This window comes from Mustela putorius, unplaced genomic scaffold (genome assembly GCF_011764305.1).
Source record: "Mustela putorius furo isolate JIRA1106 unplaced genomic scaffold, ASM1176430v1.1 tig00000813_pilon_pilon_pilon, whole genome shotgun sequence".
Lineage (NCBI taxonomy): Eukaryota > Metazoa > Chordata > Mammalia > Carnivora > Mustelidae > Mustela > Mustela putorius.
Genome location: NW_025421485.1, coordinates 2,600,816 through 2,672,904, shown reverse-complemented (window position 1 = coordinate 2,672,904; position 72,089 = coordinate 2,600,816).

The window sequence follows — 72,089 nt, the reverse complement described above, 5'->3', positions numbered from 1 at the left end:
CATTAGCAATATATTTTGTCCACCCTCCCAGCACATGACATAAGGGTTCAGGAAGAGGTCTTACAATATGAACATAATTTGCAATGCCTGGCATCACAACTGTGCTGTGGACAGTGAAAGAGAAACAGCTGGAGATATATGGAGTCAGAAGCTAGTCTGCAGAAAACTGCTCAATTACAAGACATGTAAAATTATAAAATTACAGAATTCAATTTTATTTGAAATCTAGCCAAAAGAAAATATGTTTTGTTTTGTTTCTGAGGGTTTAGGAATATCAATAATAAAAATAAAACAGTTTATACAGAAGTATAAACATATAGGTGTAAGAGAGGAAAATAATTTTCCCTCTACCCTTCTGGGTTCTTGGCTGAGACCCCTATAATAAACAACACAGTAACAGAAGAAAACTAAACAGACATTTAATAACATAGGTACCGCCTGTTTACATGGAAAACTGAGTGATTTTATAAAGGTTCCAAGCTTTCTCATTAAATACCATCTTCACATACTAGCAGAAGGACAGGGTAATGGGGTGGGGGAAGGTCTTTTAATGGGAGACTGTCAAGAAAAGCACAGACCTGGGCGCCTGGGTGCTCAGTGGGTTGAGCCGCTGCCTTTGGCTCTGGTCATGATCTCAGGGTCCTGGGATCGAGTCCCACATCGGGCTCTCTGCTCAGCAGGGAGCCTGCTTCCCTTCCTCTCTCTCTGCCTGCCTCTCTGCCTACTTGTGATCTCTCTCTGTCAAATAAATAAATAAAATCTTTTAAAAAATAAATAAAAGCACAGTCACAAGTAACAAAGGTGTGACTGTTTTGAAGATCTAAGTCATTGCCATCTCCACTGGTAAGAGTTTCTAGAGGTTTAGTCATCCTTTTCCTCCTGCTACAGAGGAGACACCCATACAAATGAAAACTTCCCTCATAAATGTAAATTTCTTTTACAAAAGAGTAACTTTTTTTAAAGATTTATTTATTTGACAGACAGAGATCACAAGTAGGCAGAGAGGCGGGCAGAAAGAGAGAAGGGGGAAGCAGGCTCCACGCAGAGCAGAGAGCCAAATATGGGGCTCAATCCCAGGACTCTGAGATCATGACCTGAGCCGAAGGCAGAGGCTTAACCCACTGAGCCACCCAGGCGCCCCACAATAGGGTAACTTCTACTGGGTTTCCAAAGCTTCTCCTGTGTCTGCATTTCAGAGGAATAATCAGCCTCAAGATAATCCTTATGCCAAAGAGGCATATTTTAGGGTGGCAAATTCTACTCCCCTTCACATGCAAATATTCCTTACATGGCAATCTCTTGAAATAGATCAGAATTCCTGATTTAAATTTCTTGCTGATCTGACATAAAATATTGCCAGCAAAATACCATTCCTATTCAGCCAGCGGAATGAGAACAGCAGGATCCACTAGTGAATACATATAAACAATTCAATTAATATTTAAAATTCACGACCACTCAAAATTGAACTATTAATAATAAAAATATTTATGATCAACCATGTTATAGGAAAGATGGAATTATCTATTTCTCTTAAAATGATAAAAGTTTTCCTTGTAATAATACTAAGCAAAAATTTTGCTATTAAAAAACTAGGGAAACTATAGATGTATGTCAAGTAGTTACTTGTAATTATTTTATGGAATTTAAAATATTTTTACTTTCTTAACTATTACCTTTTTTCATTCTAAATAAATGTTTACTTTCTTACCCATGATGAACTGAATTGCGCTATGCCACCTCCACCCATCCTGTTCCCCAAAATTGTATGTTTAAGTCCTTATCCCCAGTACCTTAGAATTTAGCCTTATTTGAAATTTTGGTCATTGCAGATATAATCAGTTAAGATAAGGTCATCCTCGGGTAGGATAGGATCTTAACCCAGTATGGCTACTGTTCTTGTAAAAAGGAGAAATTTGGACACACACACACAGAAAATATAAGTTATCCTTCCACAGGCCAAGAAACTTCCTGAAGTAAGGGGAGAGGCCTGGAACCCATTCTTCCCTGGAGTCTTTAGAGAACAGCCCTGCCAACTCTTTGATCGCTGATTCCTAACTTCCCGAACTATGAGACAATACATTTCTGTTGTTTTGCCAGTCAGTACGTGGAACTTTTTTTCAGGGAAACCCCAGGAAACTAATACAATACTTATAGAGGCTTTGGTTTCCACACATTTTGTAGCCACACCTCCTGGGTAGCAAGGATAAGATTTCTGTAACAGCCACAAATCAGCAATTCTGCTCTCAGCACTTTTCTCCTGTGAACATCCCATCCAATGTTTTCTCATACAACAAACATCATGTTATACAGTACCGAGTGATTATGGCTTCCTCAAGAGTTCCAGCATCGGTGTTTTCTTCATATCTGTGGTTTGATGAAGTTATCTAAAGCTCCAGATATCAAGCACACTTTGAGTGTCTGTCACATATAACCAGAGTGGGTGCCCCCACTGTGAAACCCATCAGTGCTGGAGCTATTGGTGGCTTACACATTTAATGCTCTATAGATCATAAAGAAATTTAAAAGTCTTTAACTTTCATTAATTTTATATCAATAGCTTTTTTAAGGACATATCTCTTTGTCCCCAGATCCTAACTTGGGAAGTTAACAATCTGAATTTTTTAAAAAATACTTAAGTCCCTATTTTACAGTGGTTGCCAAAGGATAAAGGATATCGTTCCTGACTCCGTGGAGTTTATTTTCTTGTGAGTGAAACAAGCAGCGATCCAACTATTTCACACAAAAATGTGTAAGGACCATTTTGTTAAATGGTGCAAAAGGTGCTGCACTCTCATTCTTCCTTCAAAATCACAAGCACTATTGAAGTTCAGGAAATTTCTCTGATTAGGTGATAACTAAGCTCATATCAGAAAGGTCAATGAGAATTGGGTTAACAAGAAAGGAATGATAGAACATATGATCAAAAGTCTTGAGAACAGCTCTCAGGACATAGGAGAAACTGTTAGATAGTTATTCTTAATGCTAGCATAAGGCTTTCAACCAAATTTTTATATACTGATGCTTACTGAAGTTTGCTTTTGTTTAGGATTATCCTTTTGTCTCTCACTGAAACAGACTTCTAGGAGTACAGTTTTCCATAAAAAGAGGTGATGAGAGCAATGATACTTACTTTTTATTATAATTCTTGAGATTTTTAATATTTATTGAGAACTTATGTTGGGTCAAAGGCCATTCTAGCTCCTTTGTTTTCACTTCTTTCATTTGTAGTAAAGCATTATAAAACATTAATCAAGTAATAATAATGACAGCAGTCAATGTTAAAAAAAAAAAAAAAAAAAAAAAAAAAAAAAAAAAAAAAAACAAGAGAATCAGGAACCTATGAAAACTTTCAATGTTTTCATACTTGGTTAAAGTGGTTTTGGCCAAGGAGTAGAGTTCATGCAAACTCTTTCTGAAACAGGAACAGCCAAACTCAAATCCAAGGAATAAGAGGGACTAGCAAAGTCAGCAGCACGTGCCAATGCCAGTGGTGGGAAGTGAAAGCCCAGTGCAGGGTTGAGCACTGAGGGCTAGGACGAACATGGTGCTGAGGATGGGTGCTGATTACAGTATGGCTTTACTGATATACATATACATCCAAACTTGCCAAAAGGCATACATTAAATGTGTACAGTTTTTTGGGGGTGTATCTAGTTCATCAGAAATAAGCTGTTAAAAAAAAGAAAGAAAAAGTAACAACCCATAAAGAGAGCTAGGAAAGAGGTCATTGCATTACCCTGCTTATGTTGAGGTGTTTTTTTGTTTTGTTTTGTTTTGTTTTTGTCTTTAAATATTTTTTTTAAAAAAATCAAATAATGCACCAAAATACAAAAATACAGCTCAAAGAATTATTGCAAAATAAACAACAATACGTCCATGAGTAAAAGCCCCTCAAATGTCTTCTTCTACCTCAAGATAGCCAATTTCTAACCTACAAAATCATAACTTAGTCTTTAATATTTTTGTCTATATTTTGGCACTCAATATTATGTTTGGGGATCCATCCACTTTGCTGAAAGTTCTTATAGTTTGTCCATCTTCTTTTTCATTATATTATATGAAAGACAATATTATTTAATTCAGTCTACTCTCAGTGCTCATATGAGGATTTTTCCAGACATAAAGACAGTATTTAAAACACTTCAAAACATTTTTTTTTAAAAAGATCTCTTCGTAAACTGTGTCTACATTTCTGTTGAACCACAGTTGATACATCATGAGATATTCAAATGTTCAAATTTAGTAGATGATGCTAAATTGTTTTCCTAAATGACTGTGCTACTTTATGTTCACACTACATCCTCTATGTTCCTCATAAACCATTCTGGTGAAATGGACGGCAAGTCCTGGGACATCTGGCTGGAGCAGTTGGTGGAGCATGCAGTTCTTAATGTCGTGGTCAGAGTTCAAGCCCCACATTGTGGGTAGAATTTACTTTAAAAAAAAAAAAAAAAAAAGATGTAAAGAATCTAAAGGGAACCCAAGATAGCCAGAAGATCTCTCAAAAAGATTTGTCACTGTGACCTTTTGTCTGATGGAGTAATTTCTGATAAGATTCGTAAAAATCACCACAAAGTTTGTAATATAATTGTACTTGTGAAATCCCCAACAGTATGAGATGAAAAGGACAAGAGACAGCAAAGTATGAAAAGACATGTTTAGACCTTAGACTTTCTACAGGAAGGAAGCTATCTGAGAAAGCTAATAAATCCCAATCCCTGTCTTATAGGAAAGAAAAGAATGCGGCAGAGTCAAAAACCAAGAGCCTAAAGGACAAATCCAAGAATCACAGAGAATACTGCCCAGGATGTCTATATTATTTTATTTAGAGAATTTTTCAAAAGGCAATGTAAGGCCCAAATTAGCGTGCCTATAGACTTCCTGACTTGAAACAGAACACTCCTTTTTGTGTATGTAATTTACCAGAGACCATGCACACATGTTAGGTAAGTGCATAAGTTATTATTTTTTGCCATTCTCTTTTGCAGGAATTGCTCCTTATTTATCTATTGGGTTTTTAAATTTTTTAAATTTTTAAAATTTCTTTTCAGTGTACCAGAATTCATTGTTTATGCACCACACCCAGTGCTCCATGCAATACGTGCCCTCCATAATACCCACCTCCAGGCTCACCCAACTTCCTACCACCTGCCCCTTCAAAACCCTCAGATTGTTTTTCAGAGTCCATAGTCTCTCAGGGTTCATCTCTCCCTCCAGTTTCCCTCAACTCCCTTCTCCTCTCCATCTCCCCATGTCCTCTGTGTTATTTCTTATGCTCCACAACAGCTTTTTTTTTAATTTTTAATGATTTTATTTATTTATGTGTCAGAGAGTGAGCACAAGCAGGGAGAGCAGTGGGCAAAGCAGGCAGAGGGAGAAGCAGGCTCCCCACTGAGCAGGGAGCCCAATCTGGGACTCAATCCCTGGGATCATGACCCGAGCCAAAGACAGATGCTTAACAGACTGAGCCAACCAGGCATCCCTATAGGATTTTTTTTTTTTAATCAAAACATTTTTCAAGATGGTTTCTTAGAATTTCATGTTTGATTCTTACTTAACTTACTATTAAAATGCAAGACATTTGTTATTGAATCCCATTCAGAAAGCAAATAGTCTCATGCCAAATATTTATCAAATATGTATTTAATTGATCTTTTAATGGTTTGTATACTCAAATATGAAAATAGCAAGAGCCATAACTGATAAGTGCACATCTATACCAGGGAGTCTCAGACTACAGGCTCCCTTGAACCATGCTGGAAATCAGCTAGAGGCTAAACCCAGCACACAGAACATTTCCCGGCAGGTATCTTAAGGCATAGAACAGCTGCTCAATAATATATGAATATATACTGAAAAAGTTCATCAATGAATGGGCCACTGACATTGGGGTCAATCCAAATCTGCCATCTTTTAAATTATGTTCTTGTCAAATTACCCAACAAGCTACTCAACTATGCAGTCAGTCACAACCTCACTTTTCCCTCAACTTCTGCAAACCAGTAGAGATTTTTTTAACAACTATCGTATGGATGAAGAAACTGTGCCCCAGAGACATTAAGTCGCTTGTATGAAGTCATCATTATGATTTGAACTCTTCCATACTGGGAGCAAACTGTTTGCATGTAGGCAAAGTTAGATAAACATACATATTTTAAAGACTGGAATGGCTCTGAAGACTATTATTCTAAATCGTTACATTTTTAGAGCCCAGCATGTTGGAGTGGGAAATAAACTTAAAGGTCCCAACATACTCTTGTTTTCTTCCTACTTTTCTGTCATCCTTTTTAATGTCCTTTGTTAGCTCTTCTTGATATTCTTAACTGCTACATTTTGGAAATTCATCTCCCTCTTTCATCTCTCTATCTCTTTTCCTTAAAATTCTACACTCTATTACTCAACTCCCCTATGATCCCATCCAGTATTATATCACTGAATACCATCATTACATGTTGACTCTGGTATTTGTCTCTCCAGTATCGATCCATTCTCCAAACTCAAACCCAGACTGTATCTCCAACAGCCTTACCTAGTATGCCCAACTCACTTTTAGCAGTCATCTCAAACATATGCTTCTTTTCATTCTAATCATGCCTTCCCAGATATACTCTTTCCTCACTCTTAATCATCTTCATTCATGTAAACTCCATCTTTCCAGATACTCAAGTCAAAAAAATAAATAAGTAAAATTCATCGCGGACTCTTCCTTTTTCTGACACTCCATATACAGTCAGCATATCACAGACTTGTACCCCTGGGGATAAAAATATATGTTTATAAAAAATAAAAAATTTAAAATACATCCAATATTCTACCACTTCTCATATTCATTATGGGATAGTTTGGGTCCTCTGAGAATCAGATACCAAGATAGGATTAAACATGCAAATGTATTAGGGAAAAAGTCCTTGAGTCAAAATGAGAATGGAGTGGGAGAGACAGAATGAAATGCAGATCCGACTCCAAGTAAAGGAGAAAGAGAAGATAAGAAATTGGGTCTAAGTGGTTTGACTGCAAAACTTTTTTTAAAGACTTATTTGAGAGAGAAAGAGCACAAGCAGTGGGGAAGGGCAGAGGAGAAGCAGACCCCCCAGTGAGCAGGGAGCCCAATGCACAGGGCCACATTCCAGAACCCTGAGACCATGACCTGAGCTGAAGTCAGAGGCTTAACCAACCAAGCCACCCAGATGCCCCCAAAACAATTCTAAGGAGAGCTTGGCAAGGCCAATGAAGTGTCTTTAAGCCAAAGTCACCTGTGAGGGGATTTCTGCACTGCCGAGAAATTTGCTTGCCTTAGAATCTCTGCCACACTCAATTACTGGCCAGGCAACCCATGGGAAACGAGGCCCTGTTGTAACCAATGGACTTCAGAGTGTCCCCAGTGGTCACAGATCTGGGAATGCATTGTCGTGGTGGACACATAGTTTCATCACCTTGCTCCTGGCCATTATCAGCTCTCAGTAGAACGATCAGAATGACTCGTTAACTGATCTTATTTATTGGCCCTTCCCTCACTTTAGCCTTTTCTCAGCATACCTTCTGTGCCTCTTTCATGAGAGCAGGAGGGGTTTTGTTTGTTCGTTTGTTTTTTGTTTTGTTTTGTTTTTTAAGACTTATGTATTTGAGAGAAAGAGTGAACAGAGGAGAAGGAAGGAGGGGCAGTGGAAGAAGAAGCAGCAGACTCCCTACTGAGCAGGGGAGCCTGATGCTGGGGCTCCATCCCACGACCCTGGGATCAGGACCTAAGCCCAAGGCAGAGGCTTACCAGACTGAGACGTCCAGGTGCCCCAAGGGCAGGGGTTCTTATCTAACTGCTGCATTGTACTGTCTAAGCCATTACACATACAGATTAAGTGCTCAGAATACACTTTTTGCATTTATAAATGGTGATGATCCAAGGACTTTAAGAGAGATGGGCATTCAAATTCTAATTTAACAACTATTACTTCTCTCTGAAGAAATCAATTAGCTTCTGTACCTCAGTTTTCTCAGCTGTAAAATAGTAGATTAATCCAGTCCAGAAACCACCTAATGTGTGCTGTGGGTACTAAAAAAACAAAAACAAACAAACAAACAAACAAAAAAACCCACAAATCTTTACAATCTTTCAGATATTCCAAAAACCCTTTCATCATTATGATCTTTATCCAATTAGATTGGAGTCTGCCATACTCTCATTCCAGACCCAATTCTTCAGGTAATAATTCAGTTACAACACAGATTGGACACACTTTCACTCTGAGGTACTCTGTTTTTAATTTCTTTGAGGGATTATAGATCACTTTTCCTTCCCGACCAGAGATATTGCAAGAGTATAAATTAATGGACATAGAATTTCTATTAATTGGGATTCAAAATTCAGCTTTGCCTCAAACAGTATGTAAACAGAGAAAAATTATTTTACACGTCTCAGACGTAATCCCTTCATCTATAATAGAGTAATGATACTCTTCTGTCCAAGAGGTTCCCGTACAAGGTTCATAAAATGTGTAAGACAGATTTAAATCAAGTAGTCAGTACCCTTAAAGATGGCACTTTACCTGAAGGTGACAGAAGGTCAGTGATTCTCAATAAAGACAGGAAAAGCATTAGATCATTTCCATACACCTGAAGGGCACAGTTTCTTATTTGATACAGCTTTGGTTTCTAGCACACCACTGCTCCTAAAATGACTAATGAAATGAAATATTAGTATTCCAAATTCAGTGTATCATAATTCTAGGATGACTGAAGAATAAGATAAAGTCATCATCAAATAAGGTCATCTGTGCATAAAACACATTTATCCCCCAATTTCTCTCCAGGAGACACACTACTCCTGACCTGAGATGTCCTATGTCAATATGATGTATTGGATGAATTATTTTCTGTTTAATGCTGGGGCAACAACATGTCTTTTCATTATTGACCTTGATATCTCATTTTTAGAAATACAAGCATCAGAGTTTCAAAAGATCCTACCATGGCTTTGCTCTCCCTTTCTTCCAGTGGATTTTTTAGTTGCATCTCACCTTCTACCAAAGAGCTCAGATCCCCCCTGCTGTTCTGTGCTTTCTGCAGAGTACAGACCTGTTCCTGTTCTTTAACTATGCAATCAAAGATAGAGGATCTGTAAATAATTGGTTTATAAAAACAGACCAATGTGTATTTTGCTAAAATTTTGCTCATGAATTTTTAAAACATGTAGCTTTATTACAAAGCCTGAAAGTATAATTGATTACCTTTTGTCACAATAATTTCTAGCCTAATTATTAATTACTTAATTCATACACTAAATTTTCAGTCATTCGGTCTGGTGAGATGAGCAGTAAAATAAGTCAATCCTGAGGCCATGGTGCTACTAGTTGAGAACAATGGAACCACCATGATTCTTAAAAATATATATTTTTTTTCCCTGAGAAACAATGTTGATTGAATCCAACAAATGCAATTATAATAAAAGATATATTTTATCAACAGTCTCATAATAAATTGGTACTCATAGCTTATCACCCACCTGAGACACAATTAAAGTGGAACAGGGATGTCATTAAAATTATACCAAGACATCAGCAAAAACTGGATCTTCTCCAGACAACCTTGGGAATAAGTTCATCCTGCACTCTTTCAATATATCCTTTCTAGTTTCCAAATAAGCCTGCAAGTGTGCTAACAACTTGCCCAAGATCATACTCACTTATGTTGAACTTGAACACTTTTTCTCCTAACTAGAGAATACAAATTCTTTGTACTGTGTTACATTGCCTCCATACAAACACATGCTTCAGATCCACCCTTTGAAAAACATCACATAAAATACAGAAGGAATAAATGAATGTCTGTGGAGAAGACACGGCTGGGCTAGAGGTTACAGTCCGTTGGGAAACACAGAGCATGGCTATGAGAAGAAAGCATATATGCATAGGAGAGATCCACTCTGAGATGGTCACTTCCATGGTAACATGGTCAGTGCATAGCACATCCAGAGAAATACATCTAAAAAGCTGGATAAACTTGAACTATAAAACATACTTTTTTTTTTCTTGATGCACAGCAGAGTTTTCAAGAAGAGAACAGAAATATCCAAGCTCACAAAATATAAAAGAAAACTAAATAGTAAGGAAGCCAGCATGTACCGTCTTGGCTATACTGAGGGTCAATTTCTATCTTTAGACCTAAATACTTAAGTTTTCAAAGTTATAAGGGGCGGTGATATAAGACCCAGGGCTCCCTTGAGGCAGGGAAGATAACAGAGACTCTTATCTGTCTACCTCTGTGGTGATGGTTCTCCACAAGGGATGGTACACTAGTGCACACTGGTACATCTGTATGGCTATTTTTGTTTATCATAATGAATAGAGGACACTACAGAAATTTAGAAAACTGATAACTTTCTAAAGTATAAAAAGTTAATACATACTTATTATAAAATATAAAGTATTTTTTAAACTATAAGTATTTCTTAAATTCTATTTGGAAACTTAATTATAGATCCATAATGAGAAATCAGCAGAAAAAAATACCATAGATTTTTCATAAGCATTAATCATAACACACATGATTATCAGGTTCAACCAAAAATGTAAGCATAAAGTGTTCAGAGCATTGAAAGTATTTTAAACAATTTCTAAAACATATAAGGTGTTAACTCCTTTTTATTACATAAATATCTTATTTTGAATATATTGTCTTAAATCATATACCTAAAAATAAATACATGCTGGATTCTGCAAATAGTTCTACCTTCAGGAACTGTGAGATAAGAAACTAGAGAAATTAACATATATTATCTTCAGTCTCTTTGATGTGGTTTGTAAAGAGGAAACATCTGTTGGCATAAATAACAGCTCATTTGAAAATACAGAATGAGATCTTTAATAATCAATACTTTGTATTCACCAAAATGTCAGTATTTATTTTCTGTTTCCCATTCTCTTTCAGTTTATAATCCTCTCTGTGATTTATGTGTTCCTTTTAATAACTAGAGAATGTTAGGTAGAATTAAAATTGGCACAGTCTTTGTGGTTACACAGATCCAGAATGAAACCCCAACTTCTCAACATCTGTCTGACCAAAGACAAGTGCTTGACCTCCTGGAGACCCTGTATTTTTCTTGTTTTAAATAAAGATAAGTATGCCTATCTTACAGGATGGGTGTAGAATTATGAGTAATATATGCATGCATAAGCTCTGGCATAAAGTAGATTTTCAAAAATGTACCTGTTATTATCACTGTACATTAGAATTACCTGTGGGATATGTTTACAGTTCAGACCTATGTGGAGGAAATCATAGTGTCTACTGATGTGGCCATTGCCAAGATTGCAGATAGGGTCAAACAGCAACAGACACATTTGTACTCATATTAGATTAAGGGCAGCCACATAAAAGTCTTTTGCTTTACAAATATCCTTTCCAAGCCTCACACGTTGCAAAAGTTTCATTTATTTTCCCCACAGGTATCTCATACTAAATTACAATTTATCTGGTGACTACATTTCATTTGGAAACTTCTTTACAGGTTTGATTTCGGAAAATCTTCAAAATAGTTCTAATTGGTGTTTAACGTTGCATTACAAGTAATTGGACTGAACTTCCATGAAATAAAGTTCTTTTTCTCAGGGGATACAAGAGGTCAGCACAGAAGTGAAGTCTGAACTCAGCTCTCTCAGACCCACAGTCTTACCCTTTCCAATACCTAGCTCAAATACCCATTCCTTTTGATGTCTTTCATCAGTGGGTTTTCGTTTTTTATTTTCAGCTGGCCTCGCATGTCCTACTTCATCCTGGCTCTTTTCACTCTGATCTGCACTTTCCTGCTTGCATACCTCTAGCACAGAGTGTGGGGTGCTACAGGGAAGGAACTCTCACTGTTCTACAATCACACTGTTAAATGCTCACTTTAAAAAAATACTGAATTGTTACATGAACTGGGCTTGGCACCGTTTCCTGTGTTTTTCCATAAAGATGCATTGGACAAGGATGCCAAAGTCAGTAGCAAAGCTTAAACTCTCTTGACTCAGATTCTCACTAAAGGAAAGAGATGTCCTCAAAAAGAAATGAATAATCTCATAGAAATTACATCTTGAAATATAGCTCCATGATTGGATTCAGACAGAGGGAAGTTCATAAATTCTTCACGAAGAAATATTTTCTCTTCACAGCAGGTTGCAATGCAGAGGCCAAGAGTCTGAGCCAAAAGAACTCAGCTACTCATTTAAAGTAAGATTGGAACTGTATGATGTTGGGCAGTATCTGCCCATCTCAGAGTGTTAAAAAGGTTTTTATTTGTCTGCTTTTTTTTGTTTCATAGTATTATAAATACATTTCTCTTTTTTTGAATAAAATTGTTTCATTAAACGGTTATAAACCTACTGAAAAGTTACAAGTACTGTAAAAAGTTTTTCCTGAATCATCTGCTAATAGGCTGCCTGCATGATGTCTCATTAAAACCAAATACTTTAATGTAGTTTCCTACAAACATGAACTTTCTCTTAGATCACTTCTGTTTAGCTCTCCAGAGTTGCAATGTAACAATGAATCATGATTACCCTTTGAATCCTCAGACCTCATTCAAATTCTGCCAATTGTTCTAATAATATACTTTGTAAGAAAAGAAATCAATTCCAAACCATACAGTGCATTTCACTTATTTATGTTATGTTTCTTTGGACTCCTTTTTCAATTTTTTCCTGCTTTTCTTGACCTAGATACTTTCAAAGATTACATGCCATTATTTTATAGACTGTCCCACAATTGAATTTGATGTTTCCTTCTGGTTGGATTCAGGTTAGGCTCCCTCTGCAGGAGTGTCTTGCCTTGGTCAGGGATGGCTACAGTTAAGGCAAAGCTGGGTCTCCAGACAAAGGCTCTACAACTCGTTGGGACACACTAAGCCCACGACTCACATATTCATTGACATTTGGCTCTTCTAGACTTCTCTAGACTTTGACCCTCAGCATTTCTCCCACTCAATCCACACAAGACACCTGTCTTTTTACAGCATTGCTTAGAAAACACCTTTCACATGGTCTTAATCCTGACTGAGAACTGAAACTGGTTTATTGTATTAGTGAGGAACCTCCAAAGACACACAACTGATACTGTGTGTGTGTGTGTGTGTGTGTGTGTGTGTGTGTGTTAAGGAATTAGTTCATATGATGGTGAAGGTTTGGCAAGTCCAAAATCTGTTGGAAGAGGTTGACCGGATCAATTTTGTAAATGAAGTCTGAAGGCCATCAGCTTGCAGAAATCTCTCTTGTTGGGAGAGGTCAGCATTTTGTTCTACTCAGATTGTCAAATGACCACATTAGAGGTCCATTCACATTTTGGAAAATTATCTGCTTTATTCGGAGTCCACTGATTTAAATGTAAAAACCAATCTCACAGAAATGCCCAAAATAACATTTGACCAAATGTCTGGGCACCATGGTCCAGTCAATTTGCATGATAAAATTCAGCATCATGGTTACCTACTCACCAGATAGTCAGAAGTTATCTCATACCAGATGGGCCAAGACCCATTTTTTGCTCTGGTGAGCTCTTCTGTTCTGTGTCACCACTGTATCCCAAGTACAGCCAGAGGGTATCAGATCATACATTCTAAGGACAAGGGTGGCTTTAGGGACCTCCAATTGCCCAGGGCCAGCTGGTGGATCAACCAAGGATCGAGTTCTCTTGATGACCTCCCCCAACAATTTCACAGGTGCAGGACCTGACCAGAGAGGGGGTGTGGTGTTCTCAATGTAATGATGTATGGTCAAGACACAATGAAGTATCCTCAAACCTATGATACTCTTGTCATTTCTATCGCTTCCTAAATATTCCCACAGAGACAGAAAGCAATAAATGTTATTGCTAGGACCTAAAGGCATACATTATGGTGGACTGCAACAAGAAAAAAACAGCTCTTTGACACTTTATGTTCTGTATTAAACATCAGTGTAAAACTTGCTCTCTCTATGATAATATACATGTGCATTTTTTAATCTAAATGTCTTAAAATAAAAATTCCCACATATCTCAGAAGAAATTCCATAACCTAATAAGAACCTGACTTACTGCAGTCTTTCACTATAAAGAATAATTCACTGCTTTCTGCCAACATTACAATTCCGCATTCTCCATTCCACCATCAGATGTAGCCATAGAAACCCTCCCTCAGATGGAAGGATTGCCGCAGCCACCAATTAAAGTAAGGTCTGCGACAGAATTCGAGAGTAATGAATTCGTACCAGACTTTAGGACTAGTTCCATACAGCTAACCGTGCTAGAGCCCAGCTGGCATTAGCTTCTGGGTTCCATGAAGACCTAATCAGTAAAGCAAAACAGACTTGGGAGCTGGGGAGGGGAGGAGCATAAGAGCATAAGATGCTCAAAGGTCATCAGAGTCACTAGGAATCTAAGAAAATCCTCTTTGTTTTCACAAAAGTATGCGTTTGCAGATTCCTGGCTTCAGATACATAGGTAGATTTTGCAGAGTCCAACATCAGGTAGCAGCTACTGAGAAAATCAAAATTTCAGGATGAAGTTGTTGCAAACCTTCCAAGCAGTCCTCACACCCTAGCTGTACTAGAGGAGAAGGAAGAGGGAAGGATCTGTGAGCAGCAGTTGAAGGTAAGGAGGTTGTGCAGGAAGGCAAGCAGCCCCAGCTCTGAAGAACCACAGCGCTGCAACTGTAAATGCCAGGAGGGAAGGAATGACACGGTCATTTGGAAGTGCGGATTCTTTTGGAGTCTCAAGTAAGTTGTAGTCTTTTAATAATTTACGAAGTTGTGGCTTCTCCTTGAATAAAAATAAATAAATAACGCAAGTGTGAATCACATTTTATTTCCATGAGACCACAACATTTCATAGAGATATCCAAACCAAATTGGTAAGTGAACATTTTGACCAAACAATTCTCTTCTTAAGGATGTGCTACAGGTAAAAGAATTATGACATCTACTCAGGGAAGATAAAAATGGCAGCACTTCCAGTTGTGCCTTAATTCTTTGATTATATCCCCAATTTAAGTGAGGCAAATGATTTCTAAAAATCATGAAAATTAATTTAAGCTCCTGGTTCTGGCTGAATGTAATCCCCAAATCATAATATTTAGCTTCATTCAAGCATCCTTAGGTTCCAATAAAACTAGCTTTAAATAATTCTTTAAATTCAATTATATTTAGCATTTAAATGTACTGTTTGGAGTCAATTATTGTAACACAAAGTTTCTAATTATTGTGTTCTTAAAACCGTATTCATACCATTTAATGGTTTTATAGAGCTTTCTTGCAAAGTTATGATGAAATGGATTAAGAATTTTTCTTTTTCCTATTTAACCAAGTATATTTCAAAACACTAAAAGAACAACGTTTGCAAATGACCCACTGAGACTCACATATATGTTTCTTCAAATAAATGATAAAACATGCAGGTTTAATACCATGTAATTTCCTAATAGTGGATCAAATTCTCAGCATCACGTATATTGTTTTTTGTCTTTGTGCTTTGAATAAAGTGCTGGAATAATGTCTTTTTATGGTAATTACAAATAAAGTAATTCATGTAATTATTCTGTAATAATGTAATTGTTGCCATGTAGACTATAGACCATAAAAAAGCATTAAGTAATTGTAGGATTATTTATGGCTTGAAAATTGTCTGGCAATTATACTAGAGGTAATAGTAGCATGAAATTCATAGCTTAATTGTTACTTGATTTTAAAATGTAAAATGTGGATATCTTTTTATTATAGACCTAAGCACCTAACCACATAATTATATCACATGCGCTGCATAGAATGGAAAATTGGGCACAATCCAATACTGAAGCATAGTCTCCTATTTAGTTCTAAGTACTTGAAAAATTAGCAATTTTAAAATTGTTTGTTACTTAATTGCAATTTCCACATGTTTAAAACCAGATGGCACGTGATCCTATGCTCTGTGACACCTTATATCCCACGCACACCTGGACACCTGGCAGACCATCCTCTATTCTTTGACAGCATGATCTGGGAAGCTGGCACCATTTTTGATGAGATTATTTATAAGAATGTGGCATACATGACAGAATTCACTTTTGTGCCAATGCAAACCTTAATCTCTGAGAATAAGCAGAGTCCTTTTGGAAGATCAACCTGTGAAGAAGAGCTGGCAGTCACAATTTATATCCACCAGGGATGAAGACCAAGATAAAATGCCACTCCCTACCCACAGCACTCTCAGCTCCGCACCAACTGTCTACCCGGTCAGGTCCCTCTCATTCTGCCATTTTTACCTGGTTCAGTCACCAAAATAGCATCCCAAACCCCAGATCACCATGCATCCCACATTCGGGTCCCTGTAAGGTTTCTGGTGTCTTTGTGCCCTCTCCTTTCCTCACATTTGGTACACTTTTGTTTGCCTGCTCACGAATGTAATTTTATGATAAAAAGTCATCTCTGTCTTTAACCTATTTTAAGAAAATTCCTTAGTTTTTGCTCTCAAAGGAAGTTTTTCTACAGAATACCAATTGCCAGGCTCTCAAGTCATGGCTGTTTCCTTCTTCTTCATCCCTACGGCCTCTCATCCTGCGCAGTGTCTTCTTATGCCACGGGGCTGCCTGAAGACTTCTCCCTTCTCCTCCTCCCTGTACCAATCTTCCGGCTGGGAATCTGTTAGCAGCAGACTTGTCACCCTCTGCCCTTCATCTCTGCTGGTTTCCACCAACTCCTGTGATAATTTACTCCACTTCCTCACACTTTTATTACCGACTGGTTAACTATCACCCTGAACGAAACAACTCATGTCTTACTTATCGATTTTAAATATGTATGCTAAATGATACTTCCACAACTCTGGCCTCTCAGCAGCTTGAACTACTTCCTCCAATAAGCCTATCTTCCACTCTGCACAAGCCACTCATTTCCAAGTGTGATACCCTACATCTAAAGAATCATATCCTTTTATGACAGTGCCTCTGAAAATGGTGTTAACTTTTCTTAATTAATTATTAATTCATTAATTCATTAACTTATTAATTAATGAATACAGTTCAGTGGTACTTTCTGAAGCAATATTCAATAAATAATTTAAAAAGCATAAGACCATGTGGGACATATTCCAAGTACTTAAAAGTGATGGCAGAGACACCCACCCACACATCTATAACAGGCTTCCCTTCTATGGACCCTTGTTCACTTATGCAGATAGTCATTTTCAAGTTCTTTTATCAGTGGCATTACGTTTTGCCAAATGGTTTTTCTGCATCTACTGATATGATGATAAGATTTTTCTTTTTTAGTCTGCTGATGTGACAAATTAAATTGATTTTGAATGCTGAGCCAGCCTTGCATACCTGTCGGAAGTCCCATTTGTTCATGGTGTATAATTCTTTCTATATTTTTTAATTTGACTTTCTAATATTTTGTTAAGTATTTATATTTATAATGGATATTGTTGTGTTTTCCTTTCTTTAATGTCATAATCTGGCTGTGTTATTTGGGCAACGATGATATCATAAAAGAAAGTTTTGAAGTATTTCTACTTCTTCTATTTTCTGGAAGATAGTAGAGAATTGGTACAATTTCTTCCTTGCCTGTGTAGTAGAATTCACCAGTTAAGTCATATAGTTTTGGGCTTTCTTTGTCGAAAAGTTATTAGTAACTGATTCAATATGTTGTCCTGGTTTGGTTTTATTTGTTTTGTTTTTTTAATGAACAGAAGGCTAGCAAGATTATTTAATTACCCTTTTGTGAGTTCTGATAGTTACATCTTATAGGGAATTGATCCATTTCATATAAGTTATCAAATTTGTGTACATAGAAACTCATAGCATTCACTTGTTACCCTTTTAACATACAGGGGATAAGTAGTTATGGGCCCTCTTTCATTTCAGGTATTGGTAATATGTATCTTCTTTTTTTTTTTTGGTTCACTTGAAAAATTATTAATAGCTTTCTGTATTGCTTATGGAAGTGTATATTCTTTGTGGAATTTCCTGTTAGAAGCAGCTACGAATGGTGCTTTAATATCATAGAAAAATAATTCATATTCTCAAGAAAAGACTGGAAAAATATTGGAGCAACGATTTGGCAAAGAAGAAAATATTTCTATGCTATATCTGTATATTTTCCATAAATCACTCATGCATTTATTTATCCATCTATTCCAAAACATTTGTAGATTATCTAGTAAGTGCTACTTTGTTAGCTTCTGGGAATAAATGCTATATGAAAAAACATTTACTTAAGGATCTGGTCCCATTTTTTCCATTTACACAAAGACTATATATTTTATATTTTTATAGCACAGGTGGAAAAGGATCCTCAAGAAGTGATAATGGATTTCTCACCAGTCATAGCAGACAAGATTTAGAGGGTTAGGAAACCAAGTTTGCTTTCCTTCACCTAGAATCTATGTACCAAATGATATCCATAATATGTATAAATAGAATGAAAGGATTAAAGTCAATGTTTTTGCCCCCATTCAAATAAAACAACCCCATCAGTCCATACTGATACAGATTAAAACTACAGAAATCTGGGTGCTTGGGTGGCTCAGTCATGAAGCGTCTGCCTTCAGCTCAGGTCATGATCCCAGGGTCCTGGGACCGAGCCCCACATAGGGCTCCCTGCTCAGCAGGAGGCCTGTTTCTCCCTCTCCTATGTCCCCTGCTTGTGTTCCCTCTCTCACTATCTCTCTCTGTTAAATAAATAAATAAAATATTTTAAAAATAATAAAAAATAAAACTACAGAAATCTGAAGGAAACTGAAATGTTCAGTGTTCACCACTACACAAGTCACTGAATATTTTCATTAGGGTTTGTATTTTTCAAATGAAGAACTGAATTTATGTCCATACAAATTAAAATGAAAAAGGACAAGGAACAATTTGAAAGGCCCTATGAACCACCATAAATACTTCCTCCACAATCACCCAATCATACCTTTGGACAAAGGAGAAATCCTCTACCATAAGTCAAGACTCAGAATACGTGAATTCTATCATATGTATTCTTTTGGATCTCTGTCCTCAAAGATACCCTTGAAAATAAAAATCATGTTAGAAAAGATGATGTTCTGGGGTGCCTGGGTGGGTCTGTCAGTTAAGCTTCTGCCTAGGCTCAGTTAGGGATGAAGCCCCACATCTGGCTCCCTGCTCAGCACCTCTGTTGTTTCCCTTGCTTGTGCTCTCTCTCTGTCAAATAAATAAACAAAATCGTTAAGAAAAGAAAGAAACTCTAATGTTCTAAGCTGAAATACATACATCATATTGTCTATACACTAAGAGACTTGACAGGGGGTTACTCCATTAAGGAGAGCAGAGACAGAAAGAGGAGCGGGTAAAGGACTTTTAGCAGAAATAATGCATTAAACAAGGTCATGGATTCTACATGGGGCCCTATTAATATTTGATCAAAACTCTTTGTTTTGTGTGACTGTTCTGCACATTGTGGGAGGTTTGGCTGCATCTTGAACCTCTATGCATTAATTGCCAGGAAGAACCTTCCAAATATGACAACCAAAATTGTCCCTAGACATTACCAACAACCTCTTTGTTGTGGTCATTGTCTTTGGGTGTGAAGCACTTGTTCCAGCAAAGACACAAAACAGGTGTTTATTTCATGGAAACAAATATGTGCATATTTTCCTTTCATAATAAAAATATATGTGTAATATATACTGTATAATGAGGATAATTTCACTCAATTGCTGGAAGGTTTCATTTTTTTTTTTTTTCCTATTAAATGTCTTCTAAATGACAGATGACTTCCAACCTTTTCCTAACGGGCAAGCCATCTAAATGAGATATGGAGACAAGGCATTAAAAAGAGGGAGAAGAGCAGCAATAGTGGTTTTATGATCGGGTATATACAACTCCACTTTTTGTGACTGATTTTAAGTGTCATTATTATAACCAGGGGATGAATGTGTGTGCATGTGTCTGTGTGCATATGTGCACCTACGTGTGTGTGTGTGTATTGCTCAAAATGAAGAACTGAATTTGTGTGCATACAAATTAAAATGAAAACCAGCAAAATTCAATTTGAGAGGCCCTATGAACTACTGCAAGTATTTCCTGCAATCACCCAATCATACCTTTGGACAAAGGAGATATCCTCTACCATCTCCAGGAAGGACATACCAAAGTTCTTCCACTATTCACTGTGACTAAATAATATGTTCATAATGTGAGTTGATAAGTTCCCTAATGCTGTTTCCCTCCCTGTTTATTAAAATTAATGATTTTCTCAAACTCCTGAAGCTAGCAATAATGGGAATGATATTGAGCTTGATTTTAAATCTCCGGTGACATACATCCAATCAACGCATTCCCCTAGGCTTTTAGCCTAAATAGTCTTAAAGAATTCAGTAAATTAATAAATTAAAAAAAAATAGAATAACCATCTACTACTTCATGATGATGATAGAAAGAACAGACCAGAAAGTTTTAGATATTGCTAATTAAGAAACTCCGCCATCTAGCTCCAACTTATAAAGAGCTGTAGTAGGTCATCACTCCATGCTTACTGCAAAAGAAAAAAAAAAGGCTGAATAATCTGAAAATCAGCATCTTTTCCTGGGCCCATTAGAGAATGTAGGTTGCAAGGCAAGCTGGCAGATGCAACTCTGGAAAGACAAGCCAATACAGAGAATCCCAGCAGAGATCAGATTAACTAGAGCATAAGCTGCTGGAGCCATAAACTGGCAGGAACATTTAAACGGTGATGTGATGACAGTGGGCTAGCTTGAGAGTGAGAAAAACCTGAGGGCATGCAATCTCAGGGAAGCACCTCTGTTTTTATGTGTTTTATGTCCAGGTCCCCATTATTTCTTTTAGCGAAGGACAAGAATATCGCCCTGTGTCTTTGGCAGGGGGAGTGAAGAAGTAACCGTGTGAAATATGCCAATGTGTTCTCCAAACAAACACCGAGTCTCCAGAGCAAAAGGCTTTGCCAGAGTCTATCTTACACGGGCTTAAAAGTAATTATCCAACTCCAATCATCTAACTCCTCCTATTAATCCTGTCACCTGAAGAGAAGATGGGGGAGGGGAGCAATTCTGAACCACTCTGGAAGTCATAGCCCATGAAAAGAGAGGTTTAATCTTAAGATTATGAAATCTTTCCCCTTTCCTGCTCCTTATGAACATATCCACAGGGCTTCAGAACTCTAACAGTAATAATTAGAGTGGAATAAGCCAGCAAGACCCACTCAGTTTAAGGAGTTCTCAGGATAATCTAAAGGAAACAGGGGAGAGTAAGCAAAGATATTAGGGGATTTTGAACCCCCTGATATCTATCATTACAAACAAACATAAATGTAGCCCAATTCAGAGTCAGATTAAAATAAAACCTCAGTCTAAGGGATTATTACCTGGTACATTATGTTCAGGTTTCAACAATAAAACTTCAAGGCATTCTAAAAGGCAGGGAAAAAGTAGAATACAATCTGAAGACACTAAGCAGACATTAGAATAAGATTCATGTATGGTAAAAAGATGGAATTTCTTGATGATTAATTAATTATTTATCTTTATTTCTTTTCAGCATAACAGTATTCATTGTTTTTGCACCACACCCAGTGCTCCATGCAATCCGTGCCCTATATAATACCCACCACCTGGTACCCCAACCTCTCACCCCCCGCCCCTTCAAAACCCTCAGATTGTTTTTCAGAGTCCATAGTCTCTCATGGTTCATCTCCCTTTCCAATTTACCTCAACTCCCTTCTCCTCTCCATCTCCCTTTGTCCTCCATGCTATTTGTTATGCTCCAAAAATAAGTGAAACCATTTAATAATTGTCTCTTTGCTTGACTTATTTCACTCAGCATAATCTCTTTCAGTCCCGTCCATGTTGCTACAAAAGTTGGGTATTCATCCTTACTGATGCAGGCATCATACTCCATAGTGTATATGGACCACATCTTCCTTACCCATTAGTCCGTTGAAGGGCATCTTGGTTCTTTCCACAGTTTTGCGACCGTGGCCATTGCTGCTATAAACATTGGCATACAGATGGCCCTTCTTTTCACGACATCTGTATCTTTGGGGTAAATACACAGTAGTGCAATTGCAGGGTTATAGGGAAGCTCTATTTTTAATTTCTTGAGGAATCTCCACACTGTTCTCCAAAGTGGCTGAACCAACTTGCATTCCCACAAACAGTGTAAGAGGGTTCCCCTTTCTCCACATCCTCTCCAACACATGTTGTTTCCTGTCTTGCTAATTTTGACCATTCTAACTGGTATAAGGTGGTATCTCAATGTGGTTTTAATTTGAATCTCCCTGATGGCTAGTGATGATGAACATGTTTTCATGTGTCTGATAGCCATTTGTATGTCTTCATTGTAGAAGTGTCTGTTAATATCTTCTGCCCATTTTTTAATAGGATTGTCTGTTTTGTGTGCGTTGAGTTTGAGGAGTTCTTTATAGATCCTGGATATCAACCTTTTGTCTGTACTGTCATTTGCAAATATCTTCTCCCATTCCGTGGGTTGCCTCTTTGTTTTGTTGACTGTTTCCTTTGCTGTGCAGAAGCTTTTGATCTTGATGAAGTCCCAAAAGTTCATCTTCATTTTTGTTTCCTTTGCATTTGGAGACATATCTTGAAAGAAGTTGCTGTGGCTGATATCGAAGAGGTTACTGCCAATGTTCTCCTCTAGGATTCTGATGGATTCCTGTCTCATGTTGAGGTCTTTTATCCATTTTGAGTTTATCTTTGTGTACGGTGTAAGAGAATGGTTGAGTTTCATTCTTCTACATATAGCTATCCAGTTTTCCCAGCACCATTTATTGAAGAGACTGTCTTCTTTCCACTGCATATTTTTTCCTCTTTTGTCAAATATTATTTGACCATAGAGTTGAAGATCCATATCTGGGTTCTCTACTCTGTTTCACTGGTCTATGTGTCTGTTTTTATGCCAGTACCATGCTGTCTTGGTGATCACAGCTTTGCAGTAAAGCTTAAAATCAGGTAACGTGATCCCCCCAGAAAGGATCAGGAGGAAACTTGGAACAAACAGCTTAGAAGCCTCGAAAGCAGAATCAGGGAAATAAATGATGCCATGAAACGTTCCAACGTCAGAATTATTGGAATCCCTGAAGGGGAGGAGAAAGAAAGAAGTCTAGAAGATATAGTGGAACAAGTTCTTCATGAAAATTTTCCCAATCTCACAAAAGGAACCAGCATTCATGTACTAGAGGCTGAATGATCTCTACCCAAGATTAAATATTCCAGAAAAACATCAAGGCACTTTGTAGTCAAATTGAGGAATCATAATTGTAGATATAATTTCTTGAAAGCCGCTAGGACAAAGAGGCTCCTTACTTACAAAGGAAAGCCCAATAGAATAACGTCAGACCTGTCCACAGAGATCTGGCAAGCCAGAAAGGGCTGGCAAGATATATTCAGAGCACTAAATGAGAAGAACATGCAGCCAAGAATACTTTATCCAGCAAGAGTGACACTCAAAATGGATGGCGAAATAAAGAGTTTACAAGACCAGCAGGGCTTAAAAGACTATGCATCCACTAAGCCGACACTGCAGGAAATATTAAGGGGAGTTCTATAAAAGGAAAAATCCTAAGAATAGCATTGAACAGAAATATAGAGACAATCTACAGAAAGAAAGACTTCAAAGGTAACACGATGTCAATAAAAACGTATCTATCAATAATCACTCTCAATGTGAATGGCCTAAATGCACCCACAAAATGACACAGGGTTGCAGACTGGATAAAACAACAGGACCCATCCATATGTTGTCCACAACAGACCCATTTTGAACCTAAAGATACACCCAGACTGAAAGTGAAGGGATGGAGAAGCATCTTTCATGCCAATGGGCCTCAAAAGAAGGCCAGGGTAGCGATTCTCATATCAGATAAATTAGATTTTAAACTAAAGACTGTAGTCAGAGATACAGAAGGACACTACATAATCCTTAAAGGGACTATCCACCAAGATGATCTAACAATTGTAAATATCTATGCCCCCAACATGGGAGCAGCCAATTACATAAGAAAACTGTTAATCAAGATAAAGAGTCATATTGATATGAATACATTAATAGTGGGAGATCTTAACACGCCTCTCTCACAAATAGATCATCGAAGCAGAAAATCAATAAAGAAACAAGAACATTGGACCAGATGGACCTCATAGATATATACAGAACATTCCACCCTAAAACAACAGAATACTCATTCTTCTCAAGTGCACATGGAACCTTCTCAAGAATAGAACACATAATGGGTCACAAATCAGGACTCAACAGATACCAAAAGACTGAGATTATTCCCTGCATATTCGCAGATCACAATGCTTTGAAACTGGAGGTCAATCACAAGGAAAAGTTTGGAAGGAACTCAAACACCTGGAAGCTAAAGACCACCTTGCTTAAGAATGCTTGGATCAACCAGGAGATCAAATAAGAACTTAAACAACTCATGGAAACCAATGAGAATGAAGACACTTCCGTCCAAAACCTATGGGATACAGCAAAATTGGTCCTAAGGGGGAAATACATAGCCATCCAAGCCTCCCTCAAAAACATTGAAAAATCCAGAATACACCAGCTGTCTCTACACCTTAAAGATGAATTTATTTTTTTAAAGATTTTATTTATTTGTCAGAGAGAGAGAGAGAGAGAGCAAGAGAGCAAGCACAAGCAGGGGGAGCAGCAGGCAGGACAGGCTCCCTGATCGATGTGGGACTCAATCCCAGGACCTTGGGGTCATGACCTGAGCCGAAGGCAGACACTAACAGACCAAGCTACCCAGGCATCACTTGAATGATGATTTTAAAATAAATGTGATTAAAATGTTAAGTGCTTTAATTGAAAATTTGATAACGAGCAAAAACAGGTGAGTAATATAAATAAGGAGATGGAAATGCTAGAAGAAAATGCTAGAAATTAAAAACAATGTAAGAAAAATGAAGAATATTTTTGCAAAGTCCATTAATAGAATGCACATGACTGAGGAAAAAACTGGTAAGCCTGTAAATATGTCAGTAAAAACTTCCCATAATGAAATACAAAGGGGAAAAAAAATGAAAAGGAAAAAAAAATCAGGATATATAAGAATTGTGTAAAAATTTCAAAAGGTGTTACATGCATATAATTGGAGTATCAAAAAAAAACAATGAGAGAATGAAACTGAAAGAAATATTTGAATAAATAATGGCAGAAAACAATAATAATAATAACAATAATAATAACATCAAACCATAAAATCAGGAAGCTTGGGGAACACAAAGCAGCATACATATAGAAAACAAACAAAAACTATCATTAGGCATATTATATTGAAACTGTAGAAAATCAAAGCTAAACACAAAATCTTCAAAAAAGGCATAGTAGAATAACAAAAAACAAAACAACAATAACAAAACACCTTACCCTACAGAAGAATAAGGATTAAAAACTACAGCAGACTTCTTGTCAGAAATCATGCAAGAAAGAAGCAGTGGTGTGAAATATTTAAAGTGATGAAAGATAGAAAACACCAACCTAGAGTTATAAATCTAGCAAAATTATACTTTCAAAATAAAAGAAAACAAAACAAATTGTCATGAATTCTTAAAGGCCAAGAACAAGTGAATGAGAGAATTTAATTACCCGGATGTGCTAAAAATAAGTTTCACTGGGTGGTCATGAGAGAGGCTGGGGAAGGCTTTAGCTCAGAGGAGGGCTTGCAGTGACACAGAGAGATGTGGAGTGATAAGCCATCATGAGCAGAGTGGTAAAGAGCCCAGACCCTTATCTCATATGAAACAAAAACTGTCTATGTACAAGAGAAACTAGAAACGTTCCCACCCATCTCCACTGGTACAGGGGAATGGCTGGTCACTTCTAGCAGAAAGAAACAAACAAAGCCTTCTGTTTCTAGAACAGGGTAAGGGAATGCATTCTCATCAAGGACCAGGCACTGAAACAAATCAGGGTAAGGGAAAGAAAATCATTCTTCCTAAAGACACTTCAGTGTTGCAAGGCAGTTTGGCTGATGGCTATCGAGTTGGAGAAAAAGTTTGTGTGGGTGTGTGTGGGGAGGGGGGCTATATTGGAGGCACACAAACACAGACCAGACCCTAAGACTAAGGCTAAAGAAGGAGAACCAAGGACACATCCCTTAATTCCCTACTGCCCACTCAGGGTCTTCTATTAAGTAAAATCAACAGCAACCCACCACTGGAAGAACAGAGGAAGAAAAGAGAGCCCTTCTGTGTCTCAGGCATACAATCCTATTAACACCTTGACTAAAGCAGCAACACTGAGAAAATCTATGTCACTGCAGGTCTTACAGCACAAGGTAGCAGTTAGCCAAGATGGAGTAATTTGAAGTCTATGGTTCACTGATGGTGACTTTAGCAACAATAAAAGCTAAGCCCCCCTAACTTATGACTAGATTAATTCAAATCTCTCCATTAACACAATAAGAAAAAGAGACATGTCTTTCTATATGTCTCTCTCTCTCTCTCTCTATCTATCTAGTCTTCATGCCCAGCATCAAGTGCAGTATGGGCTTGAACTCATGACCCTGAGATCAAGACCTCAGCTGAGATCAAGAGTCAGATGCTTACCAACTGACTCGGGCATTCCTGAGCCATGTCCATTTCCAAGCAAGAATAAAATTCTGCTTAGTCTTTACTCATCTTTTAAGTATAGTATCTGAAATGCTACCAAATACATGATACACACTGAAGGGGGGAAAAATAACAAGAAAATTACTCATTTTAAAGGGGAAAACCAGTTAACAGAATCAAACTTAGAAATGAGCTTGTTGGTGAAACTCTCTAAGTAGGGATTTTGAAGGAACTGTGATTAATTAATCAAAGGATATAGTGGAAAAGACACAGCATGCAGAAGTAGATGGGAATTTTAGTAGCAAGATGGTGATCTAAGAAAGAATCTAACAGAAATGCCAGAAATGCAAAATGTGTTATCTGAGATACAGAAATCATTCAAAAAGCTTAATAGTATATACTGAGCAGAGAAAAAGAAGTAATTAATGTATTTTAAGACAGTTCAATAGAAATTATCCAAAATAAAGAATAAAGATAATTTTTAAAATTTAGACCAGAGCTCTAAGAATTAGGAGCTTTATATCAAAATGTTTAACATACATGTAACTGAAGTCTGAGTAGAACAACAAAAACATACAAAGAATAAGAAAGGATCAGAGGAACAGTTGAATGAGAGTTCAAGCATTTCTTAAATTAATGAAAGCCAGTACAGTACACCATGATGCTCAGAGAACCATAAACGGGATAAATTAAAAAAAAATACATACTAACATGTTATAGCCAAAGTGTGGGAAAACAAAGTTTAAGAGGAAATACTGAAGGCAGCCAGAAGGGGTGAAAAATAATAAACATAAAGGATAAAAATAAGAAAAATACCGGACTTTTCAGTTGATGGGAAAACAAACAAACAAAATATGTAGGGTTTACTGGAAGCAGATCTGCCTCACAGACAGAATAAACATGACACCAGACGGAGATCTGGATACACAAAAAGAAATGAAGGGAATCAGAAGGGGTGAAAATTAGAGTCAATAGAAGAAGTATTTTCCAGAGCACCATGCTGGCTCAGTCAACAGAACATGTGGCTCACCTTGGGGTTATAAATTCAAGCCCCACATTGGATGTAGAGATAAAGTAAAAATAAAATCTTTAAGGAGCACCTGGGTGGCTCAGTTAGTTGAGATCTGTGTTCAGCTCAGGTCATGATCCCAGGGTCCTGGGATTAAGCCCCATGCATCCGGCTGTCTGCTCAGTGGGGAGCCTGCTTCCCCCTTTCCCTCTGCCTGCCTCTTTGCCTACTTGTGATCTCTGACTTTCAAATAAATAAGATAAAATAAAATAAAATAAAATAGATCTGTGTTCGGCAAAGGTCATGATCCCAGGGTCCTGAGATCAAGCCCTGCTTCAGGCTCCCTGCTTAGTGGGGACCCTGCTTCTCCCTCTCCCATTCCCCCTGTTTGTGCTCGCTCTGTCCCATAAATAAATAAAATCTAAAAAATAAATAACATCTTTTTAATAAAAGTATTTTCCATATATTTAACCTCCTTAAAAATAAAATAAAATTAAAAAAAAAATCTGTGTTAAATTTTGATGTATATAGTTTCCCAGATTTTTTTGTTACATACTTTTAAAATTAAAAAAAAGAAAAATATATTAACAATACAAAAAAATTAAAATTGTATTGTGGGTTTTATACTAAATGTCAAAATAAAAGATTAGATAATGAAGTACAAAGGAGGAAAGTGAGGAAATGGGAGAGTTGTGATAAGATTCTTACACTGTACAATACATACTACTACATAAGTAAGGTAAGTTGTGATAAAATATATTTTTTAATCCTAAAACAATTACTAAAAAAACAAAACATAGAGCATGATCCAAAAATCAATAGTGAGGATAAAATGGAATAAAAAATATTACATTTCTAAATAAAGGACAAAAAGAAAAAAGAGGAGCAAAGCAAAATAAGAAATAAATAGCAAAATAGTATATTTATAAGTAAATAAAAAAGCAATACTTAAAACTATATATTGTGCCTGGGTGGCTCAGTGGGGTTAAGCTTCTGCCTTCAACTCAGGACATGATCTCAGGGTCCTGGGATGGAGCCCCGCATCAGGCTCTCTGCTCAGCAAGGACACTTCTTCCGCCTCTCTGCCTGCCTCTCTATTTGTGATCTCTCTCTTTCTCTGTCAAATAAATAAATAAAATCTTTTTAAAAAAGTAATTATATTGATAGTTACATTAAAGACATCTAAATATATCACTTAAATGATAAAAATTGTTAAGTTGGATAAAAAAAAATGAGGTACAACTGATAGAATTGAAAAGGTTTATAATATCATGAAAAATATGAAAGGTTTAGGAAAAAATTTCAGAAAATATATGTCAGAGCTGCATATTGTAGACCATAAAGTATTTCTAAGGAAACTGAAGAGGATCTAAATAGAGAAGTATATGATGTCCAAGAATTGAAAGACTTAATAATATGATTTCAATATTCTTCCCAAATTATATATTCAATGAAATCTAAATAGGAAATTCCAACAGAATTTTGGCAGAAATGGACACACTGATTGTAAAATACTTTTATGAAAAAATAAGATATGTAGAAAAGTTAAAAAAAATAGAAAAAAAGAATAAAGCTGGAGGACTCAGACCACCTAGCATCACAACTTACTAAAAACTGAAATTATTAAAACAGTGCAATATTGGCTCAAAAATAGTCATGTAAATTAATGGAGCGTCTGGATATCTACCTGCTATATATATATATATATATATATATGATCAATTCATTGTTGACAGATGCTCCAATACAAAAGTATTTTAAGGAGAAAAGGTAGTATTTTCAACAAATAATTCTGGAAATTATGTTAGTATACATGCAAAAAAAATGTACTGTAAACTCTATCTTGCACCATATTCTAAAGTTTACTAAATATTTATCAAAAACTTAAGTATAAAAATGAAAACTTTGGACTATCTGATTGAAACCATTAAAGAAAATTTTTCTGACTTTCACTTATGGCTAAGTTTTTGTTGTTAAAAATTCAGAGAAGCAAAAACCATAAAAGAAAAAATCATAAATTTGACTTCTTTGAAGTAAATAAGAAGTTGTGCACTTCATAAGATCCTTTTAATAAAATGAAAGGCAATGCTACCAACTAGCATAAAATATTTTAAAATAAATATTGATATAAGGGTTTATATTCTGAATGTATTAAGAATTCATATAATTCAATAATCCAATAATTAAAAGAAAAATCATCCAAAAGAGAGAAAAAAAAGAGATCTGAATAGATTTTCCCAAAGAAGATATACAAATGGCACAAGATATGGGAAAATGCTCAAATCCCTTAGTCTTTAGGGAAACATAAATTAAGAACACAGTAGATACCACTTCAACTCGATCACACTGGAGAAACAGAAAATCAAAGAATGAAAATAAGAGAAGCTAATGAGGATGTGGACCTAGCTAGAATTTACACACACTGATGGCATGTATTCAAAATGTTCCAGTCATGCTGGAAAATGTTCGACAATTTTTCATAAACCCCAAAACACATTTACTGCTTATCTCAGCCACTCCACTTCCAGCTACTTACTTACAGTGAAAACACAGGCTCACAGGCTCAAGACTTGCAAGTGAAAATGCACAGTATTTTTTGTTTTTATATTTATAGCCCCAAACTGTAAACAACCTAGTTGTTCTTCACACCGTGAATGGTCCCATTTTGGCATGTTCATTCAAGGCACTAGACTCCACAATAAAAAGAAAAAAAATACTAAGATATGCAGCCACAGGGATGGATTCCAAAGTGTGAAGGGTGAGAAGCAGACACAAAGGCCTCATATTATACAATTCCATTATGTGATTTTCTCAAAAAGGCAAAACTACAGAGATAAAAATATAGGTCATAGGTTGTTGTGGGCTCAGGCTAGAGGTAAGGGGTTAAAGGGAATTTTTTGATGTGATGGAAATGATCTAAGTGCTGAGTTAGGTGCTCACTGTTCTGTATCTCTCTGTGAAAGTCTTTGAATCATTCACGTAAAGGGTTCATTTTAGTGTATGTAAATGATGACTTAAAATAATTTGAAGAATTTGCTTTAATATCAAAGAACTGCTTTTATGTACCATACAGTACTTTTGAAAAGAGTAATAGTTTTTATTGAGAAAAAGTTATATTTGCATCAATATCAGCAAACACTTCATTAGGACCAACTATTAGAAGAGGCTTGTGACATGACATGGAACAATTTCTATAGAGGGTCACAACTCCATCCTGGTTTTGATGGGTGCCACGAATACACTTTTCAGCCCATGGCTGACGCTTGCCCCTCCAACCATTCTTTCCTTAAATTTAAAATATATCCATATTTGACTAACCTATTTAAATTCCTTTAATTACAGAAACCTCCAGTGAGATAAAATTGAAAGCCTTTCATAGGGGAATTTCAAAAGCACATTATCGTAGTATCAGAAACAGAAGTCTGGTTGGAAGAACATGAAATGATTTCTTATAATATTCAAATCCATACATCAATTTAAACTAAATAAAAATATTCTGTAGGTATACTTGGTACTTAGAAAAAAGTGATTTTTCCATTTCAATTTCACTTAAAAATTGTATGTAGGCCTATAAATAATAGCTCTTACTCAGCTGTTTCCAAAGCCTAATAGTACTGTTACCGGAAGCAAATATAATTTATTTCACCTTTTATGACACACACTCAGGAATATGATTATTAAAAAAAATTCAAGCCTAATACAGTTATAAAAAGTCACTTTTCATCTGACATAATTTAAGTTGCTAGATGTTACCCCTCTATGTTTTAATGTAAATATGTATTTACCTCTCTCATACTGTATTTCAGTTAAATGTTTTAATTGTTTGATTTGATTTATCTATCTAATCTAACTTTCTCTAGATTATGAGAATTTATTAAATAAAGCACAGAAAAATGTGTCTTATTTCTATTTTTTCCATCCTGAGATAAAATAGGTACTCATGATGTGTAAGTTGAAGGTTTATTTTCAGCTACTTAGGAAAATGCAAAAATACTCCAGAAGAATCTTAAGCCGTTAGGTTTAATACTGAGTCATCATAGAAAAAGAAAAATCACTTCTTGCTTTTGGAAAAGTGGGTAGGTTTTTAAAAATGTTAATCCTTTGTCCCATTCTCTAATATTTTAATGATTACACTTATTTCACCTATTTGGTACAAGGATGAGATAAAACACATTATTTAAAAACAAACAAACAAACAAACTAGCACAGGCCCAGAATATATTTTACTGAAAGTCATAGGAGCTGATTTGTGCCTTATGGAAAACAATAGACTTGGTGTTTCCTCTAATATTGCATGCAAACTATTACATGTGTTACCCATAGGTTGGTTTCTATCAGTTCACAAAAATATCATATGAATGATAATCCAAATCTTTTCCCCTATCATAATCCAGGCCATCCTTGTAATGATCCTTCGTAGTTTGGTGGCTCTCCCCAACTGGCTTGCTAATATTAGTCATGGACAAAGCACTGGTGTTAAAGGATGACCTGGTTCCTAATCTGGTGCTAAAGCTGGACATACTTTAAAAATAAAGTTCAGGGAGAGTCCCAAATTGCCAAGAGGCAGGGCTGGCTTCCAACAACCCTGGGATATGTTCAATGACTTTAGGCCTCAGTGCCTTGCCCCAGCAGGGTACTTGGTACTTAGGACAAATAGTCTTCAGTATCGCCCACTGAAACCTCAGCTCAAAGATGAGTACACAGGCCATGTCATGGGGCAGTGGGGTTGGGCTGCCTTCTATGGTTCCTCACACAAAGCCTCTTGATGACCGAGATGGCCTTCCTACAAAGCAGGTATTATCGGGTAGAGCAGGAGCTGAAGTTCCCTGTAGCCCTCCCCAGGGCACACCTGCGGCAGCCCGTTGAGTGGCAGGCTACTGAAAGTGCTATGGAAGGGACTCTGTGGGACTACTACCACACAGGGGTTCTAATCCCCGTAACCTCCCTGGTAATGGAGTCCCCTGAGCTACTGCATCATGTCTGTGAGTGCTGGATATCCAATCTCCTCGTCTCCTTCCTTAAAACGCCATGACTGCATCCAATCTGGCTTGTTTGCATACTGCCCTATGGATGCCTGGGAAATTAGAAGAGCCTGCAGCGATGGTACCTCTGGTCCTCGGTGGCTGTTAATCCCTCCAAAGCCAGGATCTGTAGACTTTATGATTTGGCCACTTGACATGAACAAGGTACTGTCTTGGTTTGGGCAGACAGGATTGGAAATAGAATCATTATTAACGGTGTGTGAAGTACAGTAGAAATCTTTGCTCCACATACAACATCTTGCCTCTGATTTAGATTTTTTTTTTAAATGCAATGACTTTAAGATTGTGCATATTTGAAGCCTAGAGTAACTATGACTTAATGACAATTATAAATATCAAGAGAGATTCACTAATAAATATCATGGTTTTATTTGTTTTTACTTCTATAAGGGAAGGCTAACATCATGCATCCAGCCACTTGAAGAGCAAATGAGTTCAGAGTCCATAGTCTCTCATGGTTCACCTCCCCTTCCGATTTCCCCCAACTCCCTTCTCCTCTCCATCTCCCCATGTCCTCCATGATATTTGTTATGCTCCACAAATAAGTGAAACCATATGATAATTGACTCTCTCTGCTTGACTTATTTCACTCAGCAGAATCTCTATGGACTCTGAAAAACAATCTGAGGGGTTTGAAGTGGTGTGGGGGGGTGGAAGGTTGGGGGAAGCAGGTGGTGGGTATTAGAGAGGGCACAGATTGCATGGAGCATTGGGTGTGGTGCAAAAATAATGAATAGTAAAGAAAATGAATACTGTTATGCTTAAAATAAAAAATAAATAAATTAATTTTAAAAAAAAGAGCAAATGAGTTCAACAATAATAAAAACAACAAACGTAACAGGTAGCAGATGGTATTTTGTCCCTTGGGGTAAAGTCAGTAGCAATTTAGAATCTCAGCACACCTGACCTGAATCCTATTGCCACCAGTATGTCTGAAGAATCTGCTATTTGATTTAAAAACAATTATGGTCACACTTCATTAGGACAAATTATTTTCCTCACTTTCATACAGGCAACTAGTTTTTTTAACTTATGCTCATTGAATCCTATCACTGGGAGGAATAATATAAACGATCGGTCCAAAGTCATGCTCAAGGCTGCAAAAACTTGTGTTTTGATCCCAACAGATGGAGACCCTGCCACTGTTGAAACTGTTCCAGTGTCACTGTGTTCTCTACCCCACATACCAGCTTCACTTCCATGCAGGGGCATTTTTAGATCATGTTTATGTTTCATTATCTTTCTAAAATGCTTCCTATCTAGACTTACACAAGAAAAGTCATTTCCTTATGAAAAGTTTACCTATCTTAGAAAATATTCCAGTGATTTATAATAGTGGGAACTCCATTTTACAGTAAATTATGAAGCAAATTAACATGTAATTCATTTCAGCTTTGAAAATTCATTTGAAAATTTATTTTAAATTACTATTGAGTGGATTTGTGATAACCATGTGATCGTTTATGTGATAAAACAAATCCGAGAACAGTTTTCTAGGCTAACTGCAACTGCGAATAGGGTTCCCGTAGTAGAAAAAGTCCAGTGGTTCCTGGGTGGCTCAGTTGGTAAAGCCTCTGACTCTTGATTTCAGCTCAGGTTATGATCTTACGGTCTTGAGATAGATCCCTGTGTTGGGAGGCACGCTGGGAGTAGAGCCTGCTTAGGATTCTCTCTCTCTCCCCCTCCCTCTGCAGCTCATGTGCTCTCTCTCTCTCTCTCTCTCAAAACTAAAAATTGAAGAAAAAAGTCTACATTTTAGCATATTTCATTTATTCTGGAATTTCACTCCACATAACTCTAGGCTATTTCAATACAGAGAAAAAAATCAATTTAATATCCTTATTAAGCAATAACCCTAGTAGCCTCTGTTAAAGACTCTTAACAAAACTCATCATTGAACTCTCTCTAAAACATCAAATAACTTAATAGCTTCATCTGATGACTATTACTGTCAATACTATTAAACACCCATATGTGCTAAAAACTATTTAAAAATACATTATATACTTCACAGGTTTCATGGAGAAATATATTTAGATTGATAGTCAAACAACTAGTTACATTATAATATTAAGCAAATACTAACAAAACATGTAATTAGAAGAAGGCATAAATTATTTCATTGAGGTTTGAAAATTACTTCAATGATAAATAGAATTTCTTTAGTTAAGGAAGTAAAACTGAAATATTCTCACAGAAACAAAGATAAAATTCTCACCAGAATATACGACTGTGACTAAAATCCTTCTTTGGATGTTATTAAACTTATTCTACTAAATAAGAAATCTCATCAAATCTTGACAAAATATGCACAAGATGAAAATGCGTTTGTTCAGTTAAAACAAACGGGTGGGGGGTGGAAGGGTGGGGCAACCAGGTGGAGGGTATTATGGAGGGCACGGATTGCATGGAGCACTGGGTGTGGTGCAAAAAACAATGAATACTGTTATGCTGAAAACAAACAAACAAACAAAAACACAAATGCTTATTACGGAACCCTTATGCACTCTTCAAAAACATACAGAATGAATCGTTATGACTATATTTTCTAAGGTTGCTTTCATTCATAGCCTAAGCATGTTTCTGAGGGTCCAGGTAGTACCTTATAACCTCTCAGTATCAATCTATAACCATAGAGGCAATTCTAGAATAGACTCTAGGAAATGGTGACTCATAAGCGTATTTCTTTCCTTCCACTCCCAGCCATAACCCAGCCACTTTCTGCCCCTGTGGATAACTGAGTGGGAAGGTGGGCTTTGGTGCTAAGGGGAAGCCAATAGAACAAAAGCAGTGCAAGGTTCCTGTGGCCAGTGTAGGGACTAGACGTCACTTTAAGAGAACTATAAAGAAAAACACATAATGTCTTTATATCGGTATCTCTATCTGTATCTTTATCTCCTAGAAAGAGCCTAGCTGACAGAACCACATTGTAAGAACCACATTGACCCTGTGTGAATTTGCCTAATTGGCCTGATTTCCAAGTACCAAAAGTGTCTGAAGCCTTCTACTTGTGGGTCTGGGAAGAATAAGAGCATTAACATCTGGATGACAAGGTGTCCCAACTTAATGACAAGCCACAAGTCATCTTTACCTGTGCCATTTGTAGTACTACCATTATTCAAGGAATTCCAACAAGACTTGGGCTCTAGTGAGCTGACAAAGAAAAATAATACCACATATAAGAGTTTCGAAATCACACACACACACACACACACACACACGCACACACACAAAAGAGGGAAAAATCTTATAAACATGGGATGGGTGGGGGCGCTTGGGTGGCTCTGTAGGTTAAATAAAGCCTCTGCCTTCGGCTCAGGTCATGATCCCAGGGTCCCAGGATCCAGTCCCACATCAGGCTCTCTGCTCAGCGGGGAGCCTGCTTCCTCCTCTCCCTCTCTGCCTGCCTCTCTGCCTACTTGTGATCTCTGTCTGTCAAATAAATAAATAAAATCTTAAAAAAAAAAATGGGATGGGGAAACATTTTCTCAAAAAGGAAAAGATCAGGGCAGTATTAGAGTTTTCATGTATAACTCTAGAAGCTAAAATGTAGTAGAAAAACCACCAGAAGTAAATAATACGATACAAAGATGTTACACCCAACAGAGATGTCAATATCTTACTATGGCACAAGAAGGATATTTGTAGATATTGGAGAGTTTATCACCCATGATTCTCATGTAAAGGAGAAATGTTCTAACCAACATTTTTCTTTAAATCTCTACAATGAGGAAAAACTTTGAAAAAAAGAAAGGGATGAGTAAAGAAATATGTGAAATATATAGCAATACATAATTTCTATAAATATCTATGAACATACATATGAATAAATATAAAATAATACTAGCAATATAATAGAACTTAATAAAATATAGATTCAGCATTATAAGGAAATTTTTAATTTTTTCTATTTTGATTTTTAATTTAATTTTACTTTTTCATTTCATCTCTGTAACATATAAAATATGATCCATATACGTAAATATAGATATTGATAATGAAGGGGAGAAAAAGAGAAGAGAAACGTTTTGAAGATCTCATTCTGGGCATAATGGAAAGTGACAGTAGAACATAATTGTGGGGGGAAATTAGAGTTTTTATTTTTAATTAACCAAGAAAAATATGTGTTTTATTGTCAGAAATACAGACATTTGTCAGAATTTTCCCAAGTATAATCACTAATGAAACAATCCAACCCATTACCTGATTTATTTTTACTGGTTACTGACATTTTATTGTGTACTTATTTGCTTTTTTCTTCGCGAGAATACCTCGAATATAAACTCTTCTCTATTTTGTTCAATGTTTTAATCCCATGCCAGGAAGAAACGATAAGTAGTAGGTAATCAATAAATATTCACTGAATAAATGCATGAGTTCTGGGTTAAGGAAGTCAAAAATTAATGGAATGGAGAAGCACGTTAAATTTTCCAAGTTGGCAATGGGAAATATAGAATCAATAGTAATTTGACCAAACCAGGAAAAAAATAATCAAAATGCAAAAAAGGATATAACTAACATAAATTCAAATGCAAAGTAAAACAACAACAATAAAAGCCATATTCTATTTATAAAAAATGCATTGGCTTCTGATTTCAATTCCAACATGCGCAAATCCTGGAAGTTACCACCCTCATTCATTCTTATACTAAGGAAGCCTGGACAAGCTGAAAGTCAATGTCTTTTCTAGAAACATAAGAGAATAAAAGCTACAGAACAAACTGCCTCCTGGAAACCTGGACAGAGAGGTGCATCCAGAGAGTCATAGCTGGGAAACCGTCAACTGGTAGGACAATGTCACCGGCACTCTTGATCAATTGTTGTGACAATGAAAATCCCCTGGAATTTCAGTCTTGGCCGTGCCCACACTTTCCTGGGCTTTACTTCAGGGAAGCTTACCACAGTGAAGACCCTGAAGTTTCCTTTTTCTTTTTTTAATTAAATTCAATTAGCCAACATAAAGTACATCATTAGTTTCAGATGTAGTGTTCAATAATTTATCAGTTTCGTGTAAGACCCAGTGCTCACCACATCATGTGCCCTCCTGAAGATCCCAATGTGGATCGGGGTGGGGGGGATGAAAAGACAAACCACAGACTGGGAGAAAATGTTGGCTAAACACATATCTTATACAGGGCGTGAATCCAAAATATATGAAAAACATCTAAAATTCAACAATGAGTAAATAACCTACCTGACAAATGGCTGAAAAATCTGACAGGTACCTCATCAAAAGACATACAAATAACAAAAAAGCATATGCAAAGATGCTCAAAATCATCTGCCCTAAGGGAGTTGCAAATTGAAACAACAATATGGTACCATATTACAACACATGGTACCATAGTACAACACACACACACACAAATGGTAAATTAAAAAAAAAAAAAAAATCACACTACTACTTCTGACCAGGATATAGAAGGACAATAATTCTCCTCACTGCTGGAGGGATTGCAAAATGAATACAATTTGGTAATTTCTTATAGAGTTCAACATCATCTTAGCCTATCATCTAGAAGTCACTTTCCTACATACTTAAACAATTAATTCGAAAACTTAGAGTCACACACAAGAAAACACAAAAACACTGCACCTGAAAGTTTACAGTGGATTTATTTATAATGGTCCCAAACTGGAAACACCTAAGATATCCTTCAATAGGTAAATGGATGAACTGTGTTATATCCATACAATGAAATGCTGCTCAGGATGACAAACAATTGGCTCTCAAGCCATGAGAAGATGGGAATAAATCTTAACTGCATATTGGCAAATTAAAGAAGCCAACCTGAAAAAATTACATCCAACTATATGCCATTCTGGAAAAGCAAACTCGTAAGAAAATAAATAGTTTAGTGGTTGTTGGGGGTCATGTGGGAGGTTTTTAGTGGGAAGACTGAATACATAGGGCACAGGGAATTTTTAGGCCCTGAACTCTTACGTTTGATGCGGAATAGTGGATACACGACACTATACAATCGCCAAAACTTACAGAACTCTATAGGTCGATACTAGACTTTGATGTATACAAAAATGTGGACAAGAGTCATTTCAGAGGGGCGCCTGGGTGGCTCAGTGGGTTAAGCCGCTGCCTTCGGCTCAGGTCATGATCTCAGGGTCCTGAGATCGAGTCCCGCATCGGGCTCTCTGCTCAGCGGGGAGCCTGCTTCCTCCTCTCTCTCTCTGCCTGCCTCTCTGCCTACTTGTGATCTCTCTCTGTCAAATAAATAAATAAAATCTTTAAAAAAAAAAAAAAGAGTCATTTCAGAGATTAGAGGGTCCCAGGGTGGAATGCAGAGTGTGACAAAAGAATCTGTTTTATCTGTGTATGAAACCGTTTTACTGAAGGAGGTGGTGGGGGTTGGGGGCAGATGGTGGGAAAGGTGCTGACTTAAGAAATTTTGGAACTGAGTGGAATCTGTAAGACTAAAAGCAAAAAGTATTATACAAAGCATTATACTTTGACAAAATTGTGTCTCACCGAGCTATGGATTAGCAATTTTGGAAAGATCTACATGTGTATTTGAACTGAACAACTGTAGTTATAACTGTAAATGGGTAGCGGCTTGAGGGACACAGTTTTTCACTGCTGGAGTAGAATAAACAAGTAGAAACAGAAAACCAAGTAGAAGAGGGCAGAATGATCCCTGTGGTAATGGATTAGAGGTGGACATGAGTATGAACACTTGCTGAACTAAATACAGATATAGATGGCACACACAGACATATTTATAGACATGTATATATACATACTCATACTGTGATGGAAGGACAGAGCCCATTATGGAGGTAGGGAGAAATATATATCATATTGTGTAACTTCTAAATTCATTGCTGATAATACCAAAACACAGGTTCTGTGTGTGCTATATGCCAGGGAGGGATGAAATGGATTTGAGAAACAGGGGCAGGTAGTAAAGTTAGGGAACACAAAAGTGACTTCAAATCTAAAGGAAACTCAGGCAATAGGAAAACACCATGCTGGGCAGGTCCAGAAAAATGAACGTTCGATGCATTCCCACAGAGAACTTCTCCAGACTGGGTTGTCTTAATAGTATTCATCAATACTCTGCTCCAGTGGACCACAGAACACTCAACAGAGTCAAGCTACATCCACTGTTTTTCAAACCCAGTTAAGTCACAGATAAGGCAACCAGGACCATAATGTTTGGTCCTTCTAGTTTCTCCGAATAAGAAAATCATCAAAATCCCAAAGTTCAAAGGAAAGAGACAATTATTGGGGGAGGGGACTCATTTACTGACATGACTGTGACTTTGCACAATTTTCTGCTGCTCTTTGTATCAGATTCTTCTTGAATACAGTAAGGTTGCTCTACATTTAAATTTTTGCCAATAAAATAAATGGATACATTTTATGACTAGCTGTTTAAGAGAAATGGAACTCCAAATGGCCAATAACTAACATGAAAGGTACTCAACCTCTCTTATAATTAAGTAAATAAAAATTAAAAGCACAAGGGGAAATGTTAAAACTCACAATATTGACATTTTTATAGCTTGGCAATGTCAAGAGTTACCTAGTAACACAGGAACTCCCATATACTGACAGCAGGAGTATAATTGTTACAATAATTTTAGAGAATAACATGGCAATTCTATTAATTCTATTGCAGTTTTGGGATATGTCTGACCTCTGACCCACCAATGCTAGTATTTGGTATGGATCCAAGAGAAAGTCTCACATGTCCATAGGAGTCATGCACAAGCATTAGCAGATGTAACTAAAACTAAAACTAAAACTAAAAAAAAAAAAAAAAAAAAAGATTCTGTGCTGCTTAGTACAGTAGTTACTGAGGACATGTGGCTATTCAAATTCAAATTTTAGGGGCCTGTGGGTGGCACAGTCAGTTAAGCATCAGACTTGACTTCAGCTCAGGTCATAATCTCAGGGTTGTGAGATTGAACCCCAGGCTGGACTCTACGCTCAGTGCAGTCTGCCTGCCCTTCTCCCTCTGTTCCTCCCTCTGCTATCTTTCTCTCTCAAATAAATAAATAAAATCTTGAAATTGTTTTTAAATTTTAGATCACTAAATTAAAATAGAATAAAATCAGTTACCATGTTGCACCAACTACATTTAAAGCACTCAATAATCATCTGTGCATTTATATCACTGCAGAAAATGCTCTTGGATATTGCTGATCTAAATCACTGTGGATAATTAAATGGATAAATCAGTTCTCAACTCCGATATATTTATATGATGAAATTGAAAAATATTAGAGACACATATGCCAGTAAGTACAATTCTCATAAATAAAACGTTGAATGATAACATAAGTTTAGCTTAGATTTGTGCAGATATATATGTAAATATGTACAAATATATGCATATATAATAGCATTTATATAAGCTTTCTTTTAAATTAGTTGAATTGGTATGTATTTCTGAGTTGAAATATATAAAATAATAGGTAACCAAAAAGATACATAAAATGGAATATTCAATTTTCAGAATACTGGCCATCTTCTAACAAAGAGGGAAAGTAATAAAAGACAGAATTCAAGGTAATTCTAGTAATTTGTAAAAATGTTATATTTTATCCTAGGTGTTGGGTATATAAAATCTCATATTTTTAAACTTTTTTAATATATAAGATGATTCATTAACATGAAATTAAACAGAATGACATTAAGTGTAAAGTTGTTTTTGATAATGTAATATCAAACTGCAAATTTAAAAACTCTTTATATACATAGAGACAATTATATAGGGATCCCTCATCTAATTAAATAAAGTCTATACCATCCTTAATCTTTGCACTGTAAGTCAGGCATTATCATTCCTACTTCAGGAAAACCCAGGCTTACAGCTGGAGCTTCCCGCAGTTCCTGATGTTAATAAGCAGCAGAATCTCAATTTGAACTATTTTGTGGGTCAATAAACAGGCCTTTTCTATAGCATACAGATATGTGTATTTACTGAGGTTTGATGAGAAAAGCACTGTGAACACAGTTATGGGCAGCATTATGGTCTAGTAAGTTTTATTATCATCCTTTATGTTGTAGCAGGCATCAGACTTGAAAATATTTAATTTAATACCCACAAAAGATCTTGTAATAATAGTTTCTCTATTAATGTATGGAAAACTTAAAAATTAAAATGATTATCATCAGATAATATATTCTTACATGCATTTTAGTGCTAACTTACAATGTAGGTGGGGGAAAAGACCCTCAGTATTGTGAAAAATTATGATTATCATAATCTCTTTAAAGATATGAGCTGGTTTTGTGTTCTAGGTTCCATAAAATTCAGGGATCCATAACTGAAAATTCTAACCTAAATCTTGGATCAAAGATGGCAACTCTGAGGATATGATATGTAAATTAGAAGACAAGAAAGAGCCAGAAGCAAGTAAAGGGAGAAAATAAGAGCACTCCGGAGCTTATTTATTATGCAGGGGATGACTGCACGTCTTTATGTAATTGTATTATATATGTATGTACCCCTGAATGAAAATGTTTTGCTCTTAAAAACTTTATTAATTATGACATTAATCTGTATATATTCAAATATAATTTGCCTTTGGAGGCAATTGGAGTTGTCAGAGGTAAAAGCAGATGGTAAAAAGATGGTGGCAGCAAAAATAGGGTAGATCACAATTACTGAATGGTAATTAAATAGCAAGATTATTGCACAAGGTGACTGATAGGATGTTTCAAGTTCACAAGTTCCATGTGAACAAGGATGGCGTCCCTTCTTGAGATGTGGAACATGAGATTAAGTGAAGTTTTCTTAAAGATCACAAGCTCAATCATGGACATTTTGGAAACTGAGACCTGAATCATATTTTTTTCCTTGCACACCATTTTGTCTCTCATTATATGTAAATTATAAACCCACACATCCACACACATCCACATGTAAAAACACACAGCAGGTATTAGCATCAGAAATGTGTTGCATGTAGAACAGTATTGTTGAAGGAATTTTGGAAAATATATTATTTCTTGCTGTCATGCCAAAGACACAACACATGCATAAGGAGCCAATTCAAAGAGCTCCCAATGGCCAAAGCTGGAACAATCAGAGCAATGAAATAAAGAAGAATTATACATACAAAATATTCATGAGTTTATAATAATATAAATTTATAATAATATAAATTAATTAATGACTAAAGACATAGATGAAGAAGAGAGATCCTCCCATGCAGGATTCCAAATGATTTGCGTAGGTAACGAGCGTCACTTTCAGGGAAATGATGTCTGACCAATCATTCCTTAAGTGTGAGCTGAACACAGTGACTCCCTTCCAAAGTGTACAATATGGAAATGGGGAAAATAAAGTACATTTCAGTGAAGAAACCTAACAAACCCTTGTCGAGTACTAAAGGTCAAATCAAAAGTATTAAGTCATATTGAGAGCATGCACTCTTGACATGAAGTGATGAAAATGGCCTTTTCCCTCCGTAATATTCTCCCCTAAAACATCATAACCCATTCTAATCATGAAAGAAAAAACAAATAAATCCAAGCTGAGGGACATTCTACACAATATCCAGAATTCCTCAAAATTCTCAAGATCACTGAAAAGAAGAAATGTCTAAGAAACTGTCACAGCCAACAGATGCCTAAGAAGACATGACAGTGAAATGTAAAATACTATCCGGGATGTAATCCTGGAACAGAAATAGCAGGTAAAAAAATAAGGATATCTGAATAAAATAGGGACTTCAGTTAATAATAATGTACCAGGAACTATAACTATTTGACTAGTCTAAAATGTTAAAATGTTAATCACACAGGAAACTGGTGTGAGTATATGGAAACTCTGTGGTACCTTCATATTTTTTATATATTAAAAACTGCCCTAAAATAGTTTATCTTAAAAAAAGAAAAAACAGCAAAGTGTTCAAGATTTATGTGTTTACAGTTAATACTGGACTTAATTTAGGAATATGTGGGGCAGTGGCATGGAAAATTTCTAAGTAAGTAGAATTCCTGAGATGATTTACCAAGGGCTGCAAGAAGCTTAACTTAGGATGATTGTGGATTCGAAGCAAGAGGACAGAATATTGTGTACATGCATGGCCTGAGATTCAAAAATACCTGAAAATGACTATTTAATAAGAGAATGGATACACCAGAAGGAATGAATTATTTGAGGCTGAGGAGCTTGTGAGGAAAAGGACAACAGGAGCAGAGATGACAACAGAGGGTATATATACCATCCAAAATGGTCTAGTAGAAATTAACCTTTGGGTTCTTTGGCTGTTGTGAGAAACCTAAAGACCGGAGGGTGAAATTAATGCTGATGAGTGGCTAGTCTAAGGCAGCAGATGTGAGGTAAAAAAAAATCAAAAGCACAAGGGAATATAAAATAGTCCTGTAACTATTCAAGGCATGATAACAGGATAGCATGTTGAAACAAAATGACATTTCTCACTAGCGGATGCTAGCAAGCCTAATAACTTATTAATGTTCTCATGTTTTTATACATCTCTAGAAGCTTGTTAAAGGTCAAAGCCAGAATTTCATAATTGAATTCAGAACAACAGGAGTAGTTGCTCTAGCTTGAAATGTACAAATAAACCTCAACATGGAGGAGCAAATTTTAATAGATTCATTCAGATATGAAATTTAATCCATGAGCTTAAGATTTCAGCATTTTAAAATTTATTAAAACTTACATTAGCAAAACGGAGAGCTAAAGAGGAAGGGAAGATTTCCATTCCTGTTGCACAGGAATGAGTGGCCCACAGCCTCACTGAATCAGAGGAGAACCCAGGAGACCCGCAACTTCCACGTCCACCTGGTGATAGAGAGATACCATCCATCCTCTAGCTGGAGTGGTGTGAGGAGAGGCCTCAAAGAGAGTGGAGAGTCAGGACTTCCAAAGGCATCCAGGTATAACTAGGCCAGACCCCTTTCCGTGTCAATGGAAGTCATGTGGGAAATAGTAATAAGGCATTCCCATCCTTCCAGACACGATAGTGTAGTAGACAACTAGTAAAATGCTGCGTCACTTCTTCAACCAAGGAGTAACAAAGAACTTTCCTCCAGGTGTCAACAGATGCTGAGTGGAACATACATGATCTTCTCCTTTTATGTCAGGAAGCCGTCAGTGCCTATACTACTTTCCCCTGATGGGGCAGTGTCATAGAAGGCAAGCCAAAAACAGAAGATTTAAGTAAGATAGAGAGATTTATAGCATGATATGTAAAACATCACAGCTTCTACCAAAAATCACCTGTCATAAAAAAATCTGGACAATCTCAACTTGAAGGAGGAAAATAATCAATTAATGCTCGCATCAAGATAACAGAGCTAATATATTACCTGCAAGAATTTTAAGGCAGTCATCATACAAATACCTCAATGAGCTTTAAGAACATAGTTGGGAAAAAAAAAAAAAAAAAGAAAAGAAAAAAGTCTTAACAAAGAAGTAGAGAGTCTAAACAAAGAAGTGAAAGACGTAAAGAAACACCAAATAGAAATTCCAGAACTTGGAAATGCAATATGTAAAATAAAACTTCCAACACAAGAATAAGGGACAGGAAAAGTATCACTGAAATTAAAGACAAATATATATACATATATCAATTATCCGAACTGAAAAAAAGAGAGAAAATGAACTGAAAGTAAAAAATTTCCCAACTTGATATACAGAGTTAATGTAATTTTTATACAAATCTCTGCAAGTTTTTTTGTTTGTTTGTTTTTCAGAGATATGGACAAGCCCTTTCTAAAATGTTTATGGAAAAAAACATACCAAAGTATCAAAAATAATCATTACAAAGAATATAGTGGAAGGAATCACTCTTTACCTACAGTAATCGACTACATGATATTAGTGAGGAAAAGGCACATAGATCAACTGAACAGAAGAGTACCACAAATAGCCCTGTACAAGTTGGGCCCACTATTTCTGGACAAATTCATAAAAGGAATTCAGTGGAAGAGGAAGAGTTTTTCCAACAAATAGTCCTGTTGGTCCTCATCCTTAGGAATTTTTCAGGTTAAATCTGAAACTCGCCCCCATAGTAGTGGGCAAGGAGAGACTGAAGAAAGAAGCAGGCCATTCCAGATTGGTAAGTAGTAGTTTTAATAAGCAAGGGAACCTACACACAAAGCTTGTCTTGCATGGCTGCAAGATGAGAAGATTTCCACACCTGCCTGCTGGAATCTTAAAATAGTTTATATAGTGGCTCTGAGTGCAGTCATAATACCCATCCAGATGGTCTCAACAACACCTTTCTCTCTCAAGGCTGCATTCTTGAAAATGGCTCCCCCTGTGGGGATGGAGGGCAGAACGTATACTCCAGAGTACACCCTTAAGAGGAGGTGAGGAGCCTCCAATGGCCTCGATCCAGCTCAGAGGTCAACTGACAGTCACATTTACTTGATGACTTCTCCTGGCATGTTCCACAGAAATCAGATATCAATAGATAAAACAAAGAAACATTGATCTAATCTTTAACGTCCTACAAAAATTAATTCAAAATTGATGACGCAACTGGGTGGCTCAGTAGGTTGAGCATCTGGTTCTTGGTTTTGGCTCAGGTCATGATCTCTTGGTGGTGAGACGGAGCCCGATCTGGGTTCCACACTCAGCATGGAGTCTGCTCGAGATTCTTTCTCCCTCAGCTTGCATTCTCCCTCCCTCTCTCTCTTTCTCTCTAATAAATACATATGTTTTTGAAAAATACAGGTTTAAGCGTAAAATGAAACTATAGAGTATTTGGAAAAAAGTAGGATAAAAGCTTGCAAACCTTTGGTGTGATGAACAGCTTTGAGTCTCACATCAAAATTATGATCCAAAAAATAAAATTTATAAACAAAATTTTAAATTATACTTTGTGAAAATTGAAAATGTTTGCTTTGTGAAAACCATGCTAAGAGAATGAAAAGACAAGCCATGGACTGTGAGAAGGTATTTGAGAACCACACACCCGGAAAAGGAGTCATTATCAGGAATACACGATGATCTCTCAAAACTCAGGAGTAAAAAATAAAGAAATAAATATATAAAAAGAAGTGCCAACTCTATCCAATTAAAAATGGGTAAAAATACTCTGGTTTCTCACCAGAGTGAATAAATCTTCTGCCTTTAACCAAAAAAAAAAAAAAAAAAAAAAAAAAAAAAGTGGTGGGGTGAACCACGAATATATATTTCAATGAAGGGGATACTCAGATGGCAAATAAGAGCATGAGAACATATTTAGCATTCAGCAGTCATTATGGCAACGGAGTGTAAGGCCATGATAAGATATCACTATCTGTTAAAATTGCTAAGAACATAAAAACAAACAAAACCACTGATAATACCCAAATGTTGACAAAAATGTGGAGAAACTGTCTTACACATACACTGATAATGGCAATGTAAAATAATATAATCATGCTAAAAATAGCATGGTGTGTGTGTTTTTTTAATGTAAATATACATGTATCATATAGTGTGGCAATCACACTTCTGGACATTTTCCCCAGAGAAAATAAATATTTATGTCATAAAATTCAATACAAGAGTGTTCATGGGAGATTTATCTGTACTATTCAAAATCTAGAAAAAAATTTCCTATAAAGAAACTTCAGTAGATTCATAGCATGAAATACTAGGCAGTAAGAAGAAGAAAATCAAGGGGCACCTGGGTGGCTCAGTCAGTTAAGCGTCTGCCTTCAGTCAAGGCATGATATCAGGGTCCTGGGATAGAGACCCACATCAAGCTCCCTGCTTGGTGGGGAGTCTGCTTCCTCCTCTGCCCCTCCCCTATGCTCTTTCTCTCTGTCTCTCTTAAAAAAATAAATAAATTCTTTTAAAAATTTTTAAAGAGAGGGGCGCCTTGGTGGCTCAGTGAGTTAAAGCCTCTGCCTTAAGCTCGGGTTATGATCCCAAGGTCCTGGGATGGGGCCCCGAGTCAGGCTCTCTGCTCATCGGGGAGCCTGCTTCCTCCTCTCTCTTTCTGCCTGCTTCTCTACCTACTTGTGATCTCCGTCTGCAAATTAAAAAAAAAAAAAAAAATTTAAGAGGAAACAAAAATTAAGAAACTAGTCTGATACCTAATGACTTAAATGGATCAAAAGAAAATTATGCAGAATAAAAGAAATCCAATATTAAAAAGGTCACATATCTTACAATGCCATTCATGTATATATGAATATAGTAACTAGGAAAGTGGAAAATGTGTCCCAGCATATATTCTTCCTTTTTCTGTTTTTCACAAACAGCATCCTATAAACCAATAATAAAATAATAAATTAACTTTTATGTATTGACCTACAGCATTCAGACAGTCATAACTGTCTGTCAAACATGCAACATACCTTACATAGCTCAGACGTCCCCTGATTGTGCACACTAGCTATTCGTATGATATCCAGCCTTTAACTCCTACCTGGATATTTTCATTATGGTTGTGAATAAGTTCCCACTTTTATTTTTATGAGAACACACTATGACACTGGCAGAAAATGAAAAGTCATCTTGAAAACAAGGATTTAGAAAAGAAAAGAGAGTTCCAGTTGTAAAGATTAAAATGGGAAAGAGAGATGAACCTTCTTCAAGGACTTGTCTGGTGGATGAGGTTATAGGGTTCTCATTTATAAACTCGGATGCAAAAGGGAGAACCATTAAATACCTCACATATACTTTGTTTTTTTTTAAAGATTTTATTTATTTATTTGACAAAGAGAGATACAACGAGAGAGGGAACACAAGCAGAGGGGAGTAAGAGAGGGAGAAGCAGGCTTCCCGCCTACAAGAAAGCCCAATGCTGGGCTTGATCCCAGGACTCTGGGATCACACCCTGAGCTGAAGGCAGATGCTTAAGGACTGAGCCACCCAGGCGCCCCCCTCATATACACTTTAAATGAAAGAAGCATATACTGACTCCTTAACATATACCAGGTGACCTTATACAAGGTTGAAGGTCATCATCTCTAACATCCTACACAACTGTCAATAGCTTCATTTTACAGATGAGGACACTGGAGTTTCTCAAAACCAAGCACTATGGGCATAATCATTGGAGGTGATGGAGAACTAATGTCGCTCATTTCTTTTTCTTTATACTCTTTTGCCTTCTTACAGTGAAATGTATCCTTACACTTACTGTAAAAATGAGATTTCTTGGATGGCAAGGTCTCTCTGGCATATAGCATTACCATGCTCATTTCTATATGGGAAAAATAAGAATTAAATTTCATTATAGATACTGGATGCCTGGGTGGCTCAGTAGATTAAACATCTGCCTTCAGCTCAGATCATGAGCCCCGGCAGGGTCCTGGGATCAAGTCCAGCACCAGGCTCCTTGCTCAGTGGGGAGCCTGCTTCTCTCCCTGCCTACCGCTCTTCCTGCTTGTACACACACTCTCTCTCACTCAAGCTGATAAATAAATAAATGTATGGAAATAAATAAAGTCTAGATACTCCTGAATGGTGAGGGGCAATTCCTGAAAGGACAGAGGAAATGCAGACACCCTGCAGAGTCGCCCTGGGATCTCTGTCCAGGCCGGCCCTGCCATGCTCCTTTTAGATGGCGCTGATGATGAGCTATGGCTGTTGTTCGATGTACTCACGTTTCCTGAAGGTACACCTTTCACAGCAGACTTAGTCGGCAGCTGCAGATTTTAACGTTTTTGCAGCAACAAGGCAGTGATTCCTAATGATGGAATAGGAAGGAATCCTGCACAGACCACAAGAAAAACATGTTTTTGTTTTTGATTTTAAATATGGTTCAGACTGTGAATTATTCCTAGAAATAGTGTTGTAAGTAGTTAATACCTGTTATCTGGAATTTGCCATTACCTTCAGAATAACTTTATTTATTTATTTATTTAATTTTTTTAAAATTTTTAATGTTTTGTAACATACAAGTCAGGCTATATAAAATACTATGACAATGCCAATATCCAATGAAATGTGAAAGCTGATTCTTCCATCCATTCTTTTAGTTCCTGTGACTAATGTGTAAAGACAGATTGCTCTGCAGTGAGACTGCCACCAACACAGATCATCACTCTGCCACTGCTAGCTCACACTAAACAGCTAGTTAGTTCACCAGGGGAAAAGGGTTATCTGACAATTTATTTTGAAAATAATTGGGGAATAATAATTTACTGCATCTAAATTCCAGCAAGTTACTTTGTGGGTATTGGCAAACCAATTCTCATATTTATAGGGAAAGGCAAAAGACCCAAACAGCCGACAAAACCATGGAGAACGAAGTCAGAGTACTGGCGCCCCCCAACTTCAAGTCTTAGCATAAAGCCACAATAATAAAGCCAGTGCAGTGTTGGTGAAAGAACCGACAGATTGACAGCATAGACCAGAGTGTCGAGGAACAGACCCACAGAAATACAGCCAACTAATTCCTGAAAAGGAGTAAAGACACAGCTTTTCAACAAATGATGCTGGGACAACTGGATGTCCACATGCAAAAAAAAAAAAAAAAAAAAAAAAGGCGGGGGGGAGAAAAAGAATCTAGACATTAACATTAAATCTTTCACAAAAATTTACTCAAATGGATTATATATCCAAATGGAAAACACAAAACCATAAAATTTCTAGAATAGGATAAAATCTAGATGATTCTGAGTTTTGCATAGAGTTATGAGATACAGTAGCAAAACCAAGATCCATGAAAGGAAAAAAAAGTGGTGAGACTTCACTAAAATTAGAAACCACTCCTCTGGGGGCACCTGGATGGCTTAGTAGGTTAAGGAGCTGACTCTTCATCTCCGCTCAGGTCATGATCTCCGGGTCCTGGGACAGAGCTCCATGCCTAGCTCCCTGCTCAGCTCTGCACTCAGCAGGGAGTCTGCTTGAGATTCTCTCTCTCCCTCTGCCCCTCCCCCCACTAAAATATATAAATAAATCTAAAAAAGGGACTCGCCTGTGAAACTGTTAAGAGGATGAAATGACAATCCATAGATTACAAAGAAAAATTTGTGAAACACCTACTGATAAAGGGCTCGTATTGAAAAGATACAAAGAACTCATACAATTCAAAAACATGAAGTCAAGCACCCCAATTTAAAAAACTGGCAAAATATCTGAACATTCGACCGCAGAAGATAGAAGATGGCAAATAGGCATGTGATAAAATGTTCAACATCATATGTCATTAGAGAAAAATTTTTTTTAATGAGATAGCACTACACATACCCTGTTCAAATGGCTACAAAACCAAAACCCTGACAACAGAAAATTCCAGCAAGGATGTGGAAAAACATGAACCCTCATCCATTGATGGTGGGAATGCAGAAAGGTACAGCTACTTTGGATGACAGTTTGGCAGCTTTTTACAAAGTTAAATACAGTCTTACCACTAACCACACTCCTAGCTACTACCCAAATGAGTTGAAAATTTATATACACATAAAACATGCACATGAATGCTTTTAGTAGGTTATTCATATTTGCCAAAATGTGGAAGAAACCAAAACATCACTCTGTAGGTTCCTGGATAAACACACTGTGGTACATCCTTGCAATAGAGTATTATTCAGCGCTAAAAACAGCTGAGCCATCACCCTAGAAAGGACATGGAGGAGCCTGAGATGCACATTGCTAAGTGATAGAATCCAATTCGAAATAGTGATACTCGATATGGTTCCAACCATATGATGTCCTTTGAAAGGCAAAACTTCAGGGAAAGTAAAGAGATCAATGGTTCCCAGGCATCAGTGGGTAAGGAAGGTGAGGGATGAAGAGGTAGAGCGCAGGGAATTTTAGGGCCGTGAAACTATTCTGTATGATACTGGAGTGGTGACAATGTTATATTCTGCATTTGGCAAAAGGCACAGAAATTTAAAATACAACTTTATCCAGATTTAAAACTGTTCTAAAAATAAAGTCTATTAATAAAAAATTACTGAATCTTAATCACTTGTCTGAGTTAAATACAGCTTGTGGACAGCAGTTTGATATCATCTCATTTGCAACACATGTAAATAGTTGAATTCATAATTATATATGCTTATGCTGAGGGTAATAGATACATCAATGAATATTTAAATATCTTAACTTTTTACTGCTTAGGGTTTTTTTTTTCCCTAGAAGTTTTAAATTCCATGTACTCATATACATTTTAATTTCTAATCAATGTGCAAATAGCTAAATTTTTTTAATCTTGATCGGTAAGTGTATACATTGACATCCCATGCCAAATAGTTTAAATTATGATCTTCCAAAAATCCAGTAGTGGTGAGGACTGATAGTATGTTAGAAGCATCCTTTGCTGAAGTGTGCATTTCTTTATCAATATATTTTATTGTGTCCTTTAAAACAGAAGCCGTTATCTCCTGGAGGAGTTATAAATGGTATCCATAAGAGAGTACTGTTGAAAAAAAAAAAAAAATCTGCATTTCACAACAAACCCCAAGTTAATGTGGAGGACATTCATTTTCTTTATTGAAAACTGAGCATTTAAAAAAGTGTTGCGATTAATCCAAGAGAACTACAAAGCCAGGAAAAAGAATATTCCAATGGAGAACCTTCTGATAAGAAGGAAGCGACAGATGACAGTGGAGGAAAACAGAAAGCTTCAGCAAAGTGTCACAGAACCAAGCCAACTGGATCATGAATCTACAGAAGCCATATTGCAAGAATTGAGGGGAAACCCAAAAATAAAAAAAACCCAGAAAACCATTTGGTGCTGTCATAGAGATGGAAAAAGGGAATTAAATCAGAATATATAGGCCTGTCAACATGAAATCCTGTTAGGTGTTTAAAATTCTGCTCATGAATTTCAAGACCGTTCTGCATACGAAAGGGTTTTCTTTACCCCCAGGGATGAAATTATTTACACAAACATTGGAAAGTGAAATGAAGACCCTGGTGATTCAGAAACTGTACTTGACTTATTTTTTAGAATGTGAGCTCTCAGAAGACAGGGAAGGAATCTGTCTTGCTCTATCTAGACATAACTAGGAAACAGTAAGCTATACTTTTGGAAATAGTTCATGAATATAGTCTTTTTTTTTAATTTTTTATTTTTTATAAACATATATTTTTATCCCCAGGGGTACAGGTCTTTGAATCGCCAGGTTTACACACTTCACAGCACTCACCAAAGCACATACCCTCCCCAATGTCCATAATACCACCCCCTTCTCCCAAACCCCCTCCCCCCAGCAACCCTCAGTTTGTTTTGTGAGATTAAGAGTCACTTATGGTTTGTCTCCCTCCCAATCCCATCTTGTTTCATTGATTCTTCTCCTACCCACTTAAGCCCCCATGTTGCATCACCACTTCCTCATATCAGGGAGATCATATGATAGTTGTCTTTCTCTGCTTGACTTATTTCGCTAAGCATGATACGCTCTAGCTGGTGCAACCACTCTGGACAACAGCATGGAGTTTCCTCAAAATGTTGAAAATAGAACTGCCCTATGACCCAGCAATTGCACTACTGGGTATTTACCCTAAAGATACAAACGTAGTGATCCAAAGGGGCACGTGCACCCAAATGTTTATAGCAGCAATGTCCACAATAGCCAAACTATGGAAAGAACCTAGATGTCCATCAACAGATGAATGGATCAAGAAGATGTGGTATATATACACAATGGAATACTATGCAGCCATCAAAAGAAATGAAATCTTGCCATTTGCGACAACATGGATGAATATAGTCTTTAATACTAGGGGTGTCTAGATCTCTCAGTCGATTAAGGGTCTGCCTTCAGCTCAACTCATGATCCCAAGGTCCTGGGATTGAGTCCCAAGTTGGTATCCCTGCTCGGCAGGGAGCCTGCTTCTCCCTCTCCCTCTCCCTTCCTGCATACCCCTCCCCCTCCCCGCTCATGCCTTCTCTCTCTCTCTCTCAAATAAATAAATCTTTAAAAAAAAAAGACTAATTTTTATCTAAGTGGATTTCAGTGTATTCCTTATTATAACACCTAAGGCCATTGGGGAAAAAAAGTGTTATAAGAAACTGCAATGTCACAAATGTTTGAAGGATTAAATTGGTAATTAAATTTAAGAAGTTTATCAGATATCATTCATAAATGCTACATATGTATAAATAAGTTTCTAAATTATCAAAGAAAAATATTTTTGGTGAAATAAAAAAATATACTACTGCTGTTAGGGAAAGTTTTTCACGTCTGTGAGTAAAAAATTGATTCTCAAAGGCCCCTAGTACTAATAAAGTTGAATTTCAGTTAACCAGAAATTTAAGAGCACCCATTTTTTTTTAAGATTTTATTTATTTATTTGACAGAAAACACAAGATAGAGAGGGAGGCAGAGAGAGAGTGGGGAAAGCAAGCTCCCTACTGGGCAGAGAGCCCGATGCAGGGCTCAATCCCAAGACACTGAGATCATGACCTGAGCAGAAGGCAGAGCCTTTAACCCACTGAGCCACCCAGGTGCCCCGAGCACCCATTTCTTAAATTTGTGGTTTAATTTCCATTTTTTTCTTCATTTTCTCTTCAGCAAAAACTTTCTATGCCATGTTCTATAGGTAAAATTATGGTATCATATGCCACTAAGTGATTTACTTAAGAGTTTCCTTCTTGGTTTTAAAAATTTTATTTGTATTAAGTTCTTAAATGAAAAGCACTTTTTGACATCTAGAAATGTTTTTATTAGGTAAATGTAATCTGTGTATTCTTATTTAATGCAGGATATTTTGATATATTTACTTTAAATGAATTGCAAGATACATAGTATCTTATGGAAATACATTTTCTACACTATTAAAAAAACCTGCTTATCTTTTGTAATAAAAGTTCCGGGCTCCATTTTTTCCACTCTAAGCCAATATTAATCACCATATGAGTAGGCTCTGGGAACAAAGAGTGTCACAATCATGTCAAAGAAATCTTGGATCCTGGTGAAATGTGAATATAAAAAAGGCAACAGTGTGGCATGTTGGAAAGTGGGGATGAGGACCACCCTCGAAAAGAAGCGAGGGGATCTGCCCCCCATCAGGACCAGCAGGGTGTGTTCATTTGGAGAACTCACCTGGCCCCACGTTCAGTCATCAGAGTTTTTCATGCACCCAGAACTGTTTAGAGTCTCGGGTATAGCTTGCAGTTATGTGAGTAAGAAGAAACCAAAATAGAATCTGTGTGCCAATAGAGTTATATATATGGCTACAGTACTTCAGAATTGACATCTCCAGAAAGCCAAATGAATCGTCCTACCTGTGAGTTTATTCAAATACAGTTAAAAGGAGACAGAGTTTTAATGAAAATAATAATAATAATAATAATAATAATAATAATGGCGACTCTTGGTTTTTGACTCAGGTTATGATCTCAGGGCCATGAGTTCGAGCCATGTGTTGGGCTCCACACTGGGTGTGGAGTATATTTAAGATTCTCTCTCTCTTTCTCTCTAAGCCCCTCCCACCCCCCCCAAAATAAATAATTAAATAAATCTTTTTAAAAATTTTAACGATAACAATAGCTCTCAGCACCTGGGCACACAATCTCTCTGTATCACTCACCTTCTCCAATTATAACCACAGGTCTGTGACACAGAATTATATTCCCTTCTTTGAGTTGGAAGAATGGAGCGATCCAGTCATGCTATCTAGTTCCAAGGCCTGTGTGCTTTAGAGTGATTTTCTTAATATCTCATGGTTGTCTATTCTCTCTTAATTATTTTAGACACACCATCTAAATACTTTAATACTTCTGGGATGGAGCGATCAAAGGGTGTCCATTCAAGTTCACTGTATGGCTACTGGTCCTGAGTTCAGCTTTCATTTTTGAAAAGTGATGTTATTCGATATTTTTGCTTTAATTTAGTGAAACTGCTTTGGGCATTCTTTTCTGAGATAATGCTTTCTTGGTTCATGATTCTCTTTTTCTTGCTTCCCTCATTCTGTCGGTTAATAGTAAGTCCGAGCCGGCCTCCAGTTAGAACTTAACCCTTCTCTTGTCTTTCTACTCCTTCTGCACATTATAGCTATTTCCTGGCATTAAATTCCTCATTTGAAAAAAGTAGAATATCACATGGTTTTCTGACTGGACACTGGCTGACAGACCTTCTATACAAGATTTACAACACTCAGAGAAAGCCAAAAGCAGGAAGGATCAATGCCACATGGGGAGGAACAGAAAGTCTAAGCAGAGTTCTGAGAACTGAATAAAATGATTCAGGAAATAGGTGGTAAAATAAAAAAAAAAAAAAAGAAGAAGAAAAAATAAAATAAATCCACAAAGACGAAGAAAACAGAAAGAGTTCAGCAAAGCAAAAACTGAATCATTTATTTAATGTCTAATCCAGAAAAATGTTTATAAAATAGTGAATTAGGAATCATTTGGATTGGCAACAATTCTGCTTATATTACTGTGTGCTTATATTATCTATGTTCGTACTAGAAATTGTCTTTTGTAGTTATTTTATTCATCACCTTTATTGTCAAATAATGGAAGGTTATTTTATTTAAAAAAATGGCAAGGCACGGTACCTTAATAAGAGTTTCCTCAGAGCATGTCTTTACTGAAGGTCTGCTTTCAAAAGTATTTAGATTGAGGCTGAGAGGAAGGAAGCGGCCAATCTAGTCTAGTGTAAATGGTTAGAGATCACAGTATGAATGGATAATTTATAACGTAACTTTTCCCTTAGAAAATTATGGATGCTGTATATTATTTCTTCAGTGTTTTTCTTAAGATCTTTGCCTGTGTTTCCCAAATCATATCTTCATCATACTTCATTGGGAATCATCCACTAATATTAATTTTAAAAGGGGGCAACTATCAATATCAATATATTCTTTTTGATTGATTAGACCAGGAATGTAATGCCTAAACTGTGTATTTATTCTCTCTAATCTCTAAAGATGATGATTTCCTGGCCCATGTATGATTTCTCATGGTGAGGATCCTTTCTTAAGTATATCCACAATAGACTAACTTGCAAACAATAACTAAAACCATATGTTTGCATTTTTTTTAATATGTGAAGGTGCCCAGTGTGTGGAATGCATAGAGGGAGCATTTAGTATCTAATTCGCCATCAAGGCTCTCTTCTCTGTCCATAGTTTTGTCTCAAGAGAGGCCATCCTTGTCCCTGGCATTCACACCTACGTGCCCATGCACAGAGGACCAGCTCCTCTGTGAAGCTTATTTGATTATGTAAGCCTTCAAGTGCAGCACAGTAACATTATTTTTGTTTCAAAAAAAAAAAAAAAGTTTTTTTTCAGAATCCACATTTTTAAAAATGAAATGGAATCCAGAGATGTTAAATGACTTCTCAGTCCTTCAGTTAACGCCAAAGCAATAGTTAGCACCAAGGTCCAGATTTTCTGTGACACTCACAATTCACTACCCCTTTGGTCCACAACCTTGCATATAAACTGATTTTCACTATCACCTCTTTATTTTTTGTTAGAAAGGGAGGGGCAGACAGAGATGGATGGCAGGGCAGAGGGAGAGGGAGAGAGAGAATCTTAAGCAGGCTCCATGCCCAGCGCATGAGCCCGACATGGGGCTAATGCCATGACCCTGAGGTAATGACCTCAGCTGAAATCAAGAGTCAGATGCCCAACTGACCAAGCCAGGTGTCCCTCACATTACTTCTTACATACATACCCTCTTCCTTTGTTTACTATTGAGTACATTCTTCTCAAGTACAAAACACCTGTCACCCTGAGGCATTTTCTGATGCTTTCACTTTCTACCTGAGGAAACTAGTGTTATCTGATCTGAAATTCCACAATTTTTTCCTCTTTGATTTCCAGAGTATTTTATACTTTCACCTACCTACCTTATCTCCTCTTGAAAAAAGGAAAGTTGTATCGCTACTTTTATAAGATTAGTTCCCCACCATCAATTTGTGTATCAACAATTGCCTTCCTCTAATAGATTCTAGTTTTTTCTGCCTCCATTTTTTTCTGTAGGATTTTCTTGAAATCCTACAAAATGAAAATTGTACTACATTAAATATTAACACATGGTAATAGGAGATCCTCTCAATATTATCGGTTTCAATTTAAAACTTTTCAAAATATCTTCAGACTGGGGCACTTCAGTGGTGCAGTCAGTTAAGTGTCGGACTGTTGACTTCAGATTAGGTCATGATCTCAGGGTCATGAAGTCAAGCCCCATGTCAGGCTCCACACTCAGTGGGAAGTCAGCCTGAGATTCTCTCTCTCCCTCCCCCTCTGCCCCTCCCCCCATTCACTCTCTCTCTCTCTCACTCTCTTTCTCTCAAGTAAATTTTCAAATACATATTCCAGCTTTGCTCCAGTAAGTAAACTCATATGATCGGTTCACTGGAAATACTCTTCAAGGAAAAAAAATTAGGGGGAGATTACTAAGTATAGAGTCATTTATGACTCCTTGATTTCAAATTTCCAACATTGAACATTGTAATCAAAGGTTTCCTTTCTCTGCTTCCTAAGTCATAAATTCAGATTCTCTAGGTTTTGATGTACTTTCCTGTTCCTTTCTTTCTTGTGTAAGAAGGATATTCTCATAGAAGTATTCCATCTCTCTATCCATAGATGGCTTCTGTATTATTTTTCCCCTTTCCATCAGAGAGTTCCTCTTGTCTTCATCTAACATCGACAAGTCCCAAATCTAGGTCTCTAGCTTCTGAAATGTTTTTACTCTTGCATATTCAATTTCCTGCTACCCACTAAATAAACAGCATATTTAAAAACTATCTCTTTGCCATCAATTTCCTTTCTTTCCTTTTGAAAGCATTATCTGAATCCTCATTAATAATGTGCTAGAAGGGCGCCTGGGTGGCTCAGTGGGTTAAGCCTCTGCCTTTGGCTCAGGTCATGATCTCAGGATCCTGGGATCCAGTCCCACATCTGGCTCTCTGCACAGCAGGGAGCCTGCTTCCCTCTATCTCTCTCTGCCTGCCTCTCTGCCTGCTTGTGATCACCTTCTCTCTGTCAAATAAATAAATAAAATCTTTTAAAAAATAATAATAATGCGCTAGAATATTTTTTTAAATGTTTAAAACTGAATCATCACTGAAATTGTTTTTCATGGTATTGTGCTTTAAATGAAGAATTAGATGAGCACTGTAGGACTCATGAATAAGTCACCCCTCTCAGCACAGGGAACAGATAGTTGGGATGGTGTCATAGGATAGAGCACAATATGCATGTAACCCATCAGTGCCGGAAAAACTGGCCGAGGAAGGAGTAAATGTCAAGGGTAGCTGCTTTTCTGCCTTTGGCGCCGCCGGCCAGTAGACCTTACCGCGGAAGATAAATAGGAGCTGCCTGGTCCCGTAATGTATCTTCAGCCGGGATGGATACTTTGACTTCATTAATTATGGGTATAAAAGAGCCCAGTGTCTGAAGTGAAATCTGCCTATAACAAATTGTACAGGAAATGTAGCTCTGTAACCGACACCTCTCTTGCCTATGGCACATCCCCCGGGATGCAGAAAGGGCTGTAGGGAACTTCTCTAAAGAGCTTGGTCAGCCCTCCCACAGGACTCACCTCTAAGTCCCTCAGGTCAGCTCCCTGCACTCTTTTCCAGGGTCTTTTCCAGGGGCAAATGCCATCTGGAAATGGGAACAGTTACACTCCCAGGGCAGTCTGTCATCAGTGGGAACTATAGCCAGTTGGTAAAGGCTACAGCCTTTCAGGTGGATAATCCTGGAAAGGGTCCCCTACGACTGTGAGAGGTCACATCGTGCCTACAGATGAAATATTTATAACACGCCTTTGACTGGTTTTTCCTCCTTTCCTGTGTCACTCACTCCGCTCTGTTATTCTTGGGATCACCTCACTCAACAACTCCCTACAACCAAGTTCTTTACTCAGGTTGTTTTTGGTGACCTTAAGTTGAGACAAGCGAACTTTGATATCACTGTTCTTTCTAATTCAATAATAAATGTGTCCTTACCTTTGTGCAAGAAATACTTTTCTTCTAAATGCATCTTGTTCATTTTCCTTCCAAATCCCACAAATTTTCTCCTGCCCTGTTTTCGGTCCCCAGCCTCTGGTGAGGGTGTGACTTTTTGCTTCAGTGTTCCTAGTTAGCATATTTTGGTATGGGTTTATTCAGCTACTCCAACTATAAGGTAAACGCCAAAAGCTCTGAACTGAATCCCACAATAGATTTTTATTCTCCACAGTATCTTCTGAAAGTGTGGATTCTTTTTCATTAATTGATCTGTGGAATAAGAGAGCGGGATTCCATTTTTATATCAATGTCTTCCCCTCTAAACTAGGAGGCTTTCAGGACACCACGTTCTCTCCTTCTGGGCTGCATTTGTCTCTGTCAGAATCAGTACCTTGCTCAAGCTGCGGAAATAAGAACAGAATTTTAAATATTACCTGGTGAGAAGCGTCCCCTCTTTTGTGGTCTGAGCTAAAAATGGCCTTTCTCATTATGTAGCTGCCGTCCCACCACGTGTAGAAGATTAATAACAGTTTCTTCGAGGTTTTAACTCCTGGGCTCAACCCAAACTCCACTAGCATGTGGTCTGCTGGAAACTGCTGGGCAGGGAAGAGACCTGAGTTATTACACTGCAAAAGCTCTGTGGTCTTGGGAATGTTATTCATCTTCTCATGGTCTCCATTTGCACATTTTATTTTTTTATTTTTTTTTTTTAAGATTATTTATTTATTTATTTGACAGAGAGAATACATGTAGACAGAGAGGCAGGCAGAGAGAGAGAGGAGGAAGCAGGCTCCCTGCTGAGCAGAGAACCCGATGTGGGACTCGATCCCAGGACTCTGGGATCATGACCTGAGCCGAAGGCAGCGGCTTAAACCACTGAGCCACCCAGGCACCCCATTTGCACATTTTAAAAGTAAGATGGTTTACCTTAATGATTCTGCAGGTGCCTTTCAGCTAACAAAAAAAAAGTCTAAATCCAATGGATGCCTTTTCTTTTATATTGTTCTTTATTATCTAGAAAATAAAGAGTCTTTTTGTCTCTCAACAGTAGCCTTTCTTCCTCTTCAGGGCCAGACACGAGGATAAACTTTCTCCAAATTCCAAAATTCTGTTGTCACACAAAGCCACATAGTGTGTGTCTTCATACACTGCAGGAGATGGATTGTAAAAGTTTTAGCTGGTGGCGCACCTGGGTGCTGCAGACAGGTAGGCAGCTGGTTCTTGGTTTTGGCTCAGGTCATGACCTTGGGGTTGTGAGATAGAATCCCACATAGGGCTCTGAGGTCAGCATAGAATCTGCTGGAGAGTCTCTCTCTTCCTCCACCCCTTTCCTCCTTGCATGTGTGTGCTCTCTCTCTCTCTCTCTCTCTCTTTAAAAAAAAAAAAAAAGGTTTCAGCTGGTGTCATATGTGCCACCTGGTATCCATCCTCCAAATTTGGGTTTGTTTATGTAGTTTTCTGTCTCAGCTTCCACACCTATATTTAATTTTCAGTGTATGTTAATTTAAATCTCAAAAGCCCAATCTGATGTATTATTTCAGCAGCTTGCCAGAATGAATTATCAGTTTCTTTACCACATTGAATTAAGTCTTCTGTCACTGAGAAATTTACTTTCACTTGAATATATTTTAACCGAGTATCTTTAGGTTAACTGAATATCCTGGAACTCTCTTAGGTTTTCTGGTAGAGACCACACCTTTTGGAGAGTTGAAAAGTGGAGAGGTTTACTCAGAGTCTAATCAGCCGGAGTCCAAAACTGAACTCCAATTCTTATGAACTCTGTGGACTTTCATTCCCTGAATTTGGAATGCTTCCTTACAAGAAGGGTCGCATGTTTACTCAGAGGGCTTGAAAACAAATGATAGTGTTTATAAAACAGCTAACACAAGGCCTCCTACATGATACAGTCTCAGAAAATAAGACTCCCTATAGAAATGATAAATGGAGTCTAACCCACAGGAATTCAAAAGATAAATACAGTGCTTCGCACGAGTCACCAGCAACACAGAAACATGCAGTCGAGTCTTAGGGCCATCGTACAGTGGGGAAAACAGTCCAGACCAGACCTTGGAGCCAGAACTGTGCTCACTGCCCACCCCTACTACCCTACCCACATCATCCACTAATTACTACATATATGCCAACTGGAAAGTTGTGTAGTTTTACTTCAGCTTTCTATTTCTCAGTAAAATAGATGCTTATAGGACTGCAGTGAAGAAGGGTGCCTGGGTGGCTGTCTTTGGCTCAGCTCATGATCCTGGGGTCCCAGGATTGAGCCCTGCTTGTGCTCCCTGATCAGTGGGGAGTCTGCTGCTCTCTCTCACTCTGTTGCATCACCCCACTCATGCTCTCTGGTTCACTCTCTCCATCTAAAATAAATAAGCAAAATTTTGAAAAAGAAAAAAAAAAGTTTGTAATAAAGATAAAGCTACAAATACAAAATGCCAACAAATACAAAATGCCAAAGACAGCACCCAGCAAGGAGATGGTACTTAACCATCAGTGGTTAATCACTAACGTACAACCACCTTCCAAAATATATTTTTAAATCTATTCTGTTAAAAGGCCCTAATGTACACTACCTGTCACAGAACATATCTAATAAGTTTGTAACCAGTGCAATAGGGTCATTAGGCAAATATTTCTAATACTGGTGCCAGTCTTAAATATGTCTCTTCCTTATGAAAGCATTACTTTAAAAAACACCTAGGTTTGCAGGCTACAACAGAAAGTTTCCCATATCTGGGAGAGCTTTTCTAAATGAATCTACAGGCATTGTTTAGAAAAAGAAGAGAGATCTTTGTCACAGAACCCCTGGAATATCCCAACTTCTAACTTGACTAAATATCAATCCCATTTGTCAGTTTAAATGTCCTTTCTTCTATCAAACCTTCTCTTATAAAGGTCTTCCACTTCGATGTGCCATAACTGCACTTTAAAATTAAAGTTGCTTGATTAGTTTTCACCACCACAGGGCCTAACATTGGAAGCCAATAAATATTTTCCAGATTCATAGAGTATCTGTGATATCTTATCCCTTAGTCTATGATATGTCCATTACCAAGGAGATACCATGCTAAACACATGCTAAATAATGTGATTCCCCAGAAAGAAACATAACATTTTGACTCTATGGGAAAGAAATCTTATATCTATTTGTTAAAAAGCAACCAAAGAACTGGAGAGTTAGTGTCAACTGTAGAAAAATGTTTCAATATCATTGTTGTCAGAAAAAACAGAAGCTAGTTCTTTGTATTCAAGGAATGAGCGGTTGTAATACAGAGAATTCAAGATTTACACAACTATTTTAAAGGGAAGAAGGTCATAGGGGCCAGTGCCTGAGCTTTCTTCAGCACTGAGACTGGTAGATCTCAAGGGTTCCTCCAGAAGTTGCAAAGCACCCGCCATAAACCCTCTGAGTGGGTTAAACGCCCCTAAGTTTCTCAATGCAATTGTGACCGCTGCTTCTCCTCTGTTTCAAATACCATTCTTTTCCCCTCAGGAAAGGGACCAAAAGGGATAGACAGCATTGTTCATAGCTTTTCCTCAATAATGCAGTGGAGATCTTAGGAGTTGGTGATGATATAGCCTATCGGATATGATATAGGTGATCTATAGGAGTCAGTTTTTATTAAATTAACAAATAGTAAAATAGACCTTTTGGTGCACAGTTCTGTGACTTCAACACTGATTAGTAGAGTATTACTAATCACCAGCTTTGCCAGAGCTCAGGCAAAACAGTCCCAAATCATACTATTTTCCTTATGAGATAAACAGAACTACTATTTTATTCAAATTAAGGAATGAAGTTATGTAGACCACAAGGTAAACATGTCCCCATGAACTGTGCAACACTCAGGTTATGCCAGCGACCACTGAATCACTCTTTCAGATGCTAGAACTAAAAGAGTTGATGGACTGTGTCCAGGATTCTAATTGCTCAGGAAAATTGGTTCCATATTAAATCACTTAATTGTCATACTTATTTATATATTAATATGAATATATTAACAAATGACTAATAACTGAGGTGTGGGATAATTAAGTATCTGTATGGAATAAATAATGTACTCAGATAAGTCAGTATAAACACATTTTCAAAGAGGGAAGCTTATTAATTTTATCCACTCTGGGATCATCATTTAGATTGGAAGTGACCTAAGGAGAATTCTTTAGGAAGGAATGACTGGAAGGTTTTGCTTTTTTCTCTTCCTTTCCTTTCTTTTATTTTCTTTTCCTGTTTCATTACTTTAAAAATTTTTTTCTTTTGAAATGAAGGTACAACATTGAGTGAAGTACACAAATACGACACATATAACTCCGTAAATGTACCATATGTATGTGTTCATACCACTACTCAGACGGAGATATTTCCCCTCCCCACCAAGACCCCTCATGTCCCAGCCCACTCAATACATTTTGCCTGTCCTTGAGATACATAGTTAATTACAGTAATGTTCTCTTTTGTGTTTTTATTTTTCATTCAATATAATGTCTGTGAAGTTCAGCAGTGTTGTGTGTTATCTGTAGTTTATTTATTCTTATTTCTGTGTAGTGTTCCATTATGTAAATATATTTTGCTTTACTTTGATATTCTTTATTTGCTGTTCACTTAAGTTGGTTTTTTGCCTCTTAGGAGTAAAGCTACCATGAACATTCTTGCATATGCCTTTTTCTTAACACACACACACACACACATTTCTGTTGGGCGCATATCTAGGAGCAGGAACCCTGGGTTACATAGTTGGCTTATGTTTAGCTTTAATGGAGGTAACGCTGTTTTCCAAAGTGATTGAATCACTTTATATTTCTATAAGAAAATATGAAAGAACTCTACAAGAGTTCTACTTCCTCAACATCCTCTTCAGCATTTATAGTGATCACATTTTAGACACAGTCATTGAATTAGTTGTGAATTGTTATAACAACATAGTCAGTTTTTATTAAATTAACAAATAGTAAAATAGACCTTTTGGTGCACAGTTCTGTGACTTCAACACACAGACAGAATTTGGGGACCACCATCATAATTGGGGTGCAGATCGTCTCCATCACCAGAAAATGTTCCCTTGTGCTGCCTTTCAGAGTCAAGAGTTCTCATCTCTAGCACATTAATACCACTGATCTGTACTCTGTCCTTATAACTTCGCTTATTCCAGAACATCATGTAAATTAAGGAATCATAACTTTGTACATTAAGGAATCATAACTGGCTGGGTTCTTCCACTCAGCCTTTAAGATTCATTCACGATGTAGAGGGTCGACCAAGGGTTAATTCCTTTCTGTCGCCCCAGTTGTAGCAGTCTATTTGATGGATGTACTACAGAATGTTTATGCATTCACCCACTGAAGTTCATCTGGGTTGCCCCTAGTTTTGGGTGATTATGAATATAATAAAAATATACTAGAAGACATGTTAAGCTGATTTCCAGAGTGGCTGTGCCACTTTGCATTGCCACCAAAGACACCTGAGAGTTTTAGTTGCTCCTAAACCATATCCACACATGGCTTTGCCAGGATTATTTTATTTTAGAATGCTAACACGTGCATACTAGTATTCCACTGATGTTTTATTCTGCATTTCTCAAATGACTAACATTGAACACTTTTTCATGAGATAATCTGTCATATGTTTTATTGTAAAATGTCTAAGTCTTTTGTGCTTTTCATTTTTTGGTGGTGTAGGGTTCCTTGTTCCTTGTTCTGTAATCCTTGGTTTTGAGGGTTCTTTACATATTTTGCATCATGTTATCTCTTCAATAGAAAAGCTTATATTCATTCCTTTAGACCCAGAAGTAATTTAGTAATTAGTGTCTAAACTGAGAGTAGGCTTTCTTTATTAATAATCATATTATTAGATGCACCGCCTGTTAACAAAAAATCCCTAACTGCATAATTTCTTTGTACTATTTAACCCCTAAACCAATTACTTAACTGTTATTATCTCAGTTATATTAAAACACTGTAATCATTTTCTTAGTGTCTATTTCACTACTAGATAGTGAGCTCCTTGAGGTAAGAGCTCATGTGTTATTAAGTTCTGAGTCGTACTGAATGTCAATGTTATGTTTACTGAGGGTGAATTTTTGCTTTCTTCTGAGTACTGGCATTGAGACAGTGCTTAGTTTTACTTTGTGCATTTTATGCAAATTATTCTATATATACTTCTCATTATTTTATAGAATTTGTGTAATTATGAGTTGTCAGTGATTTTTTTGAAAAAAACAAACATTTACATTAGCAAAATGACAAATAAGTCATTAAGTTATCTTAAAACATGAAAAAGGTATTTAAACTACCCAGTGAAATAAAGTATTTATTTTTCTATATGACCAATAATTTATGCAAGATTCACTTCCACATAATAAGCTACAGTTTAAATCACACTGAATTGGTATTCAGACACTAATGATAAAATGTATCCATTGAACATAATTATGTGACATTGGTTATACTGTTTCTCAATTTAGGTCTTATAGTTCTCAAATATAAGTAAGTTTTCCTTGATAATATGATAATATCCAAGATTACTTTCAGCTACAATGTCTTTCCAGTCCTCAAAACAGTTCCACTTACTTCTAAACATGTAATGGAAAAGAAAACATTAGTTTCCAGCCTGAGTTTCCTTGGCTAATGGACTCTCAAAAAAGGATGTTAACCAATATGTTAGCACATAATGCTGCTATTTTCCATAAAGACACAAAGTAAATCCCTACAGAAGTCTATTGCAAATAAGAAAAATGCATTTTGCCACCACTGAGATATTTTCAAAACTTCTTATCACCATGAAATTTGAACTCAGAGGGAAATAATTCGTATTCTTTTAAATGGCACAGAAAAGTCTATCACTCTTCCAAAATGGCAAAAAAAAATATATATATGCATGTTCGGCCACAGACCTGAGCAACCCAGAAAACTTACACAGATATACAGAAAGTTGGATTTCCATTCTTATTCAATGTGATCATTATTGCATTAGTAACTCAACTTATATTACAACTTTGACGTTTCTTTTTGTTCCTGTCAACTCTCCTGTCTGTCTTGTCACTCCCTAGACCTACAAAGCTCCAAATCTCAAACAACATAAAACAATAAAACATCTGTACCTGAATGAAGTCTTTATGACTTCATGCTTAATAGCACTCCATTCTGCTGGGAGAGATAAGTTTGAAATACATAAATCTATTATTCTCTTTTAATCCTTCCAATATTCCTATGACCTTGACAATAGAATGCAAAACATGATAGCCTAGAAAACCCTTCTGGATATTACATTTGACGACTTATCAATATTATTTTGATACTATCTTCAATGCTATTTATGCTTCATGGATTACTTTTATTTTCTAGAAAATGTGTTTTTTACTCAAAATTAGCTACCGAGGATTTAAATCTGTAAACCCATCCACTGTTGCTTTTGTTTTACACAAGTTATTCATATTTACTCGTTCAATTTACCACAAGGAAGAGTTAGCTCTGCCTTCCGTGCCAGAGAACAGGTAATAGCTATTCTAAGTTGTCCAATTTCTTTAAATTTCTTTAAATAATGATCCCACTAGTTCTTTAATATAATATTTTAAATGAGGAAGTATTGGGTTCACTTTGACAAAGAGAGTAAACCACCAAAGATGGAAGAGAAGTCAGCATTCAAAAACAGTTATGCCCAACACGAATATTCTTGTTCTTTCCAGGATACTACTTTCTCTCTCTCCCTGCCAAGTAAAACTAGGTTATGCAGGTCAATTCATGAACTATCTTTGAAAACCACTTTCCATTTCTAAATGTGAGGATATTATCTACGTTAAGTATTGTTTGAGAACAAAATATGAAAATATATTTAATGCCTCATTAAACTATATGTTATTAAATAGCCATTCATCCAATAACATTTACCAAGAAGCAACTTTGTGGAAGACTCCTTTCTAAGTGTTCTAGCAATAAATAAAGCTGGCACACACTCTGGCCTTCAAGGCTTATTTATTCCAGTAAGGAGAAACAGACAAGCAAAGCAAAAATATCAATGTGAAGGAATCCTTCATCCTTAGATAGGAGATCCTTGGTTTGCTTTGAATCACAATGTAGGTCTAGGCCTAGAATTCACTGAGTCCTGCATGTGATCAAGGTACAGAAAGATTCAAGAGAATGTTGGTATTAATCTATGAATCATAATTCTTCTTGACTCTGTCAAAGAACTGAGGTTACAAGGCAGCAAAAGGAACTGGATTCCAAAGAGTAACAAGCGCCTCTCAGGAGAGCAGAGATTATGAACTGTTTCACCTTTGACAAGCATGGGAGGAAGAAGCAGTCTCTGCAGAAGTGGGAAAGAATAAATCAGCTATAATTTTAACAAATTTTTAAAGGCCAAATGTGTGCTGGCATACCAATTTAAAATAGATCTAGACGTGGGAGTGTTCACACTTACTCAGAGGCTCTTTTCCATGTGTCTCTCCTGGGTATTCACAAAAAGAGGAGGGGCAAGAGGGAGAGGTCTGAGGAGCTTCTCGGTGGCACAGTCCTCAGGGGAGGAGATCAGCTGTTGATGCGTGATAAGGTCAAACACTTCCCAGAACCCTGCCCTCAAGCACTGATATTAGTAAATATTAACTTAAAAAGAAAAACAAAAAGCTTTACACCACTACAGAAAGGTCATAGAAGTCTGTGGTACTCAGGACTCTGTTGGAGAAGTAAAAGCGGAACTCTCTACCTTTAGAAAACTCTCTCTTCCCACAGAAAGCTAAATGAAGACCCAGGAATTTTCTTGTTATTGATGATAATGATGTATTTTGAAAGAAGAGTAGAAGTCAAACCCACCTGACATGTGGGGAAAGGCAAGGAATTTTTGCATGCACAGGATCCACAACAGCAAGGAAATACTGACCACACTGAAGAAGGGAGTAGAAGAAAGCTTAAAGGGCCTTATCGTGAACCCAGGAGCAGCACAAGTCTTACCAAAAGCAGAACCTGGACCAGAGGATTAAGAATACTTTCCTGCCTGTATCACAAGCTTACCCCTGAATAATAAGAAACAAAAGTCTTACTAGAGGAATGTAAAGTGTGTGGGAAGATAAGAATGACAATAGCAACAACAAAGCCCCAATCCAGCCCAACCAAGTGACTAGACTGACCCAACCTTACACACTAATGAGTTGATGGAAGAAAACATCTACCTTCTTCCTGGTATAAATTTCTTGGTACGTATAAATTTCTTGGTACCTACTTTTCATGTATACATAAAATTTTGTATTCAATTAAAAATAACAGACTATAAAAAGCAACAAAAATGATTATCAAGAGATAATAATCTAAGAGATGACCCATATGATGGAACTACCCTACAGGGACTTTAAAATATCTATAATCACTATGAAGTTGATAGTATGTTGTAGGTTGAATTGTGTCCTCCAAATGATAAAGTGAAGTCCTAAGCCCAGGTACCTGTAAATGTGTCCTAGTTCAGAAATAAGGTTTTAACACTCTTATTATTTAGGTTAAAGTCAAGTCATAATAGATTGGGGTGGGCTCTAAATTCAATATGGTGGGTATTTTTAAAGGTTTAAGAGATGACATGCATACAGACACAGGGACAATGGTATACAAAAGCAGTGGCAGAGATTAGAGTGATATATCTACGAAACAAGAAACACCAAGAATTGCCAGCAAATTACAGAAGCTAGAAGAAAGGACTCTTTCTTGAGACTCTTGAGGAAGCATGGCCTTTTCATTACCTTGATCTCAAGCTTCCAGTCTCCAGAACTGTGACAGAATATATTTCTGTTGTCTTAAACCACCCAGTGTGTGATGATTTGTTACATAATTCCTAGGGAATTAATATACAGTTTAAATGATAATTAACATGGAATAATTGATACAAAAAGAAGAGTCTCAGCAGACACATATAAAATTATTTTTAAAAAGTCATATGAGATTGCTAGGAATAAAAATATGACATTAGAGATAAAATATTCCTTCAGTGGGTTTATCAACAAAATAGAATAAAAAAATCAAACACCTTTGAAAAGAGTCCAATAAAAATTGTCCAAAATGAAGCAAAGAGAAATAAAGAAAATCAGAACAAAGAACTCAAGAGGTATAGGTCAATATCAACTATCTTGACTTCATTACATAACTGGAGACCCATAAAGGAAAAGAGGGAAGGCAGAAGAACTATTTCCAAATACAATTGGTGAGAATTTTCAAAAAGAATGAAAGGAGGAAAGAAAAAAAGCAAAAACAGATTTAAGAAGATCAAAGAAACAAACATTATTAATAATTATTTTATTTTATTTTAATATTTTACTTATTTGTTTGACAGAGAACACAAAAGTAAGCACAGTGAGAGGGAGAAGGAGACTCCTCACTGAGCAGAAAGCTCAATGTGGGGCTCAATCTCAGGACCCTGGGATCATGACCCAAGCTGAAAACAGATGATTAACTGACTGAGCCACCCAGGTACCCAGTAATTTTAAAAAGCTATAAATACATATCACAGTCAAAATGCACAAAAGCAAAAATCAAGAAAACATTTTATTTTTTTTTAAGATTTTATTTATTTATTTGGCCGACAGAGATCACAAATAGGCAGACAGGAAGGCAGAGAGAGGGAGAGGAAGGAAGCAGGCTCCCCGCAAAGCAGAGATCCCGAAGTGGGACTCGATCCCAGGACGCTGAGATCATGACCTGAGCCGAAGGCAGCAGCTCAACCCACTGAGCCACCCAGGCGCCCCAAGAAAACATTTTAAAGGCAATCTGAAGAAAAGAAAAATATATATATACACAGAAGAGTGAAGATAAAACATAGAGTATGATGTCTTTAAAAACTAAAAAAAGGAAGAAAAATAATCTTCCATTACAGAATTCTATACCCACTGAAAATATCCTTCAAAAATGAAGGTGAAATAAAATTTTGTTCAGACTAACAAAAACTGAGAAGATTCACTGCTAGTAGACCTAATTATGACAAATGTTAAAGGAATTGGTTCAGGCAGAAGGAAAACACTATCAGCTATAAATCTGGGTCTATATAAAGAAAAAAGAGAAATATATATGGTCAAAATGCAGGCACATACAAGACACATTCTCCTTCTTTTCAATTACTTTAAAGAATAATAGACTGTCTAAACCAAAGAAGTTAATTTTATAAATTGTATGTTTTACAACAAATGCACAATTAAGTTGAATAATAGGATAGTATAAAGGATAAGATGGAGGGAATAATTGAGTATATTTTAAGATTCTTACATTCTACATGAAGTGGAATGATATCATTTGATGGTTCACAATGGTAATTTAAAGTCCATATTTTAAAATAAGCTTAAAATGTTTAAATGTGCAATAAGTAGAGATGATGCATAATAAACACAATAAATTTATAAAGGAAGAAAGTTAAGATAAGAATTAAGTGATGAGACAACAGAAGTCAAACAGCAATGGCAGACTGAAAAACAACTACAAATGTACAAATGTACAAAAAGAAATATTAATAGTTGAAGTCATACAATATGAAATGTGTATATATCAATAACAGAACTTTAAAAGTCATAAATCAAAAAAGGATAGAACTTAAAGGAATAATAGAAAAAAATCACAATTCCTTTGAACTGTTCTACTTGATAGAACAAGTAGATAGTTTCATCAGTAAAAATATATAGGAAATTAGTAACTTAAAATATTAATATTCAATATTGCTAAATTAACATTTATAGTACAATATACCACAAAAAGAGGACAATACTTTTTTTCATGTGCACATGAAATATTCATTTATATTTTGGTTGATTAAAACAAGAAAAAGTCACCAAATTTAAAACAATTGAATTAATTCAAAGTATATTATCTAACCAAAATTGAATTAAATTAGAAAACAGTAACAGAGAGATCTCTAGAAATTCTCTCAAATTTTGGAAACTAAGCAATCTATTTCCAAATAATCCATACATCAAGGAAGAAATTTCCAGGGAAATAGACATCAATTTTGAGCTTAATAAAAAGAAAAACACAACATAATAAACTTTACAGGATGCAACCAAAGCAGTTATTGGTGGGGATTTTATAAAATTAAATGTCTCTATTAAGAAATAAGGAAGGTCTCAAACCAGTACTTAAAACTTCCAACATAAAAAAAAAAAAAAAAGAGAAGAAACAAATTCAATCTAAAGGAGACAGAAGAAAGGAAGCAAAGATAAGAAAGCAGATATTCATTAAAAAAAAAGAAAAAATTTAAATATCAATTTAACTAAAAGAAGTTCATTGAATAATAGGTCAAAAAAATTGGATAAATCTCTCACCAGGCTGATCAAGTTGAATAAGAGAGAATACACAAACCAGCAATATCAGGGATGAAAGTGGTGACATTACTACAGAGCCTACAGACATTAATTAGACAAAGAAAGGAGTGTTATTACAACTTTATGCCATATATTTTATAATATAGAAAACATGGGCAATTTCCTGAATCAAGCTACTGAAGTTCACCAAAGACAAAGTAGATTATCTTAAGAGACCTAGTAATAAATTCAATTTTTAAATACTTCTATTTAGATAGACTTGTACCTAGAGAACTTCATTGGTAGTTTCTTTTTAATAAAATGGAGTATTAAGCCTCCATCAAAAAGGATGAATACCCAACTTTTTTATCAACATGGACAGAACTGGAGGAGATTATGCTGAGTGAAATGAGTTAAGCAGAGAGAGTCAGTTA